The sequence below is a fragment of the Eublepharis macularius genome, chromosome 4 (genome assembly GCF_028583425.1).
Source record: "Eublepharis macularius isolate TG4126 chromosome 4, MPM_Emac_v1.0, whole genome shotgun sequence".
Lineage (NCBI taxonomy): Eukaryota > Metazoa > Chordata > Lepidosauria > Squamata > Eublepharidae > Eublepharis > Eublepharis macularius.
In genome coordinates, this window is record NC_072793.1 from 166328517 (window position 1) to 166398278 (window position 69762).

Sequence of the window (69762 nt, forward strand, 5' to 3'; positions counted from 1 at the left end):
TATACATAAATATTGGCCTTTGCTTAGAAATATCAAGGGATGTGAATCCCCTCCATCTATGGGTTATAGGAGAACCCAGAATATTAAAGATTTGATTGTTCATTCTGATTTCAGTCAAGAACCGATTGGATTCACTGGCCCAGTCGGACACTATAAGTGTGGATGTTGTAAATTCAGCCCTATGGCACTGACTGGGACTGCCATTAAAATTCCAGGCATTGATTTTGTTTTTCACCCTATGGGTTTTTCTATCATTCAGTCTCATGGAGTTGTTTATCTGACCGTGTGTCCTTGTAATAAGTTATATGTTGGACTCACTATCCATCCCTTAAAAACCAGACTGTCTGAACACACTCACCGGGTCTTACACAAAACTTTGCTTCAGAAGGAAAGTTTTTGGATCCATACACTTAATACTTTGACCCCTAGGGGTTTGAACAACGAATTTAGCTTGTCCTGTTTTTTATGAATTTTGTATGACCTTTCTAGTATTCTGTATAGAGGGTTTACCTTTCCCCTTTAAATTCTGTTCTGGCGTGTGTAAGTTTGTCACGTGACTGTGGTGTACTGTTTGCTGCCTCTTGACTATTCCTACACTAAACTGTGATGCCTTTGAATTATATTGATGTTATATATTTGGTAAGTTTACATTTTATAACTTGTATATTATGCTACACCTAATTATTTTTCTATTGGTGATGCTTTAATTGTGTCTTAACTTTTGTAATCAGGTTTGTTTTAAAAGCCACTCAGAGAGATTTTTAAAACCATTTATATTATTTTTAAATTAACTTGGCTTGTTGATGATAGGTGTTGAAGCCACCCCTGAGGAGGTCCCTCTGGATACAACACCAGGTCACCTGCCGGCCCTGTATGTCGGGAGGATGGGCGATGTCTTGGGCGACCCGTTTACATTCCATACCACCTGCAAAAAAAGCAGCACTCTATAAGTATATTTAAATCAAGAATTGTTCTATACAAGTTTCTATATAAATTTCTATGTAAATTGGACACTTACCTGAAGGATACTAACTTTTGACATCCATCTTGGATCTACACTGTACCTGTTGAATGAACTGGCAGCTCATGCCACACAGGAGACTTTTGTTTTGATCCTTTGACATTTGATATAGAACACCTATTGTATAATTATATTGTTTTATTTTGGCAGTTACGATTTGTGAATATAATTGTATGATTCTCACGTTTATTGACTGAACAATTGATCAGGCGTATTGCCCTTTAAGAGAGTGATTCCATGATATTAAATGCTTTTCACTGGGTATATTTGCATGTCTTTCCTCCTGAGGTTTTCCACTCTTTTTTACTAGTAGTTTTGAGGATAGCCTCTTCTCTTTATACCAAGAGAGGGCACTGCTACACCAACCTCAGCATTGTCTTCTCTGATTGGCAGACACTCTCAGACAGGATACGTTATTTTCTACCTGATATCACTGAGCTAGAAATTCCAGGGACCTTTTCATATGTACAAACACTGAGCCACAACCTGAGGGAGTATATATTTGGGGTTTAATGTTTAGATTTCTCCGATATCGCCTGATGTGTCATCCAGAAAGCCAAGAAGAGATTTGAACCCAGGTCTCCCCCACTCATTTTCTCTTAGGTCTCTGAAATATGTGAACAACAGCCACAGAGAGTCATACAGACAGACATGTTTTAATGATCACACAGCAGAGTATGAACAATTTCAGTCAGAATAGGTCCAGTTCCTTCACTGGGACGGTATTTAATAGACCCTCAGAAAGGGCTGTGGCCTGTTTAAGGTGGGTCTATGCCACCCATCAACTGCTGGCCTCCTTGAGGGAGGGATCTTCTTATGATGCATAGAAATGCCTCAGCTGCTGGTTATGGGATTGGCCAGCACAGTTACGAGCAGCCTATCAAAGCTCTTTTCTCTCTGGCATATTTTTATCCCACCTTTCCTCTAAGGAGCTCAGAACTGAAAAGGAGCTGAAAAAGGCTTTTTACTCAGACAGGAGAGAAGTATTGTAGGGAGGGGTCTCAAATGCTTCGCTAATGCGTTAGGGACCATAGACTTCACCACTACGTTACCTTGCATATTATCTGTTGCTCGAATATGTAGTCTTATACTACCTGTACTTCCTGTTTATCTAATGTCAGTCCTAGAATGGACTATGTTCTGTTTCAGCAATTCTTCAACTCTGTATCGAATCTTTGCTAATGCTACGGTCTTTGTAAAATCCTATGACATTGTTTGTGGAAATGTTCTCGATACTGATTGTACTAATCTCATGCTATGTAATCCGCCTTGAGTCTCAATGAGAAAGGTGGACTATAAATGACATAGATAAATAAATAAGAACAGGATACACAGTTGCCTTTTCCTCTTATCCTCACAACACCCCTGTGAGGTAAGGTAGGCTGAAAGAGAGCAACTGGCCCCAGGTCATCCAGCAAGCGTCATGTTGGAGTGAAGATCAGAACCCAGTTAAATTTTAACGACTACACCATTGAACTATTTTCCTCCCAGCCCACCCTCCACTTCTATCAGTGCTGCTGTTATTCCCTTCGGCACCACCCTCTCCCCACACCTCACACAGTCCCGACCCTTGAAGACAGGATGGAAAAGAAGATTGGCAGGAATAGTGAGGGGCAAGCAAGACAATCCCAGTCTCCTAAGCATGGCGAGGAACATGAAACAGGCTCGGCAGCCTGCTATGTTCCACTCCTTCCTCCTCGTGTTCAAATTCCTCCCTCCCTTCTCTAACAATGGGGCAGACTTAAGGCCACAAAAAGAGCCCTGATGGGACAGACCAAAAGCCCAATCCCAGAGCCTCCCGCCATCCCAGCAGATTCTCCTGTGATGCCCACAATCAGGACACACGGGCCTGATTTATCCATTCATGTTGTTCTCCAACAACTGGGATTGCTTTGGAACAAGCAGTAAGACCGGACTCCTGTGGCCCCTTAAAAACTGGCAACATTTATTCCATCATAAACTGATGTGAGACAAATACCTCATAAAGTTTATGCTGGGATAAATTTTGTTCGTCTTTAAGGGGACACTGGATCCCTGCCATGTTTTGCTGCCACAGACTAAGACCCATTTGGAATGATCATTCTGGAACATAGCTCTGTTTAATTATCCCAGCTAGTAACTATAGAGAGATCTACCCTTTGTGTATTGCTCTAGTCCCCTTTGGAAGCAATCTAAGCGACTGGCCCTCACTACTGAATTCCATCGCCAGCTGCCTGCTCGTGTGCATTCTCAGAACTTTAGTAGAATCAAGCGGCTCAGGGAACCACTTTTTGTAAGGGAATAGGATTGTATTACATGTATCGCCTTCCTTTTACTGCAATGTCTTCTGCTTTTGTAACGCCCTTCCTTCATTATGGGATGTCATGCCTTAGACTGGTTTTTGTTTGTACTGTTTTCCCCCCAGTTCTCTAATCCTAGTCCTCCTGCACTGTTTATTTGAGGCTTTGCTCTCAGATTCAATTGTTTTTCACATTTTGTAATCCACCTTGAGTCTCAGTGGGAAAGGTGGGCTATAAAGTTAATAATAATAATAATAATAATAATAATAATAATAATAATATTGTAAGAAAAGTAATTTCTGTCTGAAATCTACCTCCAAGTCATTTCATTGGTTGGTCCTGAATCGTCATGAGGCAATTGCTTCCTCCCTCATTTGCCACCATGTTTGTGCGCACCTTGGTTAACTTCAAACAAGCGTCTGCTACCAAAATCTGAATTCTAGTTAAATCTGTCTATGGCTGGACATTAACACTGTGGCATGGTACACTCAAAAGAGGGAAGGGGGGATTGGTGTGAAAATATGAACAGATTAATCTGCTGTCCACTAAGTCAGACCCCTTATCTATCAAGGCTACTATTGTTTACTGTGATGGGCAACTTCTCTCCAGAGGCTGAGATCTTCCACATCACCCACTGATCTTTAATTAGGTATGATAGACGCTCTCCTGTGAAGCCATGTCTCTTCCCCTGTGTGCAAAAGGGGATCAGGGAGAAGATACATGAATCCAGGGCATGCCTTCAATCTCTAGGCGATTTGCAAATCTAATGTTCTTCAACTGTCCTTCAATGAATGGCAAGGTGTGAGCTATCTATGAAGCTTTGGCTACGGTCTATCAAATACTTTTCCATCCACTTTCTGTCTGTGATGGGGTCCATCTTGTAGCTGACCTCCAGTCTCTGTCCATTTATTGTTTCTTATTGTCAATATATGTTCCCTTGTGTGAATCCTTACGAAAGCTTTTGCCACAGTCTGAACAATTCTGGGGTTTCCGGCCAATGTGTACTCTTTTATGTCTTATCAGGTGCGAGCTTGTGCTGAAGCTTCTCCCACACTCGGAACATTCATACGGCTTCTCTCCAGTGTGGGTTCTCTTATGTGCAATTAGTTCCCCTTTCTGAATGAAGCTTTTGCCGCAGTCTGAGCACTCATAAGGCTTCTCACCCGTGTGGGTTCTCCTGTGCCTTATCAGCGAGGCGTTATGACTGAAACTTTGCCCACAGTCACAGCACGTGTACGGCTTCTCACCCGTGTGTACCCTTTTATGGTTTATAAGGTTTGAAGTGGTGCTAAAGCTTTTCCCGCACTCCGAGCACTCGTAGGGCTTCTCTCCTGTATGCGTCCTCTCATGGATCATCAGGTTTGTTCTTCCGTTGGATACTTTCCCACAAAACGAGCATTTGAATGGCCTTTCTCCCTTCTGTTTTCTTTCCCTGTCAAGAAAAACCAAGTCATGAGAGAAACGTTTACTGTAGTCAGTGGCTCTCTTTTCTCTGTTATTTCTCTGGACTCCCTCTTGGAAGGTCCTTTCATTTAAATCTCCAGCATATTCCTCACATTGAGGAGTTTGCTCCCCTGACTTTGCTGGGAGACGTTCTTGATGATGTTTTGGCCCCAGCTGAAGTCCATGGATCTCTTCCTCCTCAAAATCCTGGGAAAATGTATCTTTAGTTCTTTTACAGGATATGTTGCCAGTATCCATGCAATCAGGTCCTTCTATTCGAAGATGTTCTTTTCTTGTCCTTACTTGCCCATCACAGGCTAGAACAAACAGAAAATCATAACATGATTCATTAAAAAAAAGTCATCCCTCTATTTCCGTCACTGCTATTGGTACTACAGAAGACAATTAATTGATAGCAGCAGAAAGAAGGGCTAAGAGAAACCTCTTTCCATTTTCCCTCACTGCTACTACAGAAAGCATCAATTGTCAGAAGCAGAGAGAAGGGCTAAGAAAGCCCACACTCCATTTTCCTTCATGGCTACCACAGAAGAACATCAATTGTCAGCCGTGGAGAGGACTAAGAATGTAAGCCTCCATTTTCCCTCACTGCTGCTGTCACTGTAGGATCATTAATGGACTGTCACCAAAGTAGTCGTGAAATCAACTTTCCAAGTAACCATCAGGAAATATCTTCCATATGATGATTCTGATAGGATTTCATCCTGAATAGTTGTCACTGTTATCAACCACAAAAATGTTACTTACCCTGTGCACGCTACTGGAAAGGGGAGACAGAAATCTAAGAATAAATCAAAATGCTACAAAGCAGAGTCAGCTTTGCCACAGAGCAGACTTTGAATATTGAATTTAGTCTGCAAGTAGACAAAGCTTCTAAAAAGGACTTTTAAATCACAATTTATAAATTGCGTTTGTTTTTATAGAACTGGCTTCCAGGCTCCATTCTGAGGGCTTTATAGGAACAACACAGATTCTTCATCAATCCTTTGGATGCTACGCTAAGGAAGGAAACATTACCATCCATTTTATACCAAGGTGGCTCAGTGGATACAGTTTCAGACCAGGTTCAGATCCCTGCTCAGCTGCTATACTCTGTAGGTAGATAGATCTAGACCAGTCACACAGCCTAGTTTACCTCACAGAGCTGTTGTGAGGATAAAACAGGGAGGTGTACACTGACCTAGTTAGGTGTGAGTATTCCACCCATCCACAGAGGCGAGGCACGTGAGCAACAGAGTCAAGTTCTTCTTAGTTGTAGCACCCAAGTTGCAGAACTCCTTTCCCAGAGAAACTTGTCTGGCACCAAATTTACAAAACTGTTCTTATTTTTTTAATAGTCCTTGTTTAAAAATATTTAAAATAATTTTTAAAACGTTTTAAAGGTCAGTGACTCCCTCTGTCAGATTCTTAAGATTCCTCAGGCTTGTTAATGTAATAGCCAAATTATAGCCTGAGCATTACATCAGAAATATACCCGTGTGAAGATCACCCCTGGATTTCAGTCAAAAACTATCAAGAGCGTATGACGGAAGTGCATCCCCTACCCCCAGTTGCGTTATCCAAAAATTCAGGGACAACATCTTTACCGAGAAGACAACTGGCTTCCTCTTCAGGCTCCCGCTTGGCCTTCAGGGAGATGTCTATCCCCCTTCTGTCTGTAGGATCCTGCTCTGACTTATGTGAATCTATACTCACTATTCCCAAAAGTTCTGAAATCTGAAAACAGAGAGAGGCATCCAAATTAGGACACAGAAGCTGAAGACCAGACATAGCACCCAACTTTAGCTCCTCGACCATTTGCACAAAGAAGATTTAAGAAAACACAGATAAATCACTGAACCAAGGAGATTTCTGAGGCAGTCTAAGCAAAGCTGGATGAAGTCCAATTGGTTCCAATGGGAAAGGACACACGTCCTGTTAAAACCAATGGGACATAACAGTGTTTATTTTTGGAGGTAACAGCCCTCTCAGCAGCCTAATGCATTTGGGGCTAAAGTCAGGAGAAGCTATATAAAAGGACACTCAGCAAGGCATAACTCCTTTAGAGTGTTACTACAAAGAAGGTTCTAGAAGGTGCACAGAAAACTGAAGGAGTTGACTTCTGTGCACCTTCTAGAACCTTCTTTAAAATAACACTCATTGCCAGTTGCTGTCTTATGTGGGTTCTCTACACCAAGCAGATCCTGACCAAGCTTTGGAATTCCTCAGACTGGGATGGGACAAAAAAGAGCAGCCATTTTGAACTTCTAGCGTGAATAATGGAGCCTCACCTTTTGCTCTGTTCTCTCCACCCCATGAAATTCCAGCAAGAAATTCTCGGCGAGGTCTACTGCCTGGCTGCAGGTTTCCGGCCCACGTTCTCTGACCCAGCCCTGCATTTGCAGAGGAAGAATCATCAGGAATTGCTCAAGGACCAGCATCTCTAGGATCTGCGCCTTGCTGTGCCACTCCGGCTTCAGCCACTGACGTCCCAGTTCTTGGAGTTGGCTGCAGGCCTCTCGGGGTCCCTTGGCTTCTTGGTAGCCAAACCGCCTGAACCGCTGGCGCCGTATTTCCAAATGGACGGTATCCTCCTTATCGAGACTCTCTTCCTTCACTTTCACAGACAGATCCAGTCTTTCATGGGCTTCTCCGTTTGGTGCAGCATGCTCTCCTCGGGGCCACTGATAGGCATCAGTTGCTTCCATGACGGAGACCTGGATATCCGCGCTGGCGTCTGCTGACTGAAGTTCAGGTAGAGGTGGGTTTTTCCATTGTGAATTTGAGGCCTGCATGGTCTTCAGGAATTCTTGCCATTGGGATTCCCAGTCTCGTTGAAGGCCCTCAGATGGTTCTGGCTTAACATGTTTCACAACTGCGCTGCTCAGAAGATCCTCCCTCCAAGCTGTCCCCTGATTCGGGCCCCACTCCTCCATTTTCTTCATTCCTGAAAAGGAAATGGAGACTCGGGCAATTCCAGGCAGATTCCCTCTGAAGTTGCCTTGCTCTCCAGCGGAACTGATCTCTGTAACTGGAGATCAATTGTAATACTGGAAGAACGCAGACCCCCACCTGGAGGTTGGCAACCCTGGCCCCAGGTGATACAACCAAGGCATAGAGACCCCCCCCCCCGACTTTTTAAATGTTATATAGCCTTGTTAAAACACTACCTTAGAAAGTTAAGATTGGAAGGCATTACGAAGAAGAGATGTCCAATTTCTGCCCTCAATACACTCACAACCTTAACAGGGATAGCCTATATTCTTGAGAGGCATTATATTCTTTAGAGGCACTAAAAGTAAGGGTAGTCCCCTGTGCAAGCACCGAGTCATTACTGACCTATGCCTCTAAATATCAATTACTGCTGAGGGGCAAACTAGAAAATTATTTTATTCAGTGCATTTATGTGCGCTAAATATAAATATGCAGGGCTTTTTTTCAGCGGGAACACAGTGGAACAGAGTTCCGGCATCTCTCGTGATCAGTGGCCCCACCCCCCTGATTTCCAGACAGAGAGATTTGTAAGGGGGCCATTTTGTAAGGGGCCCATGTGTTTCTCCCTCATTTTCCTCTTGAGAGTTCCACCACCTCTTTTCCCAGAAAACCCCCCTGTAAATATGCATTTATATGCTACATTCTCTATTAACATAATTACGAGGCAATTTCCTATGAGAAAACATACAACCTTTCTAACTCATTTATATAGTCTGGTGCAAAAAACTCTATGCCAAAGCAAACAGTAGTCTGGGGGTTATTCTATCCCTTGGCATCTCTCTGACTGACAACCTGTATACTTGGGCAGTTAAAAGTAGAAAATCAGTTTATGTGCACACCAAAAGTAGCAGTAAAATCTACAGTATGGCACTCTATCCCTTTTCTCTATGGTAGCACCACTGATCATTACAATTTTTAATTAACCAGTGTTGAGCTCTTTCTTTTGGTTAGACCAAGCAAAATATCATTAAATAGCATGCACAAGCTTTTCAGTTTTCCAGAACTATTTGTCAGGCCAAAGAGCCACTTCATCTAGTATTTATCTGTTTACAACATTTGTACCCCACCTTTGTGCAGCCATGTAGCTTCCCAGGTTCTTGCCAACAGCAGTCAATCTCCCAGAGATTGCAGCCATTGCCTGCTGAGTGCTGGCAACCAGCAGGTGAAGACAGGCCGCCTGGAGATTGCCCGCCATCAGTAGGAACCTGGCAAGGAGGTTGGGGAAATGGGTGTAAACAAACCCATATCCCTGTCCGATGACATCACTTTAAGTGTGAACTGTAAACACTATACTTTGGGCTGATTCCTATAGAATTGGGCTTGGTGTAATACTGTAGCTTCTGGGTCACACCAGAAATGACGGGCACCACTGGCATGTATGTGCCCACAAAGAGAAGAACAATCACTGCCCATTTCCCCCCCCCACTTCCTGCCACCACCCATCCCACCAGTTGCCAGTAGGGCCTGGCGACCCAATGGCCATAGCATGCATCATTTTATAGATCACTATGGCTTCCATTTGTCTTTTTGTTGGGACCATGACTCCTTCTGCATGGTTTTATGGGGAATGTCTGCACAACAAACAACTGTTCAAAGCACAGGACAGACATTGCTGATCCTCCATCATTTCAGACAAAAATGGATGCATTTCAAATCTCAGATGCAGGATCCCTGCCTTCCACTTTTACCCATTTTGGAAGATTCTTGAATGGGTGTTATTTACTCTGCAAACACCTCTCTCATTAGGCTTTGCTCTTCCAGAATACTAGAAAACTCTGCTATCAGAATACTAAAAAACTGTACTCTCTATCTACTATTGTAACCCACCCTGAGCACGCTTGCAGGGAGGACTATAAATTAAATAACTAATAATAACGGTCCTACAATGTGTTATCAACAATTTACAATACATCTATTTGGTACATTTTTATCCCGAACTTCCCCCGAAGAGCTCAGGGGATGCTAACGTGCTAACATGATTCTCCCCCTCATTTTATCCTCACCACAACCCTGTATGGTAGAGATCAAATGGTCACCCAGTGGACTTGGTGGAAGAGTGAAGATCTGAATCCAAGTCTCTGAATCCTAGTCCAACTCTCTAACTACCACACCACACTGGCTCAGCTCAGACATGCAAGGTGTGAAATAGTAAGCTATGTGCTGTGTAGCACCTGTGCATACATTTGGGCACACTTGTGCTAGAGACAGCCCTGACCTGGATAGCCCAGGTGAGCCTGATCTCATCAGATCTCAGAAGCTAAGCAGGGTTGGTCTTGGTTCATGATTGGATGGGAGACCTCCAATGAAGACCAGAGTTGCAGAGGCAGGTAACGGCAAACCACCTCTGTTATATTGGCATGAAAACACCACAAGGAGTCACCATAAGTCAGCTATGACTTGAGAGCACTCTCCACCACCACCATGCTGGAGACAAGACATAGCCACCCTTTGCTCCAAGGGAGGAAAGGGAGCTGAATTCAGAAAAAATGTCAGTGTTTGCAACTCCCACTAAAGGTAACAGCAAAAGGAAAATCAGGAACAACATAAGGAGACTGACAGGAGCCAGAAGGTAGGCAGGTACAGCTGGAATGCATGCAATTGGTTTAAAAGGTTAGCAATTCTTGTTAAAGCAGCAGAGTTTTAGAAGTTTCTCTGCGCACAGTTTGTCTGCTTGATCCAAGCAGACATGGGCTCACTGCTTGTCCTGTAGTATTCTGGTCATTTCTTCCTTCCCTTAGAATCCAGCCAAGATTTCCCTTCCTTCCTTCTTTTCTTGGTGTCTTTGCGTTGCGCTCACCGTGGGAATCTACCGCAGCCTCTCCACTGCTCCGAAGATGGGAAATCCCCAAATGTATGTTTCTGGCTAGACAGGGAGAAATAGGTCAGAAAGGTGATCACACAACCCTCCCCAATTCTCAAACCGAGGGAGCCTCTCTAGGCATCAGAACTCCGTGCCCGTTAACCCCATCAGCTCCTCAAAAGAGAGAAGCCCGTTCTTTGAGGTTACAAGTTTTGTTGTTTGCAAATCATCAGTATGGGAAGTCAGTTCCTGGTTGCCAAAGATGGGTGCTAAGACGTGGGCAGGGTGCAATCATATGCCTTCCTCAATGAACGAGGGAAAGGAATGCAAAAATGGGCTAAAGGCGCAGAGCTGCCAAATTCCTAGAAAGCAGATAGAGCCGCTAGGTACAGATGTCCCAGGTAAAATTCGTTTCCCCCGCTTCCGTTCAAGGATATGCAAAATAATTCCACAATTTTTCAAATGAACATCTCAATGGGTTAACCAGAGAAAGCCGTCGTGCCTAGAGAGGCACAAACAGGGGCTTCCTTTTCCTGTCTTTCTGCCTGGCTTTGGGTTGACCTAAAACTTTGGGTGCTGATTTCCAAGGACTGCAGCATCACTGAGAGGTAAACTGGGATTCTTTAGATGGAGACATGGTGATCGGGAAGACCACAGCGAAAGAAACTACCAAAGAGGGTAGAAAAAAGGCAGTTGTGGCAGGAGCGGCATTCCACAGGGAGAGAAGTCAAAGCCACCCACGAGCTGCCCTCCCGATCTTGAAGCGTCCATGCCAGCTGCAGGGTCTGTCCTACTCTCCCTTTCTCCTCCCGAAGTATAGGACTGCAGAGCTATGTGCTAAAAATTAGGCGGCTGGAAAGGAGCGGGAGGCGTGCTTTGAGATCAGCATGCATCAATGTGGGGACAAAGAGGGGACACAGCTATGCAACAAACAGCCACTGACAGGTGCTTGCATGCAATGCATACCAGTGGTGCTCCCGAAATAGGCATAACTTTGAGGCAACCTGACAGTAAACCTCTGCCAGCCACTGCAGGGAGCTTTTAACCAGAGCTTTCTGGGTGGCCAACACAGACATGCGGTTCCTCACCCCAGATGCAGTTCTTGTCAAACTCCCTTTGATGTCTTCCTTTTATACCTCCTGTTTTCACCACCCATTTTTCCTAATCAAACCTAGTCATCTCTCCTGTCTCCAGTAGTTCCATTGCCTAACTAAGAAAACTGAAAAACAACAACGGGCGGCCCCGGTACCAATAGAAATCAAAACAACCAAACCGGGGCTCTAAGACATTAAGAGCCAAAAATATACTCTAATTTTCTGTATTACAAAGTGCAAACAGTGCAATAAATACAAACATGGATACAGAATATATTATATAAATTTTTGGAAGTGCAAAGATACAAAGTCCAAACATATATCACAATATTTTGGTGTCCGGAAATGTCAGAAAGGTTTTTATAAAGTGCCAGTTGCCAGTTGTCAGTACATCAAAGGGAGCCGGTAGGTAGGGAGTTGTGCACAGTACTTATATATTCACAGTCCATAATTATGAATGTAATTAGACGAACGCCAACGGGAGTTTGCTGGCAAATATCATTAACCCGTTTCGTGAGTGACACGACTCACTTCCTCCTGGGCTTAAAACAATTCGGACTGGTCATAAGTATGTTACAAGCACAAGGCATACTCTCCTACCACTCCACACTTTCCACGGACATGTCCGTGGAAAGTGTGGAGTGGTAGGAGAGTATGCCTTGTTTGGGCCTCTAAAAAATATGCTGATATAGATGGTCCAAAATCATTCATTCATTCATTCATTCATTCATTCATTCATTCATTCATTCATTCATTCATTCATTCATTCATTCATTGCCTTTCTCCCCAACAGGGACACAAAGTGGCTTACATCATTCTCCTATTCTTCATTTTATTCTTGCTGTTTATTAATTTATTAAAAGGTTTCTAGACCACATTTCCCCACTTAAGCTGTGGGCTTCTAGTTAGTTTACACCATTAAAAAAATCTAAACCATAAAGTGGTTTTGTTTTTCTTCACAGAAAAGAGGCACTCAGAGGCTAGCATTCATACAAAGACTGAAGCTGTTTTCAATATGATGCCTGAATTCAGGTCCCAGTTTCTTCCTCAATAAATCTTACTTTCTTGTCAGTGTCTCTTAATAGTCCTTTCCCTGAATGTTCTCAGGTTTCTATGGCAGCCACAGTCAACGCATGGTTTGCCTTCTCTCACACTGTGGTACTAGACTTGCCGGTACTAGTAAAATTTCATGATTTCCATTTTGGCCATCCGAGTTTAGGAAGGAGGTTGACCACTCAGAAACAGTGGTCATGATGGGAAGGGGATTTGAACACAGAACATGAGAAAAGGCTGACAGAGGTTGGTATGTTCGACCTAGGAGGGATAGAAAAATGGAAATTAAAGAGGCGCTTAAGCCTCATCAGGTACGCTCAGATGCTAGGTGGAGAACTTTTATGTTTTACTCCACGCCGAGAAAAGAACAAGTGAGCTTAGATGGATAGGAGTTCAAAACTGTGATAAGGAAAATTGGCAAAGAGTAGCCATTTTTCATAGGGGTCACACAGCAACTAATAATATGGTTCTGTGTTCTGGAGAAGTTTCTGTCTGCGGCCACTAGATTTTCTGCATTAGTGAAGCTTCCAAGTTGGTCAGAAGGAGGAATATTCGTTAGCAGAGACTCTGAAGGGGGAAGATAAGTCTTCTAAAGAGAAATCATCTGCTTCAGGCTGAGGGTAAACTTCCAGGAGATAAAGCTATGGCAAACTTGTTTCAGACAATAAGCTCAATGGCCGGTTTAACAGAAGGAAAACACACAGCTCAGCCTAACAGTCTATTTTATTTATTTTATTTATTTCAAATTTGTATTCTGCCCTCCCCGCAAGCAGGCTCAGGGCGGATAACAACATATTAAAAATACAATTAAAATACAATTAAAAATTCATGTTCATTAAAAACAACACATTTAAAACAAGACGGTGGACAGCCTTCACAGGGAGGGTTTTATACACCCCTTTTTTCCAGGCCGGCGGAGGCCCAGCCTCAGCCATATGCCTGGCGGAACAACTCTCTCTTGCAGGCCCGGCCCTGCTTGAGCAGTGTAATGTGAAGCCACAAACTGAAACAAGATTGGATTTCCTGCTCTGAAGGAACATTGTGTTCCCAGAATTCAATGCTGTGTGAATTTACAGCTCCCATGCTGCACTGCTTATGGAAATGAACCGTTTTTGTGAATAGTTTTAGTTTAAAGGAATGTTGGCACCAGCGTATAATTGGAACTGACTTTAAGAGAGTCCTGGGAAACAGAGATCCTGAGGCGAAATTGTCCTGAGTGACTGGGACTATGGATTAATAATTTTATTTTTAAAAAAATTTTGTATGGCAGAGGACAGACACCCTGATAAGAGTTTGGGGTAAATCCAAAATGGCTCAATTTCAGATCATGATGTTTCTTAGAAGCCGTTCCTAGTGCCCTTCCTCGCAAAGTTACTGGCTGGTGAGAATGCGCTCGCGTGGAACCTGAGGCCCTGGATATGGCTTTTGTTGGCTTCTGACACGTTTAAAGATACCTGGAATTATTGGAAATACTGTCTATGGTTTATAGTGATCCTGGGAGCATTTGTTTAAACATTTGCTTTTGATTGTGTTTACAAGTCTCTGTTTTGCCTGACTAGATTTGAATTTGACATAATTTCATTTCACTCTGCCGCCTGCATTTCATGGTCCCTTGACCCTGCTGTGTGTGTGGGTTTTTTTCCTTTTCAAACCTCCTACATAAATTGACTGCATAGTGAGGATCCATTCATAGCATCTGAAGAAGTCCATGAAATACTGGGATAATTTTTTTCTGTATTGAAGGTGCCACCAGATTGCTGTTTCTTTTTACTGCAACAGACTAATACCACTCTGAAAGTCTGTTTCTTTGACTCTGAAACTTAAGAGTTGGGGCTAAACGAGACATGTCTACTACGAGTTGGGTCAGAATTCCTTGACCCATTGTACAGATAGATGTGACACTGGGGAACTAATATTCCCAAGGGCTTGGGGCCCAGTTGAGCTTGGGAGTGTGGTGCAGGGGGAAGAAGCACTTTGGCTCCCCCCTCTTACTGTTTTTCCAATACTGTTGGGAGAGGGGCATTTGTCCCGTGGTGGGACTCCATGTGCTGCAGTCAGTCTGATTAGTATCCCTACCCACCTCATGGCAGATGAGACATCCCATCTAGTTTTGTCCCACCTTAATCTTTGTCTTGAAAGCAGATTGTGAGGGAGGTGTCAACAAATAATAGATGTGGGAAGAATATTTTTGCCCAGATTGTATCAGTATGCTTTTCTAAACAGAGAATATAATTTCCAGTCCCAAAGCTGCTGCCCTGGAATAGAAATGGAAGGGCCAGATACAACAGGACCTGAAGCTGAAAGGAGGTCAGAGGCAGGAAGAAGAGACATTTGCCTTGTCCAAAATGGGGGCATCACAGAGGATCTGACTGGAGTGGATTCACAGCAAATCAAAGAAGAACCAGAGGATGCGCTGCCACAGAAATGGGAAGCTCAATGGCCGGTCTTTCTGAAAGCAACCCAGAAGCCTTGCTCTCCAAGGAAAATTCCAGAATTGTTTGACTCCTTACCAAGAGAAATTACTCAGGAGTCCCAGCCCTCCTTCAGGAGAGCAACTGACATGAGCCAAGAGCATAGAGCAAATTATGTGACCCAAACTCGGCCAGGCCTTGGTGGAGAGGCCCATGAGGCCTATGAAAGCATGGCTTCTATGAGGATGAAGGAAGAGACTCTAGATGAAGAAAATACCATTGGCTTGGAGATGCAGTGCTGGCACCAGGAGACTGAGGAGGTATTTAACCAGCTCTGCAAACTTTGTCATGAGTGGTTGAGATAAAGAGATAAAAAATACTGAAAATATGTGATGCTGGAAGTCTGGATTTTTTTCCCTGTGCCTATGACAATCCAGTACAAGGTTAGGGAACCAGGGCAAGGCTCTGGAGACCTTCAGTCAGGTGGAGGTCCAGGTTTTTCATCATGTGAGTCTCCATGGCCCATAGCAACCCCAGCCAGCTGAAAAACCTAATTTCCGTCCTGAGTTTTAAATCCACCTGCCCATTCTGATGCTTTATAAGGATTTGGCATAACTCAAACTTGGATCATGTGTCATAATTTTTATTGCATGGCCATGTTTCCAGAAGATCAGGGCTATGTCTGTTTTTATTCCACACGGCAAGGAGGTCAGTAGTTCTCCACTCTCCCATTTTATCCCCACAACAACCATGTGAGGTACGTTATGCTGAAAGAGAGTGACTGCCCCAAGGATACCCATAAAATTTCTTGGCCAGGTAGAGATCTGGATCGAGGTTTCTCCAGTCTGCCCCTGTGCCGTTATGGCTCTAACTATTAGTATTCACACTCAACGTTTCTAAATTTGCACCCCACCCTTTTCTGTCTTAGATACCAGGATCTAACTTTTCTAAGGCAAAGCAGGATTCGTCAGGCCCAGTGAAGATGCAGGTCAAAAAGGAGGGTCACCTGGAGGCCATCTTGCTGGGTAAGGATCATGCTCTGGGTCCTTGGATGTTGAAGAGGGTTCCTGTGTGGCGTCAGCATATCTTCACCGGCTGCCTTCAATCTGTCATGCTCACACTCTCTATCCTTCTCAAGAAACGTTGTCTCAGGACTGAACTTAAATGTTATGAATGCCACCAAATCTATGTCTTCTAAATTCACACCTGCAAGCTGATGCTGATGGAAGGTGGGGGAAAGGATTTTCAAGGGAGATGGCTGTGACCAATGGCTGCCCGTTCCCCTGGATGTCATTTTCCCCTCACAGCGAGGTTTCTTCAAGACTTGGCACCCAGCTTGAAGAAATTATTTTTTTTAATTGTGTGTATGAGGGGAACCACAGAAAAGTATTTGCAGGACAGAATAGGCAGTAAAGGTTCAGTACCTTCTCACCCTGTCCACCAGTTCTCACTGCATATGCGTAGATATGTGCGCATACACACCACACACAACCTGCCCATCATTAGAGAGTGTGATGTACTGTTTAAAGTGTCCAGCTAAAATCTGGGAGACCTGGATTCAAATTCACACCTAGCCATGAAGCTCACTGAGTGACCTTTGGCCAGTCACACACTCTCTCAGCCTCACCTTCCTGACATGATTGTTCTGAAGGGAGAATGAGGAAGGGAGAATCATGCAGGCTGCTCTGAGATCCTTAGAGGAAGGGTGCAATAGAAATGTACTCAACATATTAGAAGAGGAGGTAGGGCTTTCTGTATTATTTTTTACCAGGGAAGTTGGGGAGGGAAGGAGAGCGACAACCACATCCACTCAGTTGCCTATGGCTAGGCTAATGAAGTTAACTCACAAAGATAAGATTCAAGCCAACACAGCCATTAGTCATCCAGGGATCTTCCTAGATGGCTAGTTGAAGGGGGAGAACTCTGAAGGAGGTATCTTCAAAGATGGTGAACAAATAGAAACTTGCTAGCCTATATTTATTTATTTAAGAACATTTTTACTCTGCCTTTCCACACCCAATTAGGGCCCTCAAGGTGACAAACTGTTAGAAAACATTAAAAACCAACATTAAAACACACACACATGTATGCATATATGTATATAGACACGCACAAGAACAATTGAAAATGTAAACTATAAGGGAACATCAAATGAAAGCCACCAATGGAAGATAATGATTGAAGTGGACAGCTGAGGCTCCCTAGGGAGGGAATTCCACAGTTTTGGTGCCACAGCCGAGAAGGCAGTTTCTCAGGTGACGGCCTGTCTAGCCTTAGGTGATGAGCAGCGCCCCTGATGATGATTCTAATGGTTGAGTAGATTCATATAGGAATAGATAGTTCACAAAATATGCTACTCCAAAGCCACATAGGGCTTTAAAAGTCAATACCAGTATCTTGAATTGGTCCCAGTCAGGGCTTTTTTTCTGGGAAAAGAGGTGGTGGAACTCAGGACCGCACAATGACGTCACTTTGGGTCAGCTGGAACAAGGGGGGAGTTTTTTAAAGTTTAAATCACCCTAGGCGAAAATGGTCACATGGCTGGTGGCCCTGCCCCTTGATCTCCAGACAGAGAGGAATTTAGATTGCCCTTCACACCGCTCCAGCGGTGCGGAGGGCAATCTAAACTCCCCTCTTTCTGGAGATCAGGTGGTGGGGCCACCAGCAATGTGACCATTTTCAAGAGGAGCCGGAACTCCGTTCCACCGCGTTCCAGCTGAAAAAAAAGCCCTGGTCCCAGTAGTAGGAGTGTCATCAGCATCAATGACTTTCCCCCAACAACTGGCCAGCCAAGTTGGAAAGAAAGGCTAAGTTGTCTCCTAATTAAGGTAGATTCCGATTATGATGTTATGGAACTTAGCAGGAATGTTATGACATTATACAGAGAGTAAGATTAATGGTCTGTCTAGTTCATTATCACTTAGATTGGCAGCACCTCTGTGGGGTCTTGGGCAGACAAGATCTTTACTCAAGACTCTTTGAACTAGAGTTGTCAGGGATTGAATCTGGGCTCTTCTGCATGCAAAGCAGAAGCTCTATTACTGAGCCCTCGAAAATTTATCCCTTTAACATTCGTTTGTTATTTTGTTTAATTCCTTTGCAGAGGTGGCCTGAACAGGGCATGGAATCTCATGACTATCTCTTTTTTCCAGCAGATGGTGATCAAGAGTGGGAGAGTGAAGAGGAATCCTTTCCATTGGAAAGACAAAAGGAAGTTGATATTAATAGAGTATCTTTGGAAGGAGCCAAAGAGACATATTTCCAGGATCATGCAATGGATGAGATGCTGGGGAATCATCAAGAGGCAGAAAATTGCCAGGAAAATGATCCATGGACAATAGAAGGACATCCCTTTCTTTGTGAGGAACACAAAAGCACATTCCAAAAGGGAATTTTGAAGCCTGAGGGAAAACAGATGGGCTCGGAGTACAGAAGGACTTTCTGTCAAAGCCAGTACCTGCCTCAGAATCAGAAAATGCAGAAAGGAGATAAACTATACACATGTATGTTCTGTGGGAAAATTGCCAACAGGAGAGCAGATCTTATTGTACATGAGAGAACTCATACTGGAGAGAAACCATACAAATGCTCAGAGTGTGGGAAGAGCTTCAACACAACCTCTTACCTCACAAAACATAAAAGAATACACACCGGAGAGAAGCCATACCAGTGCTCGGAATGTGGGCAGAGCTTCTGTCAAAAAGGCAACCTTGTTTCTCATGTAAGAATCCACACAGGAGAGAAGCCATACATATGCACAGAGTGTGGACAATGTTTTAGTCAAAGGAAGATCCTCGATAAACACCAGAGGATCCATACGGGGGAAAAGCCGTACAAGTGTTTGGACTGCGGGCAAAGCTTTAGTCAGACATCTCACCTCATGACACACAAAAGGACCCACACAGGAGAAAAGCCACACAAATGTTCAGACTGTGGGAAGAGTTTTAACCAGAAAGGAGACCTTGTCATACACAGGAGAAAGCACACAGGCCAAAAGCCGTATGAATGCTCTGAATGCGGGAAAAGCTTCAGCACCAGCTATCAGTTTATCAACCACAAAAGGCTACATACAGGAGAGAAACCGTATACCTGCTCAGACTGTGGGCAGAGCTTTAATTGGAAATCAAACCTCGTAACGCATCAGAGGATCCATACCGGTGAAAAACCGTATGAATGTTCCATTTGTCAGAAAAGTTTTAGCGATAAGTCCTCCCTTACGAAACACGTGAGAACCCACACGGGGGAGAAGCCATATAAATGTTCTGAATGCGGACAAAGCTTCAACTTGAAATCAAACCTTATGACTCATAAGAGAACTCATACTGGAGAGAAGCCATACCAATGCTCAGAGTGTGGGAAGAGCTTGAGTCATCGATCCTCTCTTACAAAACACATGAGAACCCACACAGGGGAGAAACCGTATGAGTGCTTCCAGTGCGGGAAAACCTTCATCTCTAGCTCAGACTGCAGAAAACATGAAAGAGTACACACTCGAGAGAAGCCGTATAAACGTATGAGGAAAAGCCCACTTATCCCTCTGTTCTCATGAACAGGAAATTCACATGTGTGGAGTCAGCCAAATGTCAGAAAGGCAATGGCATGAAAACTTTGTAAACATTTACCTGGAATAGATGTAGCAGTCGCTTGACCTGTGCTCAGTCTCCAAACAGAACAAAACTTTTGAAAATTGGGGATGAACTGTATCGGCTGGCCTGGTGCATAATAAGTTAGAGGCGGTTTTTAATGAATTATTGTGATTTGAAATATTTTTCCAATCATATTGATGAGTGTGTTGCTAGTAAAAGTAATTGGAGCAATGCTGAATTTTTGTGTGTGTGTGTGTGTGTAACATTTTCTAAAGACTCATTTCACAGAGATTTGTTTTAAACCGCTATTATTTGCCGATGATGGGTTAGAAATGTAAGTGTGCTAACTGATAAAATATTTACTTTTTATCTTATGCATATAACATTGGCTGTAGATTTTATGTCCAATCTTTTTTTTTTAAACACTCACATTATAGCTTTCAAAATGTTACATGCTACCCAGACAAATTCCAGAAGGGCAACAGTCGAGTCTAGCAACACCGTAAAGATCAACCGGATTTGACCTTTAAGGTGCTACTGGACTCAAATTGTGCTCTTCTACTGTAAATCAACATGAGTACCTACTTGAAACTAAATTCCAGAAGGGTCAGGGTGACATTGTGATAAACCATGGTTTATTAAACCCTAGATAATCATGACTTTGGCAGGCTGATGATTCAAGCCTATAGAGTTTGTTGTTGGTACTAAACCAATATTTCAAAACAGCATTTGTAGCTTGTTTGTCATATAAGTACTTGTGGTATAAGTACTTGGGGTCTCTGAATTCACAAACCACAATTTGTTGAGTAGTGCTGCCTCTCACAACCAGGGCTTTTTTTCAGCTGGAACGCGGTGGAGCGGAGTTCCGGCACCTCTTGAAAATGGTCACATGGCCGGTGGCCCCGCCCCCTGTTCTCCAGACAGAGGGGAGTTTAGATTGCCAGTGGCACGGAGGGCAATCTAAACTCCCCTCTGTCTGGAGATCAGGGGGCAGGGCCACCGGCCATGTGACCATTTTCGCCAAGGGCGATTTAAACTTTTAAAAACTCCCTCTTTGTTCCAGCTGACCCAAAATTACATCATTGTGCAGTCCTGAGTTCCACCACCTCTTTTCCCAGAAAAAAAGCCCTGCTCACAACTACCTGTAAAAATAGGATGTCTTTTCAGATGGGAGGCAGAGAGGAGACTATTTATTTTCTACATTTAAACTGGCTTTTCCCCAATGGGAACCCCAAGCAGCTTAGAGTATTCTCCTTCTGTTTTATCCTCGTAACAACCCTGTGAGGGGAGTTAGGCTGAGTCTGTGTGATTGGCTGAAGGTCAAATTTCCATGGCAGAGTGGGGATTCAAACCCAGGTCTCCCAGATCCTAGTCTAATACTTTTAACCATTACACCATGCTGACCGGAAGCAGACAAACCAGGATTTAAGCATGCAAACCATGGTTTATCATGACATCTGAATACTGCTCTCACATGTTGTGGCAAAAGCAACCAACCTTTTTATAGGGGGTTGAAGTTCAATGAACGCAAAGGGAGCAATGATTTCCAGCATGGGTGGGGGGAGCTGTGAGCAGTTCTTTTTTTGTTCCAGTAACACTTCACTTTCTGAAACCCTTTGCAAATAACACGACAAATCACAGAAGCAGTGAATTCGGTTCAAGAGAGTGCTCACCTGACAACTTGGTTGGGGGTGAGGGCTCTTCTCCAAAGGCAGCACCCTCTACACTCCCCTGCTCACAGCATGGTTGGGCTTGGGTCGGTGGCTGAATATCTGCTTGACTTCTAGAGGATCCCAGGTTCAAATCCCGTCATCTCCTGTTAAAAAGGCCTTGAAGAGTCATGCCAGTTAGAGTAGACTAGTGTTAGTTGGTTGGTAGAGAGCTTCACTTGCAATTACCAACGACCAGAAGATCCACATGACTACTGTTTGCCATGTGCACTGTCCTGCCAAATACACCTAAAATAGATATAAAAGTTAATATGCAACTACAACGTTTTAAAATTGCCAGAGTACCTACATGCATGAAGGGCTGTCTTTCCCCACCCCTGTTGACCCTTAGCCAGCCCTTGTGTCTCTGGAGTGAGGGAAAGGGCTTCCCTCTTGGCCTTTCCATGCTCTCCTCAGTGTGAGGTACAACAGGAAGTGTGAGATTGCCAAGGTGCCTGAAGCTGTCCATGGAGAAAGGGGAGTAAAGCCGCTCCCACCCTCACCCTCTACTGTGGCCAGCTTGCTCTTTGGATGGTGGTTTTTCTCTTCTCTGCAGCCAGCTCCTGGTGGCTGCCTGGGTTCTGGGATGAGAGCTCAGAAACAGGAGCAGGTGATGGGTATTGGAGACAATGGGGTCTTCCATCCCAGGCACAGGGCTCATAGCTTAAGGAGGTTTTCAACTAGGGTTCCCATCCAGGTGGTGGCTGGAGATCTCCCAGAATTATAACTGATCTCCTGGTGACCGAGATCAGTTCCCCTGGAGAAAATGGCTGCCTTGGATAGTGGGCTGTATGGCATTAAACCCTGCTGAGGTCCCTCCCCATCCCAAATCCTACCCTCCCCAGGCTCCATCGCCCAAATCTCCAGGAATTTCTCAGCCTGAAGCTGGCAACCCTATTTTCAACCTACCGGTCCTTTAAGTGTGGAAACCACCTAGCAGCTACAAACCCTACCAGGCCACTTTCCTGAAAGATGGGGCAGGTGACACACTGGGGGACAATGCACAGAAGGGCCACTGGAGTTGATTGTACTGACCTTGATAGACCTAAAAGTTTGATTTAATATAAGAGTTTCATTTGTTTCTGTGAGCTACTGCCATCAGCGAGCAAAGACAGCTTAGATGGTTAAGATGCTTTTTTAAAAAAATCATGGCAAATAAGACTATCAATGGCCTTGAATTAGGGTTGCCACCCTCCAGCCCAGAATTACAACTGGTCTCCAAACAACATAGATCAGTTCCTCTGGATAAAGTGGCTGCTTTGGAGGATGGACTCTCTGGCATGATACTGAGGTCCCTCCCCCAAACCCCTCCTTCCCCAGGCTCCAAATTTCCAGGAACAGCCCTACCCGGAGTTGACAACCCTACCATGAATGCCAAATGGAACCTCAAAATGCAGAAGCAGTGTATCTGTAAATGCCAAATGTTGGGAACAAACAGGAAGTAGTCAGCTTCAGTTGTGCTTGGAGGCCTCTGATCAGTCAGAGTTGACAATGTTGGGCTAGGTCAACCAATCGTGTTTCATTATATAGCAGCTTCTTATGTTCACAGGAAAGAAAAATGTGAACTCAAGCTAGCAAGCTTTCCCATTGCCTTCATTTCCAGTGGGAAACCAGATTCCGCCCCTCCCCCCTCAAGTGGGAGATACTGGGGCCAGTCAAATGTGAGGGGGGAAACAATTTGTTTTACTAGAAAACTAGGCCTTTAGAGCCATCAACATTGGGGGCATCCTTGTCCTTCTTCTGGGATTATTGTATCTGCTCCCCATTCAGTCCACCTGCCTGGCGGCAGCTCTGTGTAGCTATATCCAAATTCCAAAGGTTCCCACAGGCTCAAAGCAGTTGGGGACCTCTAGCACTTACTATACTGGTGTGATGTACTGGTTAGCATGTCAGACCAGGACTTGGAAGTTACAGGTCCAAACCCCCGCTCACTGTGTGACCTTGGGCCAGTCACACTGTCACAGCCTAACCTACCTCAGAGTATGCCAAAAGATGTGTGTGTGTTACTCCTCCTCCTAGATATATTTACTCATTGGGTGACCTTGGGCCATTGACTTCCTCTTACTCTAACCTACCTCACAGGGTTGTTGTGAGGATAACATGGGGGAAGGAGGACCATTTACAGGATCCCTGTGCTCCTTGGAAGGAAGGTGGAATAAAGTGTGACAGGCAGTGATCTCCTTGGCCTGTTTGTTGTTCTTGACCCAACAACAAAGGACAGTCATCCATTTCTTAGTAGATGTGCTGCTCAACTTGTAAGGCAAATTTCCAAAATATAAATGCACGTTCCGCAGCATGTCTGGCTGTTTTCCTCCCATTGCTCCCCCCCCCCCATTGTCACTCCATGACACAAACCAAACGCTTACAAACTCAACAAAGTTTATTCCACATCCCTAAAATAAAATACAGCCGATGAACCATCAAACTCAAGTAATGAAAGACAAAACTAGGATATTACCAAGTGCTCACTATGTCTTACGCTAGGGTATACTATGTCAAATCCACCATGGATCATCACCTCACTTAGCTACGCGTGAGTTCTCTACTGCTAGACATAGAGCAGGACAACAAGTGACGCCTGACACAGGTTGGACACTTGTCTGCTTCCCTCCAGTTTTGATGGGAAATGTAGGCAGCTTGGCGGAATGTTGGACAAGTGACAGTTGAAAAGTCCACTGGACAGCAGTCAGAGAGCGAAGCTGCGAGACCAGGATGCCTACATTTCCCATCAAAACTTGAAGGAAGCTGACTAGTGTCCAATCTGTGCCTTTTGTCACTTGTGGTTCTGCTCATAGTCCCTTGGCCTAGGCAACGAAGGTCCCGCACAGCAGGAGCGGGGAATGGTGTGACCGTTCTCATCTTTAGAAGTCAAATGAGGCCTGGTGGACAAACTATCAGAATAGGACTGAAGAAGCCGAACTTCATCTCCTCGCTGTGCCATGGAAGCTCACTCCTTTGGGCTCTTACCTCACTCACGGGATTATTGTGATGATAAAATGGATGCGAAGAGAACCACGCAGGTCACTCAAAGCTCCCCAGATGAAGGGTGGGATACCAGCATCTTAGGGTAGCAGACATTCTCTAGTTTATCCTCAGAACAATCGTGTGAGATAGACTAAGTTGAGAGAGAGCGACTGACCCAGTGAGTTTCAGGGGAAAGTGAGGGTTTGATTGTGGGTCTTCCTGATTCTCTCACTGCTACACTACACTGGCTTTCTATCAGAGCACAGACAGAGAGACCCCAGAAGCACTACCTGCTACCTAAGAACTTTCAACTCGGGGCGCCAAAGACTGAACTTGGAATCTTCTTCATTCAAGGGAGGGGCTCTACCTGCTGATCTATGGTGATTTCCGAGACAATAATTATCCTTGCATGAACATGTGAAACTAGCTTATACCATCATTGGTTCATCTAAATGAGTTATTTTCCCAGATTGGTAGCAGTTTTGCTGAACAGTCTTAGGCAGAGAAGAGTTTTCCCCAGCACTGGAAATCTTTTTAACCGGAGATTTCAGGGACTGAAATTGGAACCCCTTGCATGGAGAACTGCATGCACTGGGGCCTTTGTTCAGAACACAAGCATCACACTGCATTCTGTGTGTAGTGACAAAGGCCGCAACTGCCTGCTATTCTGCCATGGGAAAAGGATTGCTTCAGGCGGGGATATCCGTCTATAAACCATCCCTCCAACCCTAGATCAAACTGAATGGGATACAATGAAGCGTCAGTCTCTAGCTCCCAATTCCACATGCTCTGAGAAAGCAATGCATTCAAAAAAAAATTAAGGACTCCTAAATGTTTTTTTAAAAAAGTTCTGACAAATGGAAAACTAGCACAGCAAGGAGTAATATGGGCTTTCTCCTGGATGTGCTAGTTTTCTCTGGTGGGGATTTTTTTCTACACAAGGGTATTTGAAAACAGCATTCTCCACCTGCATTCTGACATCCCTTCCAACATCTTAGCATTCTGCTTCCAAATTGGGCTGCCCATGTAGATCATGCCTTAATCTGTTGTACTTTATCAGTTTCTAGTGGACTGTCTAGTACTGTTCAGTGTTGAAATTCTTGCAAAGAATTCTGGGTTAGGTAGATCTTGGCCTTCAGATCTTGATCTTCAGATGCTCTGAAGAATACAAACTCAGAACCACATCATAGAATCATAGAGTTGGAAGGGGCCATACAGACCACCACCATCATTTGTTAATTTTACTATTTATATAGGGCTATCAATGCATACAGGGGTGCAAAATGGTATGGTATAGCCCAATCTCATAAGATCTCAGTACTTGTATGAGATACTACCAAGGAAGACTCTGAGAGGAAGGGATGGGCAAACTACCTCTGCTCCTCACTTGCCTTGAAGGTCCCTTACTGGGGTCAGTATAAGTCAGTTGCAACTTGATGGCACGAACATACCAATGCATATGGTGCTCTGTAGCGGACCAAGAGACCACCAAGACCCTGTCCTAAGAGACTGAGCAGAGGGTGAATGAGAAGGGCCTGTCTTTCTCTGGTTACACAGGCATGTGTCCAGCTCATGGTGCAGATTTGGGGGGGGTGTCAAATTCTTTATGGAAAGCGTGAGTCTTGAAGAGGGATCTGAAGGAATAGAGTGAGAGAGAGAGCCAGGAACCTGAGTGTACTGGTAGGTGGTTCCAAGCACAACGGGCAGCAGGGGAAGAAAGGGAAGAGTCATTTCTGGGACCAGCTGAGCTTTGGGCAGCTGAAGGTGGCGCAGCCCAAGAAGGAGAGGCCATGGGAAGGGACGTATTGGGCATGAGACGTCATGTGGGGGACAAGGCCATGGATGGCTTTGGAGACAAGTATGAGGAACTCGTTCTGGATACGAGAGCAGAGAGTGTAGAGATTTAAAGAAGGGTGCTACACAGGTAAATGATTTTTGGTGATAGAGTCCCTAGAAGGATTCATTCTGCCATAATCGTTAAGACATCCTGAGTGTGTAATCTTCCCTTTGTACATTTAGCATACCCTAATAGGCCACAGATTAAGATAGGTAGCCGTGTTAGTCTGTCTGTAGCAGCAGAAAAGACCAAGAGTTCAGTCTAACAAAATTTGTGGTAGGGTATGAGCTTTTGTGAAGAAATGAAGCTCTGAAGAAGTGAGCTGTGACTCACCAAAGCTCGTACCCTACCACAAATTTTGTTAGTCTTGTAAGTGCTACTGGACTCTTGTTCTTTTCTTCTTACAGGCCACAAGAGTCTAGGGGGGAAAGCTGACTCAGCAAAACGGAAGCCACATCATCTATGGATCACTGACCTGTTGCCCGTGTGACCCTTTGTTCAACATAAACCTCAGCTCACACCAGGTGGAGAGAGCCTGCAACTCAACAGGAATGGCCAGGTCTGCACAAACCCTTGCAAACTGAGGTCATTTATACATCTAATAACCTAAGAAACAAGAAATATTTTATGACCCGTGAACCTGTATAACTTGGAAAAACTGGTGCTCAGTTTTGTGACATTGTGGGATACATGAGCTTGTAAGAAATGGCTTCATTTCTGTCCTCTGAACGAAGCCCTGTGAATAAACAGACCATGCTTTGTTTATAAAATTCTCTGTCCCGATGCCAGTCTGCATTTTGATCTTCTGTAAAAGGGGCATCTGGTGCTGTATCAGGTTGTAAACAAACAATCCTTTTTCTGAAACAGCCCACCTCTAACTTACACCAAGGGTCAGTATCAACACCTTTGTCCAGAATTCAAGCACTCAAGTGGTTGTCTCTCTTGCGTGGATTCTCTTGTGCCTCCTAAGAGATGCTTTATGACCGAAACTCTGTCCACAATCGGAGCATTCATACGGTTTCTCTCCTGTGTGCACCCTTCTATGATTGACGAGATTAGAGTTAGTACTGAACTTCTGCCCACAATCTAAACACTGGAATGGTTTCTCTCCTGTGTGTACTCTTTTGTGATTGACAAGGTTAGAGCTCGTGCTGAAACTTTTCCCACACTCGCCACATTCAAACGGCTTCTCTCCCGTATGTGTTCGCTCATGGATGAGAAGTTTAGACCGGCTGATGAAGCTCTTCCGGCAGTATGTACATTTATGGGTTTCTTCCCCAGTTTGAGCTTTTTTCCCTGTGTGCAGCCTTTCATGTTTTCTAAGATATGAGCTAGAAATGAAACTCTTCCCACACTCAGCACATTCATATGGCTTTTCCCCTGTATGCGTTCGCCCATGGATAATAAGATCGGCTTTCTGATTGAAGCTTTTGCCACACTCTAAACATTCATACGGCTTCTCCCCCGTGTGTGTTCGGATGTGTATGACAAGTTGTGGTCTGTGGACGAAGCTTTGCCCACACTCAGAACATTTGTAAGGTTTCTCTCCAGTGTGGACTCTTTTGTGCGTTATGAGGTTGGAACTTGAGGTGAAGCTTTTCCCACACTCTGGGCACTCATAGGGTTTCTCTCCCGTGTGGGTTCTTTCATGTACAATAAGAGAAGCTTTGTCACTGAAGCTTCTCCCACAGTCTAAGCATTTATACGGCTTCTCACCGGTGTGGACTCTCGTGTGCTTCATGAGGTTACAGTTTGTACTGAAGCATTTCCCACATTCAGAGCATTTATATGGTTTCTCGCCTGTATGGGTCCTCTCATGAATTATCATGTGTGCGCTGTTGTTAGAGATTTTCCCACAATACGTGCATGTATATAACTTTTGCATTTTCTGATTCCTTGGAAAGTCAAAGCTTTGACGTAAGACTGTTCCCCAGTTGGGACCAGTCCGTTTTCTCTTTGCTTTATGGCTTCCCTCCTGGAAGGTGGTTCCTGATAAACCTTCATCTCTTTTTCCACAAAGGAAAGCTTGTTTTGCCATCTGGCCTTCCTGGCGGTTTTCTTGTCTCTGCTGACTTCCAGCCATCTCTTCTAACTCACAGACTTGGAAAAATTTCCCATTGAGTCTTGCCAAGGACAGTCCGCTGAGGCCTATTTGTGGATGTCTTTTGAAAGGGAAGGGTTCCTCCTCGTTTTCACATGCTTGGTCATTGCCTGTTGAAAGAAATGAAGAATTACTGAGGAATACAAGAGACAAGAACTTCTTGGTGGTGATTCTCAGATTATTGAATTCTTTTCAAAGGATTTGGGGGCTTTTCAGTTTAAAGAAAAGACAACTGAGGAGACATGACAAATCATGTTGGACTCACTGTGACACTGAGAGATCTCTGTCTTTTGGTGCTACACCTCTGAAGATGCCAGCCACAGCTGCTGGCGAAACGTCAGGAACCACAATGCCAAGACCACGGCAATACAGCCCAGAAAACCCACAACAACCATCACCCAAGAAACTTTCCAAAATCCCAGTATCCCTTACCCAGAAAATTGGCCTCCCCATCACTCTCTTCCTCAGCCTCAGCAGAGAGCTGTACATTCATCACCTCTGATGGAGCTTGCTCGGACTTTGGAGAATTAACAGTTACATCTTCCAAAGGCCATGACATCTGGAACAAAGATAGGAGTGTGATTCAAGACTTAAAGAGAAGTTTGAAATGATTAGTTCACAGAACCTACACTGTTAAAAATAATATCCACAGTGGGAAATAACGGCAATGGACGGTCATGGAGGGCAAGTGAAGTCCTGTGAAAACAGACCCTGGGTAGATGGTGGTCCTCCTGTCATTGGTGCATTAGAAAGTGACTTTAGTTCACCCAACGGTGTTTCTGATGGATTTTTCACCCCAGCGCTGGTGATTGAACCCGGGACCTTCTTCACTGAACAACAGCTCCTTCTAAAGCAATCCTACTCTGCTGATGAACTTGCTTTACACCAAGTCACACTATTGGTCTGCTGAGCTTAGCCTTGTTTACCGACTGGTATTGAATCTTTCCTACCCCTGCAATATGAGATCTTTTAAAGTGGGGATGCCAAGAATTGAACCATGGGTCTGAATCTGGGGATCCCAGGAACTGAACTCTCCATCCTCTGCCACTGAACTTTACATTTGTCCACTGCAGTGTTTCCCAACTAGGGCTCCATGGAACCCTGGGGTTCCTCAGGACATCATCAGGCATTCTGCAAAACAATGGTGGGATAAATAAATAAATAATTTGAAATACCACAAAAAGTTCCAGGTATCCCTCAAAATTTTGTGCTTATTAATAGGGGTTCCACCATGGAAAAAAGTTGGGAATCACTGTTCCACTGAGATGAACAGACTACGCATCTGAGCTAAGATTCACAAAACTTTATGCTGGAATAAATTGTGTCAGTCTCTAAAATGCCGCTTGACTCCTGTTTTATTTTGCTGCAACAGACCAACACAACTACCCCTCTCGACTTTTCATCACAGAAGATGCTTAGACATATGGAGTGGAAACTCAGCAACCCTCAAACACAGATGCAAACAGGGATCATTTTTCTATTTGACAGATATCAACAGGATTTCAGACTTCAAGAACTGAGAGTGAAGAATCCGATGTAGCCCACTTACCTCAAAAGATAAGGGATCAGGCCACACTCTCAGACTGGCCTCTCCTTGTAACATTTCCCCACTCCAGCCTTTCTGTTAATTGTAACTTCAAATGTTTCTGATATTGGTGTGCACTCCAGAAGTGTACATTTTTGATGAAGTGAGCGATGACTCACATAATCTTATGCAGGAATTGATTTTGTTAGTCCTTAAGAATTTTAGTCCTTAGAATTTTACAGCCAGTCTCACTATCTCTGCACACCTCCTGGCGTGACGAGGATGAAATGAGAGCTTACCTTTTCTTCCAGTCCCTCTGCCTCCTGCAGCCGCAGCAAGAATTCCTCTGCCAGGGCCACCGCCTGGGCGCAACTCTCTGGAGCGCATTCCTTGACCCAGCTCTGCATTTCCGGGGGCAGGATAATTAGGAACTGCTCCAGAACCAGCAGCTCCAGGATTTGCTCCTTGGAGTGCCTCTCTGGCTTCAGCCACTGATAGCAAAGTTCCTGGAGCTGAATGAAGACCTCTCGAGGCCCCTCAGCCTCCTGGTAGCAGAACCCTCGGAAGTGCTGGCGCTCCATCTCCAAGGTGACGGGCTCTTCCTCATCCACCATTTCTTCCTTCACTTTTACAGAGGAAATGAACTGATCGCAAACTTCACCATCTTTTCCACCCAGACAGGTTTGGGTCACTCCCAGTCTTCTAGGCCACTGGCTGGTGTTAGCTGCTGCCCTGAAGGAGGCTGGACGTTCCCTCAGCCCTTCCCCTGACTGAGACTGAGGTGGGTTTTTCCTCCCTGAGCGAGAGGCCTGCATTGTTTTCACAAAGTTCTGCCATGGAAACTTCCAGTGCTGCTGTAGACCCTCCTCTGGCTCCTGCTTAACCTGGTATGGATTAGCACCAGACAGAAACTGCCTGATGTTTCCAACTTGGATGACATGAGAAGTTTTCCCTCCTGCCTCTACTCTCTCCTTTTCAGTGACTATTGCTTCTGGGCTGTGTTCCTCCATGTTTTTCCTGGCCTGCAGAAATAGAAATTAAGCATTAATCAGGGCAAAGTAAAAGTCATAACCTTCTCTCCAAATATCCACCCATCTGATGAGAGAGGACAACAATTATTTTGAGAGAGGGCCCAAGGCCAACCCTCATTTGCCACTCCTACTGTTGGCTAAAAGGGCACCAATCCTCAGCAGAAGGAAGGCTGGAAGACAGCCCTCATTTGCCATCCCCACTGTCACCATACAGTCCAAAACTGTCTTGGCAAAGAAGGGCTTGAGGCAGGCCCTCACTGGCAACACCTGATGCTAACAAGAGGGCACCGACTGTCTCAGCAGAGAGAAGAGCTGTAGATAGCCCTCACTTCCCACTCTTGCTGCCAGCAAGGAGACCACCAAATTTTTTGACATAGGGAAGGCTTGAAGTCAGCCGTCATTTGCCATCCCTGCTGCCAGCAGACAGGACACAACTGTCTTGGCAAAGAAAGGTCTGAGACCAGCCCTTATTTGCTACCCATGCTTCCAGCAAGACAGCACCAACTTCCTCCACAGAGGGAAGACCTGAGGACAGACCTCATTTACCACTGCTGACCACTATCAAAAACCTAACATTAGGTATGTGTGTGTGTTATGTGCCATCAAGTTGCCTCCGACCTATGGCGACACTATGAATGAAAGACCTTCAAAACGTCCTACCATTGACAGATTTGTTAAACTCCTGCAAAATGGAGGACGTGGCTTCTTTTATTGAGTCAAGCCATCTCGTTTTAGGTCTTCCTCTTTTCCTGCTGCCTTCTACTTTTCCTAGCATTATTGACTTTTCCAGAGAATCTTGTCTTCTCATGATATGACCAAAGTACGATCGCCTCAGTTTTGTTATTTTAGCCTCTAGGGAGAATTCAAGCTTGATTTCATTTAGTATGTACTTATTTGTCTTTTTGGCTGTCCGTGGAATCCACAAAACTCTCCTCCAGCACCACATTTCAAATGAATCAATTTTCTTCCCGTCAGCTTTCTTCACTGTCCAGATTTCCCATCACCAGGAGACCACTTGTAGTACACACACATTTGGAAATATGTCCGCTAATTGGCCTGTATCTTCTCAGCTCCTTCTCTGCTATAGTGATACTAATACTCGCCTGCTTTTGAGTATAATTTGTTAGGATTGCTGTGATAACAGGTGTGAAATGCTTTTAATATTTTTAAAGTGCTATACAAATGTGATCCTATTGTACCCATCGAGACAGAGGTTCATGCTACTGGATCCCTCAAGTGTTAGATCAACAGCCCTGCTATACTGTCTCTGGCAGTGTGATCCTGAAAAAAAAGCCTCACAGCTCTGTGTTTCTGATAATTTATGTTATGGAGACTCTTTCCAATCCCAAAGCAGATTACAATTCAGTCGATTATGGGCTCCTGTATTTTTAAATTGTGTTGTCAATCTATTGCTGGTATCGGTCATTTAAGGTTATAGCCCTTGTTAACAACCCTATAAGGATTTGATAAACTCAGGAATTGCCTAGAAATCAAGAGCGTAGTCATCAAGTACAATGACAGTATTCCTCAAATACCAGTTTCTGGGGAGAAGACAACAAGGGAGTGACATTTGGTATAAATCCGCATCAGTGCAATCCGTATGTCTATACCTACTCCTTCCTGCATTCCTCAAAGCCCACCGATTCCTCCCTTCCACCCTCTTGCACAGATGTTACTGTTTTCTCACCTCTAATTCCTGGCTCCCTCCATGCACAGCAATTCAGCTCCTCTCCAAAGAAACTCACCAGGCCAATGTCCACTTCCAAGCTCAATGGGACAGGAAGGGGCGTTCACTATTCATTCCCCTCGTTTTCCCTACGTTTCCTGCCTCTCTGAGAATCAGAGCTTGGTTGCTGGCTTAACCCTTAGAGCACCAAATACAAGAAGTCTCCGCCTGGGTCATCCAAAGCCGCTCTGACTGATTATTATTCATTTCTGCAACCTGAGGTCCACCTGAACCAGCCCACAGAATGGAGAGGGGGACGCACAGTGCTGGAAGAAGTGGATAGACAGAACATTTTCCTTCCTAAATTTTAGAAACTCAGCTGGCAGAAGATTCTGCATAAAACAAACGTCTGGTGGTCCCTTAAAGGATACAACATTTATTTCAATATACGCTTTTGAGAGTCACACAACTCACTTCTTCAGACTAAAGAAAAAAATCCCCCCACTGCATAATTAACTTGTGGATATGGCTGGCCAACTTCCAGGTGTGGCCTTGAGATCTCCTGCAATTACAACTGCAGGCTTGAGAGATCAGTTCCTCGAGAGAAAATAATAATAACATAATAACATTCGATTTATATACCGCCCTTCAGGACAACTTAATGCCCACTCAGAGCGGTTTACAAAGTGTTATTATTACCCCACAACAATCACCCTGTGAGGTGGGTGGGGCTAAGAGAGCTCAAGAGAACTGTGACTCACCCAAGGTCACCCAGCTGGCTTTGTGGAGGAGTGGGGAATCAAACCCGGCTCTCCAGATTAGAGTCCCGTGCTCTTAACCACTACACCAAACTGGCTTTGGAGGGTAGACTATGACATTATGCCCTGCTGAGGCCCCTCCCCAAACTCCGCCTGCCCCAGGCTCCACCCCCCCCCCAAATGTCCAGGAATTTCTGAATGCGGCTTTGGTAACTATACTTGTTGAACTCACTGCCCCCGTGTGCAGTGATGCAGCCGCTCGTTTAGCTGGCTTCGAAAGGGGACTAGAGGAATTCAATGTATTTCTCTATTTATGTTTATTTTCAGCACTTGCATGCTGCTTTCCCCCATCCCCCAAGGGATCCAAAGCAGCTCACAGAAAAATACCAGAATAGCAATTGACCAAATTAAACAAATCGTATAATTAAATGAATAAAATATGCAGCGTGGACTGCTCTGGATGAGGCTTCCTAATGCAGACCTCAATGTGGGAGGCACACAGGCCCTCCGCCCTTTGGCTTGAACCTCTGGCTCCACCCAAGCCTTTAAAACCTGCAAGGTGAGGAAGACAGAAGCAACGCTTGCTAGCTTGCAGCTGGGGCTGCCAACCTCCAGGTAGGGACTGGAGACCTCCCAGAATTACGGTTCATCTCATAGGTTTGCCGTCCTGGGGCCTGGCGATCTCCCAGAATTACTATTGACCTCCAGAAAACAGAGACCCGTTCCCCGGAGAAAGTGGCTGTTTTAGAAGTTGGACTCTTTGGCATTATACCCCCTGAAGTCCCTCCATTCCCTTATGAATGTGCTGAGTGTGAAAGCAGGGCAGTGATGTCATGTGGTGCACACACTGGCTTGATAGTGATGTGCGATTGCTTCTTTTGCGTTATAGCAGAAGGGGCAGCCAGCCTGGCAAAATAGCATTGTTGCCACTTCATTCTCTCCTGCCCAGAAAAGGTGTCAGGGGGCTCCCATCATTCTAGACTCAACAACCATGCTCAGGTCTGAAGTCAGGCTTGCCAGTCTTTAGATGGGGGTCTGGAGATCTCCCAGAATTTCAACTGATCTCCAGACTCCAGAGATCAATTCCCTTGGGGAAAACAGATGCTTCTGAGGATGAAATCTATGCCATTATACTTCTCTGCGGTCGCTTCCCTCTCCAAACTCCGCGCTCCCAAAGCTCCACTCCCAGATCTCCAACTTGAAGTTGGCAACTCTATCTGAAGCCCTTTCCCCTGATCTGAAGGCTGTGGAGGTTCTCTGTAATGACTCATTTGGGAGATAAATGCACTTGCCGCTTGATTTCATATATTTCAAGGCCTGAGTTCTGGCACTGGAAACATGCCAGGCAGTAGAAACCTGTTGAGACTTGACTGATGATAAAGGAGAAAAGAGACTTAATGTGGAGTTGGGGGGAGATTGTTAGGAATGTTGCTGAAAGTTTTTAACCGCCCTGTTTTGGAATATTGGATTCTTGCTAATATTATGTCTTTTAAACTTGTATCTGTTTACCCTATGGTATTGTTTATGAAAAATCCTTGATACTGTATTGAAATGTGCTTGATACTTGATTGTACTAATCTCATACTGTGTAATCCACCTTGAGTCTCAGTGAGAAAGGCAGACTATAAATAAATAAATAAATAAATAAATAAATAAAATAACTGGCAGATGCATTCCAAATTGATCCTAAGAAGTTCTTCCCCAACTTGGAACATAAAACAAGATTCTGCACAAGCCAGTGGAGGTTGATTGGAGGGGCATTGGCATGGCATCACTTTTGCTAAAAACCCAGACATGACATCATGCCTATCTAGGAATCATCAGAAAATCTATGGTAAAATCCCCTCTATGTAACCCCTCCCAAATTTTCCTTGGAAGTGGCATCATGCCACCGGCCTGACGGCCATTCTTAAAAATAAATTTTCTCCTGCCACCATTCCAAGTAGCAGTGGGGGGAAAAGAGAGGGACTGACAACCCGAGCACAAGCGTAGCTGCTTGTAGGCAGCTTTGCAATTGCAGGAGCAGGAGCCCACGTTTTACATCTAATGAGGAAGACGCCTGCTCTCACCCAGCCCTCTCTTCTAACTAGGGTCACAAAGGCTGAGAGGAGAGCTTAGAGATAGAAATGCCAGCAGACATTGAGCTCCTTTGGACTGGGGGACTTGGCAGGGGAGGAGGGGAATACATCTTGATTCTGGGTATGAGCATGAACACAGGGATGCAGTGCGCAGTCGGTTGTTCCCGCGCCTTGTAGGTGCAACATTTTGAACTGTTGATAACCTGCTTACATACCCATGAGGTTTTTCATCTCTTTAACCAAAACAACAAGCACTTGGCTTTTGAAAGCATGGAAGTAAAGCACCTGCATGAATTGTAAAGAGGCAATGCAAAATCACATGGGTGAGGTGGGATTAGGAAGTGTTCCTTGGAACAAGAATTGGGGTGCTACATTCTGGCTATGCAAGGTTGGAGGGTCTATCATCACCTCCGATGTTTGCAGTCTCATGCGAGTCCCGGAAGGTAGAAGTTTCTCTTGAGCGCCTGCTGGCCGTGGTGACATTGCATGGATTCTGGTTTTAATCTTTCTGATTTCTGCAACTATCCCCCTCCCCACTGCAAGAGATACATGAAATTTCAATTTGGCATTTAGCGTCTGATGAAGTGTGTGTGTTTGTTGCTGTCGGAAAGGGCATGTAAGTATGTATAACCTGCAAACGATGCGTGCGATTGCCTTCCAGAAGACAGCTTGCGACTCTACTGTACTGCACATTACAAAAGTTCCAGACAGACAATTAATATCCTGTTCAGAAGATGGCAGCGTTCAGATATGGGAAATACGAGAAAAGCAGCAACGCACAGCTGAGCCTGTTCCATCACGGATTTTTTTTTAGCACTTGGAGATTTGTAAGGGCAACCAAACAACCCAGCAACAGAGCCAAAAAGGCACAAGAGAGCACCACTTCGAATCTTCCTGGGATTTGATTGGGCACCCATCAACTGTGCAGATGTTCTTGTACTGACCCTGTGAACACTGTTTGGCGATTCTCTCCGTTGATCATCTCATTATTTCGGGGGGAAGGGGGAGGGAGAATGAGAGTCTAGACTGCATCATTGAATGTTATTTCATAAATCAGATCAAAGTGAAGATTTGCAACTTCAGATCTGAGGTGACATTACAGGAGATAAATGGTCATACGAAACAAGAGTTATTTGCAATGCGATCCTATGCAGTTACTCTTAAATTTGTCTGCATGGGATTTCACTGTTGACGCTTCAGGTGCCAAGAATAACTTTGTCAACTTGCAAAGCCTTCTAATTAAATTTCTTGCTGTCATGGAATCTGTAGTTGGTAGTACTAGACAGGGAGATTTGTTTATCCCCCTGGAACATTGCCTTCCACCAGCAGGTGAAGCTGTTTCATCTGGCATACTTTTTCTTATTTGTATTTAATTGCTGCTTTTATATATATGCAGTTGATTAAAAGCTGGTTTTTAATGTCTTTTTGTTTGTTCCCCACCTTGAGGGCCCTAATTGGCCAGAAAGACAGCTTTTGTTTTAATGTTTTAAAGAAAATATCTTTCAATGTAGAATTGTATCGTGTCAGGACACTTAAAATCCGAAATCGGTTATGGATTGTTGCCACTTATTTGCAAAGATTCATTTACATCATCGTGGGAAAATCTTACGGACTCTAAATTGTCTACTTGGAATCTGCCAATGATATGCTTGCCAGCTCATCTACAAATGAGCTTTATAAAGTAATCAAGGACCATATTTTAAAACTATAATAGTACATGTTTTGGTACTCTGGTTTGTTCTCCTATTGCATATTATTTTCAACAATGTACAAAAATATTTATATACATTGATGATGTAACAAGCCTTTATGATGGCCCAAATGGACCATTTATCATCCGAGGTGTTAACTGGACCTTATTCAAGGATTCCCTTTTCTGAAAGAATTTGCTCATGCCCTGCAGGAAGAATTGAGACCTTAGCACATAATGTTTTTGACTGTCCATTGAGAGCTGAAGCTAGGAAAAAGTTTCTTTATTTTCTCTAATTCCAAAGTCTAGTATGAAAAACTAACCTAAGATTAGTTGGCTTCTTTCAGATTCTGATTATCATGCTACCTTCTGTATGGCAAAGTTTTTTGCAACCCTGTATTGAGTATTTCTGTTCTGTTGTAGTCCATGTGGCTTTTAACAGTATAATTAAAGAATTGTGTAGAATTTAATAGGGAAAGTGAAAGCTTGAAACTTAAAACCTACATCAGATGCATTAACTAATATGAATGTACTCTGTGAAAAGCAGGTAAGAGAGATTGAAAAGTATGTTTATTAATATGACACAAACTCTATAAAGTGGCATTCTAAGGAAATAAAATTCACCGGTTGTAACGTTTAAATCAGTCCCCTGTAGAAACATGTCTTCAGCTTTTATGGGCCTTTCTTTCCACAGCCATCCCCATAACCTGAATATCTGTCCATTCATGTGTGCATTTTATGATGTCTACTAAAACTAGAGGGGCTGGAGAACTTTTTCCCACACTCTAAACATTTATATGGCTTCTCTCCTGTGTGCGTTCTTTTATGTTCTGCAAAGACAGTGCTATACTTGAAACATTTCCCACAGTCTAGACATTTATATGGCGTTTCCCCAGTATGGGACCGCCTATGCACCACCAGATTTGAGCTCTGACTGAAGCTCTGGCCACAGTCTGTGCACTGATAGGGTTTCTCTCCTGTATGGGTCCTCTCATGTATAACAAGATGTTGCTTGTACCGGAAGTTTTTCCCACACTCAGAGCATCCGTATGGTTTTTCTCCCGTATGGGTTCTCTTATGCAGATATAGGCTGGCTTTGTCGTTAAACCGTTTGTCACAGTCTGGGCAGGAAAATGGCTTCTCTCCTGTGTGGATCCTCTCATGCTTCACAATATGATGTTGGCGCCTGAATCGTTTCCCACACGTGGAGCACTCATACGGCTTCTCTCCTGTATGGGTTCTCCTGTGTTGAACAAAGGATATTTTAAAACTGAACTTTTTGTCACAGTCTGTGCATTGGTATGGTTTCTCTCCCGTATGGATTCTCTTGTGACGAACAAAGTTTGACCGTTGGCTATAGTGTTTCCCACAATCTGAGCATTCATATGGTTTCTCTCCTGTATGGGTTCTCTTGTGCACACGAAGGCTTTGCCTCTTACTGAAGCCTTTCCCACAGACTGAGCATTTATATGGTCTTTCGCCCGTATGGGTTCTCCGGTGTATGGTAAGAGCAGTTTTATCACCAAAGCTTTTTTCACAGTCTGAACATTGGTGGGGTTTCTCTCCTGTGTGAGTTCTCGCATGTGAAAGGAGATTCTTTTTAAGGCTGAAATGCTTTCCACAGTCCGAGCACTTGTATGGTTTCTCTCCTGTGTGGGTCATCATGTGTTTCTGAAGATTTCCTTTCTGACTAAAACCTTGCCTGCATTCTGAACACTTAAAGGGTTTCTCTCCTGTGTGTATCCTTTGGTGAGTGACAAGACTACATTTTGTAGTGAAGCTTTTACCGCATTCTGAACATTCATACGGCTTCTCACCCGTATGGGTCCTCTGATGCTTGCTAAGGTTTGCTTGTTGATTAAAGCTTCTCCCGCAATCTGGGCATCCGTAGGGTTTCTCTCCTGTGTGCGTTCTCTCGTGTACAACAAGTAGCGCTCTGTAACTGAACCTTTTCCCACAATCTAAGCATTTATGCTCTTTCTTACCTGTGTGAATATTCTTATGTCTACTAAGATTTGCTTTATGATTAAAGCTTCTCTCACAGTCTGTGCATTTGTACGGTTTCCCCCCTCTGTGGGTCCTCTCATGCATAACGAGGAATGCTCTGTTGTTAAAGGTCTTCCCACAGTAGGAACATTTATACGATTCTTCCTTTGCTTGCCTTTTCCGAATCCTTAGAAAGCCAGAATTCTGAGGGAATCTTTTTCCACGGCTGCTGTTTCTCTTACTCCGGTGGATTCCCTCTGGGTACAAGCCAACATCATTGTCTTCACAAACGAAGGATTTTTTTGCCATCTTCGGCAGAGGGTTTTCTTGGTGCTTTTGGGGTCTTTGCTGGCTTCTCGATGCTTCATCCTCCTCAGGACTTGGGTACAGCTTCCCTTTAGCGCTCTTGAATGAGAGTCCACTGGTCCCCACTTGCTTAGCTCTTCCCAGCTCAATGGCTTTCTTCTTATTGGCCTTTGCTTGGTTGCTGCCTAGGGGGTGGAGAGCACAGAAAATGGAATGAAGAGAACAGTGAGGAGAAAAAGCAGGCCTCTAACTGGGGGAATACAACAGAAAACCAATCTGTACCATGAAATGCTATGGCTGGCACCACAAGATTAGGAAAGACAGAAATCCCCCTGCTTGTACCTCAGTGGATGAAGGATTGAAATTTGCTAGTTTTTCTACTGGAGATGGCCAGAAAAACAGATAGGCGCCATGCTGTCACACCGTGATTACATAAGGAGTCTAGCAGAAGGGTCAATTAAAACTGAAATGTAACACAAAGCACTCTATTAATAAGCAGTGGGTTTCTATCCCTTTCCCCCCCCTCACCACTCACAAACATGTCCACCATCTTCCTCCATTTCCCCCCTTTTTTTTGATTTTCCCTCTTCTTTGTTTAATAACCTCATCATTTATTTATTTTATTTTACTTCATTTATATACCACCTTTCTCCTCAACGGGGACCCAAGGTGGCTTACATAATAATCCTCACCTCCACTTTATCCTCACATCAACCCTGTAAGGTAGGTTAAGCTTCTTGCATAACCCCGCCATCACCACTATAGATGGGCACGAACCGGAAAAAAACCAAACCATGTGGTTCGTCAAATTTCATGAATCACAAACCACGAACTTTCACAAACCTGCCCCTGGTTCATGAACCAGTTCGTTTGGTTCATGAAAATGTCACATCCAGTTCAGAAAACCATCACTTCCGGGCCAGCAGATCACTTCCGGGCCAGCAGAAGGTCTGCAGGAAGTCCATCCCCTGTTGCCTAGGAAACTGATTGATTAGTACCAGGCTGTCTGCAGTGACGAACCAAAAAAACAAACCAAATGAACCAGCCTAAAAGTTTGTGGCAGTTCGTCAGAAATGGGATCTGACAAACTGCGGTTCGCAAACCACAAACCAGCCTGGTTCATGCTTAACTTTGGTTCGTATTTTGGTTCATGCCCATCTCTAATCACCACTACCACAAAGGCATGGTCTACACATACAAACTTAACAAGGTGCTTGAACAGGTCATACCACTTCCAATGGGTGGGAGGGGGTCACTTATGTAAGGCTCTCTTTTGTAAAAACTCTCTGCAAATCAAATATAGTGCTATTGAGAGAGGGGACTCTCTTAGCCGCTGACTTACTGTACAAGTTTTCCATCTACAGGGAATTATTAATAATGAGGAGGTGGATTTCTTCACTTACAGTCTGGGGTGGTACTGTCCATTCTCTCAACTCATTCCTACCTCCATTCTGCTGCATGTGTGAACCAGGCCTTGCAGCTCAACCCCAACCATAGTTCATCTCCTAACTCTTACCAAGCAAATTATCCTGACCATTGGATGCCTGTTTGACCTCTGTGGAATGTTGCAATTTGTCTGTTGGATCCTGCTCAGACTCGGAAACATTCCCATCTACGCCTTCCAAAGGCTCCAGTGTCTGAAATAAAAGGGAAGGTTCAGTTCAAAAACATAATGGGAAATTTGCTGTGAAATCCTCAGCCCAGTTACATCCTTTCAAGCCCAATCACTTCTATGGGACTTAGAAGAGTCTACCCTTCACTTACGATTGCATTGTGAGGCGCTACCTGTCAATGAGTTACACACTGTAAGTCCAAGGTTTAAAGTTCTTCGACTCTCCAGGTGAAAGATCTCAGGAAGCTGGTGCTGGAAAAGGCTGCTCTCTGCTCAAGGCCTTGGAGAACCACCATTAGTTAGAGCAGACAAGCATGAACTAAGGTTGCAGACCAATAGTCTGATTTAGTATAAAGCAAAACCCACATGCATCTACTTACATGGGGGGGGGGGCGGGGTTGTCCATGGCTCAGTGGATAGGATCAGCTGCTTTATATGGAGAAGGCACCTGTGAAGGCCATTACCTGTGCACTGGATCCTTGCCCATCTTGGCTATTAAAATCACTTGAGGACGACAAAAATGAAGCCTTGAGGTCTAGGCAGCTCCCTTGGGCCAGACAGGAAATTATCTGCCCACTAATTCAATAACCATGCCTAGACAAAAATGGCTCCGCTAATTATCACCCACTCTCTAATCTGCCCTTTCTAGGCAAAGTAATTGAGAGAGCAGCAGCTGACCAGCTCCAGGTCTTCTTGGATCACTCTGCTGCTTCGGACCAGTTTAGTTTCAGGCCAGGCTATGGGATGGAGACAGCTGTCATGGCTTTACTTGATGACCTCCAGCTGAATGTAGACAAAAGCCATGCTTCTTTGTTGTTCCGCCTGGATCTATCTTCCGTGGCAGACTGCAGCACCGTATCTATCTGATACGGTAGACTATGCATCTTTCTGAGCCATTTGGTGGCAAAAATGGGTATCAACAGATGTGCCTTGGACTGGTTTAAATCATTTCTCATGGAGACCAGCTATCTCCGCAGTTGGAATTATCTTCCATGGTTCCATAGAGCACAATCGTATCTCCTCTGTTATTAAACCTCTGTGTAAAGCCATTAGGAAAATTCATTTGTAGCTAGGGGATTGGATGCCATCAATAAGCAGATGACACCCAGCTCTATATCTCACTATCCAGATGCAGTAGAGATCTTGAGTCACTGTCTGACAGCTGTGGACAAATGGCTGGGGGAAAAAACCAAATTAAACTGAATCCAGACAAGACAGGAATGATACTGGTTGGGAAGGCAGAGATCTCAAAGTACATCGTGCTCCCCACTTTCGATGGAGTTCGCCAGACGCTTGCAGACTGAGTTAAGAGTCTAGGGGTTATACTAGATTCGGTACAACTGCTAGAAAAACAAAGTAAGGCAGCTGCAAAAAAAATGCTTTCTGCAAATTCAGTCTAGCCTGGGAGATGGCCCCCTACCTCAGCACGGTTGATCTGGCCTCCTGGATCAATGCTATGGTAGCATCAGGACTTGACTACTGTAATGCACTGTACATAGGTCTCCCCTCTAACTGCCAAGTTTACTCGGAGACTCCAGTTGGTGCAGAAGGCTGCAGCTTGGTTATTATTAGGAGCTTGGGTGAACATGAACATGACTCCCATTCTGCAGTCACTCCCTTGGCTACCTATCAGTTAGCAGGCTCAGTTCAAGCTACTGGCTATCAGCTACAAAGCTCTTCACAGCCTTGGTCAGGCATATCTACAGGACTGCCTCTTTCCCTATATTCCACTATGGGAGCTTCGCTCACCCAAACTGCCTTCTGCAGGTGCCGCCTTGCATATGGGCAAAATCAGCAGCTACCTGTACATGTACAATCTCTGTGGAGGCACCTACTTTGTGGAATGGCCTTCCTAAAGAGGTCAGGAAAGCTCCCACTCTCCTAGCTTTCCACAAGCTATGCAAAACAGAAATATTCAAGAAGGCTTTTTATGCAGATAGGAGGGCTGTACTGTAAGAAAGTGGTCTCAAAGAGATGCATGTGTAAAGGGACAGGAACTATAGACTTTACTATTATGTACTGTCTGTTGCTGTAAGTGTGATCCTATTGGGTAGTTTCTATGTTAATTTGTCAGAATGGCTTATCTTTCAGCATTTCTTCAGCTCTATATTGAATTCCTGCTGGTTTTAAATCTTCACAAATTTACATTTATATGCACTATTACATTGTTTATTGAAATGTCTTTGAAATGAATTGTACTGTCTTAGTGAGAAAGACAGACTAATAAAGTAATTAACAACAACAGTAAAGAGTTTGGTAGCACCTTTAAGACTAACCAACTTTATTGTAGTATAAGAAGAGCCCCATGGCGCAGAGTGGTAAGCTGCAGTACTGCAGCCCAAGCTCTGCTCACGACCTGAGTTCAATCCTGGCGGAAGCCGGGTTCAGGTGGCCGGCTCAAGGTTGACTCAGCCTTCCATCCTTCCAAGGTTGGTAGAAAGAGTACCCAGATTCCTGGGGGTAAAGTGTAGATGACTGGAGAAGGCAGTGGCAAACCACCCCATAAAAAGTCTGCCAAGAAAACGTCGTGATGCCACATCCCCCCATGGGTCAGTAATGACTCGGTGCTTGCACAGGCTACCTTTACCTTTTTTAAGCTTTTGAGAACCACTTGTGTTGAGTCTCAGTGAGAAAAGGCAGATTATAAATAAAGTAAATAACAACAACAGTAGAGAGTCCAGTAGCACCTTTAAGACTAACCAAGTTTATTGTAGCCTAAGCTTTTGAAAACCACAGCTCTCTTTATCAGATGCAGCTGACAAAGAGAGCTGTGGTTCTCAAAAGCTTATGCTACAATAAACTTGGTTAGTCTTAAAGGTGCTACTGGACTCCTTAGTATTTTGCAACTACAGACTAACACGGCTAACTCCTCTGGATCAACAACAACAATAATAATAGAGAAGGCTCCATGTTCGATACCCAGCATCTCCCTTTAAATAAATGTAAGGAAGCTGGTGGTGGGAAAGACCCATTTCTTCCTGAGAATCTAAAGAGCTGCATAGGGATGCCAACTCCCACTTGGGAAATTTCTGGAGATTTAGGGGTGGTGCCTGGGTAGGATGGAGCTTGGGGAGGCAGCTCAGCAGGCACGTGATGCCATAGAGTCCGCCTTACATAGTACTCATTTCCTCAATGGAAGCTAATCCCCCTGTAGCCTGGAGGTCTGCTGTCATTCCGGGATAGCTCCAGCCCCCAGCTCGAAGTTGGCAAACCTAGCAACCATGGCCAATTTCCCCACCACCGTGGAAAGGCAACACTGAACTGGACAGACCAATGGGCCAACTTGTGACAAGGCAGCTTCCTAGGAAACGTTTTATTGCCTCAGGGTCAGCCATAGATCGGCAGTACATTTTGCATGCAGAAGCTGGATAACATACCTAGTGGTTGGGGAAGGTATTCAGTGCCCTGAGGGGCAAAGCTTCATTTTCCCATCTACCTCCTACCCTCTCCTCTTACTAGCAGAAAAAAATAAGCACGTGAGCAACAATAACAAAATGAAGACAACATGACCAAGCAAGCCACAGAATGCAAAGAGCCCACCTGCAGCTCTGCTTTTACCTTCTGTCGTCGTTCCTCTTCCTGTCGCAGCCTCAGCAAGAAATCTTCAGCCAGGGCCACTGCCTTGGTACCAGTCTCTGGGCCACATTCCCTGACCCACCTCTGCATTTCCTGGGGCAGGATGCTCAGGAACTGCTCCAGGATGAGCAAGTCCAGAATCTGTTCCTTGGTGTGTCTCTCGGGCCTCAGCCACTGACGGCAAAGCTCCCGGAGTTGGCTCAGTATCTTGTGGGGCCCTACGGCTTCCTGGTAGCTGAACTGCCTGAAGTGCTGGCGCCACATCTCTGAGCTGACGGTGTCTTGTACATCCACACCCTCTTCCTTCACTTTCTCAGGAGGAGCCAGCCTCTCAGAGGCCTCACCGCCTTCTCCAGTGAGGCCTGGCTGCATGGGGGTTACATGGCCTCCTGTAGGCTGACAAGGGACCTCAGGTACTCCCTTCAAAGAGGCCTGAATTTCCCTCATCTCCTCCTCTGACTGAGGTGGAGGCACTTCTGGATTTTTCCACCCTGACTGAGGGGACTCCACCGTCTTCAGGAACTCCTGCCACTGGGCCTCCCAACTGTGCTGTACTCCTGGCTCTTGCTTCACCTTTTGTGGAATCGCCTCAGACAGAAACTCTCTGATGGTCCCGACTTGGAGAATCAAAGGTTCCCTAACCCCAACATCCAAACACTTCTCTGCTTCAAGTCCTACTGAATCTTGCTCTTCCATGGCAATCCTAGACCAATGGAAAATTAACAGTCTTAGGTACAGTGCTTTGCAAACTGGACCCAAAAATCGCCAAACACTTTGTTCAGTCTAAGTTTTAGAAAACACAAAGGCAATGTCAAATTAATACCACCATCACCCTGGAAAAAATTGATGATATAATTTTTGATAACTCCCTCCAAGTAGCAGCATATTTCATTGCCATAAAGGCAAAACTTTATGGAATACAAACCGAGAGCTGAAAGGGATTCAAAATGCCATCAAAACTTTTGACCGTAAGCCAACATATCTAGTATTTTTAAAACCAATCCTTCCTCCAATGATCTTGGTATGATGAACCTGGCTCTCTCTGCCAATACTTTATCCTCACAACAACCCTTTGAGGTAAGTAAGGCTGAGAGTGTGTGACTGGCCCAAGGTCACCCAGTGAGTTTTGCAGCTTAATGGGGATTTGAACCCGGGTCTCCCGGATCCTAGTCTAACACTAACCACTATACCACACTGGCTCTCAGTACCTAAATATCCAAGATAGTTTCTTGTCTAGCCTGTGTGGTATATTGATTAGAACACAGAGCTGGGACCAGAAAAACTTGAATTCAAATCCCTCATAAGCGGAGTCATTCCTCACCAACACACAGAGGTCACCCCATGAGCAAATTTAGTGACCTTCCCAGTGGTGTTCCTTTCTCCTACGGGGGGGGGGGGGGAGGGCCTCACCAGCAGGGGAATGAGGGCTGGTGCATTGTGCCTGTCCAACCAAGGGAAGTGAAACATGCATCTGTTTTTGCAGCTGCCAGTTGTCTATCTAGTTCAACATTAGATAGCCTGTGTGGTGTAGTGGTTAGAGTGTTGGGCAAGGTTCTGTGTGACCCAGGTTTGAATCCCCATTTCTGCCATGGAAGTTGTTTTGGACCCCCATTGGGGAAAAAGGGCGGGGATATAAACCAATATATAAATAATCTACTCTAACTTGCAGCACGTCTCAAACAGTGCTTTTTCCAGCCCTGCCACCTGCACAGTAGCTGAATGTGGGACCATCTGTGTGCAAAATTTGTGCTATACACCGCTCCCAGACGAGCCTGATCTCCTCAGATCTCAGAAGCTAAGAAAGGTCAGCCTTAATTAGTAACTGGATGGGAGACCTCCAGTCAAGACCAGTGTTGCAGACGCAGGCAATGGCAAACCACCGCCGTTAGTCTCTTGCCATGAAAATCCCACCAGGGGTCGCCATAAGTCAGCTATGACTTGAGGGCACCCCACACACATACCACCGAGCTATGCCCCCCTCGTGGGAGCTCTAGCTAGCCACTGGGAACACATCAGTGGTCCAGGCAGGCTTATCAGCGGCTATTTAGTAAGACAGCCAAGAATGGACCCTCCATGTTCAGGGGCAACATACCACTGAATACCAGGTGCTGACAATAGACAATTCCTACCTTCTCCACGCCTTGCTCTGGGAGCTTCCAGCGGCATCTGACTGAAAACAGAGAGATGAATTACAATGGAAAGATCCAGTAAAGAAATTCTTCCGTGCCTCCCCCCATACAATCCCCAATATCCGTCCTCCAACTAGATCTCCTTCTGCAGTTTCTCCCTCTGCTCTGCTTTGCTCAGCTGCTCAGTTTAACTCACCTCACCTGTTCAAACGATGCTCCCTCTTGCAAACAGGGAGGGGGTGAGGCATGAAAAGCCTCTTGCCTCCAGCTTTCTTCCCAACAAAGAGGGAGGAAAATGCAAAGAGGATGATCAGTCCTCTCTAGGCACAAAGAACTCTGTTACTTTAACTCTTAGGAAGGATACCTGTTTAAAAAGCAAGCTTTTCACGGGCTGTTGTTAAATTTGGCTGTTGCTGCTTCTTTTTTTTAAAATGAGGACATGAAGCGGCAACATGCAAGAACCCACAAAGCAAAAGTAGATTATTTAACAACATCTCTGTGCAGCTAATTCAACTGAATGGGGGGTGGGATGGAATGGCACACAAGCCCCCCATGTTTAAAATAAGAGATTCGTTTGGATCTAGATTGCTGGTTTGCTGACAAAAACGAATAAAAGGGAACCAACAAGAAATGTCTGACTTCAGGCCATACAAATGATCAATGAGTGGAATTCACTGCCACAGGATATAATGATGGTGGCCCCTGATTCAGATGGGATTAGACACAGTCATGGAGAATATGCCCGACCCGTCAATGGCTATCAGCCGTAACAGAACCTCCAGGCGTAATGTACGTCTGGGTACCAGTTGCTGAAGGACAACAATAGGAGTAGGCTCTGAAGAGCAGAACCACAAGTGACAAAAGGCACAGATTGGACACTTGTCAGCTTCCCTCAAGTTTTGATGGGAAATGTAGGCAGCTTGGCGGAATGTTGGACAAATGACAGTTGAAAAGTCCATTGGACAGCAGACAGAGAGCCAAACTGCAAGACTAGGATGCCTACATTTCCCTTCAAAACTTGAGGGAAGCTGACAAGTGTCCAATCTGTGCCTTTTGTCACTTGTAGTTCCGCTCTGAGTCTCACTTGTGGGCTTCCCAGAGGCTGACCACTGGTGGAAACTGGATACTGGACTAAGTCCAGAAAGGCTGTTCTGATAGTCTTGTTTCCCTTCCTTCCTTCTCTTATCATACTTTTAAGTAGCTGGTTTGTGTGCTCTATCTGTGGCTCAGTGATAGAGCATCTGCTCGGCAAGCAGAGGGTCCCAGGCTCAATTGACAGCATCTCCAGTTAAAGAATCTCTGCCTGAGACCTTGGAGAGCCGCCGCTGGTCTGAGGAGACAGTATTGATAGTGGTGGACCAATGGCCTGAGTCAGTATAAGGCAACTTCATGAGTATGTGGTTTATTTAGATATCCTGTGCGTTTCCAAACACGAGACATCCAGTTTAAATCAGGGGATGCCATTTGGAAGCCACTGAAACCATCCAGTTAGGTTTCAAAGATCAGGAGCTGTGACTTGAGGGCAGAAAGACAAATTTGCTGCGCAAGGATCGTCTTATCATAGGCTAATGGGCCTGTCTGTCATCGAATGACTCTATTACTGTTTTTTTTTCTTTGTACAGTCCCTGTTTTGCAATTGCCAGCGGTCACAAGCAAAGAGGTGAGATGGACAAAGTCATGCTGTAAACCTATGTTGAGAGGAGGAGCAGATACTCTTCTCGGCTGGTCTTGTCCCTTTCTTTATCCTTCCCATATTATTCTTGACTGGTTTTAGTTCTGCACTCCACATCTGTTTTATTAAATGCTGTGAAACCAACGGCAAAGGAAAGAAAGATGCCGAAAGAGAACAAGGAAGAAAGAAAAAATGGGGGAGGTCCCGTCGCCTTCTTACCCTCCAACATGGTATATTTCCCTTATTTCCTTTCTGCTAGTTTTCAGATTTGCATCTACCATACCCTATTGTATCCGTTTTCACTGAATGTCCTAACTGTTGAACAAATTTGTATTTTTACTCTGTGAATGTCCTAGCTATTGATTATATTGAATTCACTTGCAGTATGTAATCTGCCTTGGATCTCAATGACAAAGGTGGACTATAAACAAACCATTTCCTCCATGTCTCTAGCCTATTCTTTACAGGGCTTTTTTGTTCATTTATTTAAAACGATTGTTAAATATGTCAAATTGGAAGGCAGGGAGGTACTGTATATTTTGAGGGTAGGCATTTTTCTAGTACAATATTTTCAAGGTCTCTGATTCTCCCAAGGCTTTTCAGTAGCTTTTATAGTATTTGATGCTGAGTGGCTGGCATGTAGGAAACAGGACTAAACTTCAAACCAGGCTTTAGTTCCAGAACTAGTGTGAAATTACAAACCTTAGCAGAATAGAGAGAGCCTTAGACCATGCACAAAGAGCATTCCCTTCATAATCGTGACAGGGCCGGTTTATTTTGCTGCCTGAGAGAGGAAATCCAAATCCCTCCCCCATAGTAATTATGTGAGACGCCCAAAGAAACTGCGAGGAAGAATTCATAGCATTCTTGTAGAAGGAAAGCTATGATCTTCAAACTGATCCAAGAGAGAGATCCTATGAAACTACTGATAAATTGTTATGTAGGCCCCAGAAACCTAATTAAAGGATTCCATGTTTGGGGCCGTTAGCAGAGTCTGTTGTGTGGCATAGGAAGCATGATTATAGGTGGTTGTGTGTTCTGCTGGCTGGCTGGTGTGTGCGTGCGTGTGCACGTGTGCAGGAGTGAAAATAACAAAAGCATACAATTGGTTTAGATTTAGAAAAGAAATAAGAGTTCTTTATTGCAGGAACTCCATACTCTGATAGGAAAAGAGGAGAGACAGATCCTAACTACCTATCTAGTCTAAGGATGGGCATGGATGGCCGGGCAAGGCCTGCATCCATGCTGCCAAGATGGAGGGAGGAGAAGGAGAGAGGTCTTGCCTGGAACAAAGCCAGGAAGAGAAGGAGTAAGAGGGAAGAAGCCAGGAGGAGGAAATCCTGAGAATAGCAATCTGCATTTTAAAGGGCAGTCAGAGCAGTAAACAATAGTAAACAGTAAACAGATTGCCCTGACCTCTCTATCTTCCTAACTCTTTGGTTTGTCCCCCTCTGAAACCTGATGAGATATACAGTGCTGGATCCTCCTCTTCAAACAACTACTCAGGTTCTAGGAAACCTATGTTCTATAGGTGTACCCTGGGTCAGTGGTTTTCAGCTTTCTTCTCTTTCTTTCTTCCACATTTGCTATGGAAACCCCCTGCATTTCTTCTGCAAATCCACAATGCATGGGACACACGCAAGGCTTCATCCTTAACACTGACCAACCCTCAGTGTTTGAACTGAGAGCACAACCTAATGCATATCAGTGTTCCCTGAACAACAGAAGTAGTGAAGCATAGCAAACTAGCCCTGTTCACAAGTTAAAGTGAGAACACATGTACAATCAATGTACTATGTATACTTGATCTTCCTTTATATGTGTGTCAAGTAATTCTCATGTTACATACAATGCATGTACAGCTGAATGTTTATCCAGGTACTGATCTCTGGTTTCACTCATAAAGTGAATGCGTGTTGGCTCCTTCTCACAAGCAGGTATAAGCACCTACATCCAAGCTGTACGTGCATTCACTGTAACTTGTGAACAGAGCTACTGTGTTTTGGGGACATTGTTTTTCACTAAACTTCTACGCTTCCCAGAGTATCCTGGAACCCAGTTTGAACGCCAGCGTCCTTACCCAACAGTGTAGAGTATGTTTTTATGGAGACACATGTTGATATTTATATATGAACTGTAGATTCACATATGAAGGTATTTTCACCGGTCAGTGAATGTTAACTTTATTGTTTTAAGCTGACAAGAAGAAGCAACTGCCAACAATTACAGGAAGAAACAGAAAGTGGGCATTTAGACCGAAGCAAAACTCCGTGATGAATTAAGAGATAAAATCCAAGATGACTCTTATACTGGCCTGCTGGATACCTGAGAAAGGCAAAACTCCATTTTGGAAATCAGGAAACATCAACTGTAAGAGTAACATGAATATCACTGTCTGCCACCCAGGCAAAAGGATCCACCCCTTATTTAACTGGTGCCCCATCAATGTTGAGGTTTCTGTAGATGGTGAACAGGAATTTCACAAGTTCTCTCAGGAATGTGTTAAGTAGAAATTTCATCCTTCCAGGTCTAGACATAACAACAGCAACATTCGATTTATATACTGACCTTCAGGACAACTTAATGCCACACTCAAAGTGGTTTACAAAATGTGTTATTTTTATCCTCCTGACAATCACCCTGTGAGGTGGGTGAGGCTGAGAGAGCTCTGAAAGAGCTGTGACCAACCCAAGGTCACCCAGCTGGCATCAAGCGGAGGAGTGGAGAATCTAACCCAGTTCTCCAGATTAGAGTCCTGCCACTCTGAACCACTACACCAAACTAGCTCAGCTCAAACCAACCTTCCTTCACATGGAGGGCGATAACATCATACTACTTTGAACTTTCGTAACTGGCTTTTCACAAACCATGCCAGTGGCTGTCTCTGCCTTGTAAAGTAATGATTGGTTCACATCATCAAGAGGTGGGCACACACCTTCTGCCCAGTTTTGATGGGTTCAGGGTATATTGGACACCCCAGTGCCTTTTTAGTAAAGGACTAAGGGCTGGCATTGTAACTTACTGGATGCCTCCCTTAAGCATATGCTTTGGGCATGTCCAGTTATTTGATCTTTGGGGGAAGAAGTTGTTATTCATATTAATTTTGTATTAGAACAATCATTCATTTTTGAGGATGCTTATGTACTTTTAAATTATTTTAAGCTATTTGGCTGTCTGCTGGAGGCTAACAGATTACCAACAAAAATGGACTCTTTATACCCTTATTGTCGGTAAAATAAGTACTTAGTTTCCTGGAGGTAAAATGTAGATGACTGGGGAAGGCAATAGCAAACCACCCCATAAAAAGTCTGCCAAGAAAACGTCATGATGCAACATCCCCCCATGGGTCAGTAATGACTCGGTGCTTGCACAGGGGACTACCTTTACCTTTTTATGTCCTTATTGCAGCTAAAAAGGCTTATCTTACTCCACTGGAGAAACAAATACATTCTGTAATTCAATGGACTAAGGACCTTACAACCTTATCAATATTTGAATGTACGGAGCCAATAATTGCATATAGACTTCTTTTTAGATATTCAGAATTTTTAATTGATGCTTATGTGCCACTATTGTTGTCATATTTTTATTTCTATTTTGTATAAGGTTTGTTTTAAATTTTAAAATAAAATGTAAAATGTTTAAGGTGGTACAGTCCTCTCAGCACTTTATCACCTCATTCAGCTACATATGTAGACCCGCCTGGTTCACACATGCAGAATGGTGACTGAATGGACACTTTAGACTGAAGGGCGGGGGGAATGCCATTCTTGAATGCTTCCTTATGTTAAGAATTCCCTGCAAATAGAAAATCAGTACTGCAAGCAAACAGAGGGAGCAGAACTTTACTCCCTGCTGCACTAGTTTTCTACTTGAATGTTTTTTTAAATTTTATTTTATGGAAAGAAACATCCAAAGTTGGAATCCTGCAGCCCCTAAGTAGGGAACTAAACCCAACCACCTCACTGTCCCGCATGTATGACCCCAGTCTAGTGCTCAGGTCTTGCTTTCAGCACCGAACTCTTTAATGACTTCACTCCAATGTGCACCCTTTGATGTTTCTTAAGGTCGGAGCTGGAAGTGAAGCTTTTCACACACTCGGAGCACTTGTATGGTTTCTCTCCTGTGTGGGTCCTCTCATGTATGACAAGATGTGTCCTCTGACTGAAGCTCTGTCCACAGTTTGCACACCGGTATGGTTTTTCTCCTGTGTGCACCCGTTTGTGCATGATGAGTGTTGTCCTAGTGCCAAAATACTTCCCACACTCAGAGCATGCATAGGGCTTCTCTCCCGTGTGAGTCCTCTTGTGGGAAATCAGTGACGCGATCTGATTGAAGCTCCGGCCGCAGTCCGTGCAATGGTAGGGCTTCTCGCCCGTGTGGATCCTTTTGTGCCTTATAAGCTGAGAGTTAATGCTGAAGCTTTTCCCACAGTCTGAACATTTGTAAGGTTTCTCGCCGGTGTGGGTCCTGTTGTGTGTAATGAGTGAAGACTTCCAGCCAAAGCTTTTGCCACACTGTAAGCAGTGATATGGTTTGTCTCCCGTGGAATTCCCTTTGTCTACAATGAGGGATGCTCCATCCTTGTACATTTTCCCACACTGTGTGCCTATATAAAATTCTTCTCCTGTTTGGATAATCTGATTCTTCAGGCAGTCAGAGCTTTGTTGGAGATTTTTACACTCTGTACATGATTTTCTTCTTTTATGCCTGAGGATGCCCTCCTTCACTGTAGTGCCACACAAACTTTGGTCAACTTCTGTGCAAAGCACAACTGTCTTTTCTGGAGAGTTTCCCTGTTGTGTTTCTAATCCCTGCCAATTTAAAAGCACTTCTTTCTCAGCATGAAAGAGGAAAATACTCCCTTTGGCTTTTTCCAGCAATGTCTCATTGAGTTCCACTGGCCCAGGTCTTTGCAATGGAAGATTCTCTACTTTTGTCTTCATTTGTGCTTTAACTGTGGGATTTAAATAAAAGATTTATTGGTTCAATAGGAACAGAAACCTTCCCAACAGGCAGGAGCATGAAATAAATTAAGGCCGTCGTCACACGGGCTTTTATTTAGCGCTAAAATGGCGCTATTTCCCGGCAAACACCCACCTTATTCCAACACTGTAGCGATTTTCTCTCTTCTGCTTTGTGCTTGATAGTCGTGCTATTTTGTGCCTCAGTGTGAATGCCTCACATCGATGTATTTCGCCTTGCAACGTCCTATGCCCTCCCTTCAATCCCAGAATCCATTTCTTCCTGCGACTCCCCTTTTTTAAATTTTATTATGTCCTTATAACGCCATAACGACATAACACAGTGCAAACTTTCTGCTGAAGTAAAAATGACTCAATCGCCATGGCAGAGTCTTCAGCGATGGGGATCATGCCAGACAGGGAGTTTTCTGCGGGCAAAGGGCTATTTATATAATTTCAAAGTTGGAAAAACAAAAGGGTCGTAATGTTTTGCTCTAACGGAATGTTTATATGCTGTTATTCCGTTATAGCGGAATTAAACGCCAGAATAATAAAAAAAAAAGAGGGAGGAGCTGCTTCTGCGTGGTTAGAGAGAACAGAACAGAGTGCTTCGGTGTGGACAGCTGGTAGCGCGAAGAGCCGTTAGGTGACCCAAAGAAACGTTACTGTGCCGATAACAGGTAGGACGCTATATGCTGTAAATTTAACGGAAGAGATGCCCGTGTGACGACGGCCTAAGAATGACTAAGCCCTGAAATGGTCTACCTTGTAGGACTGTTGTGAAGATTCCAACAAGAGAATATAGGTGTACAATACTGAACAATTTTGTGCTATATAAATGCTAAATATTATCAGTACAAAATGATCACAGGGACATTCTTTATTTTAAAAAAGGTCTACTTTGAGTTAGGATTGTTTGTGTTAAAATGCAGTCCTTTCTCGAATGAGTTCAGGGCTGCGTGGTCTCCCTTTAATCCTCAGGGAACTGGTGTGGTATAATGCTTAGCTGCTGGCCAAGGACTAGGGAGATCTGGGTTAAAATATCCTGGTTCTGCCATGTAAGTTCAGTACCTGACCTGAGCCAATCATTCTCTTAGAGCCAGTTTGGTGTAGTGGTTAAGATTGCGGGACTCTAATCTGGGTTTGATTCTCCACTCCTCCACTTGAAGCCAGCTGGGTGACCCTGGGCTAGTCAGGGCTCTCTGGAGCTCTCTCAGCCCCACCCACCTCACAGGGAGTTTGTTGTGGGGATAATAATAGCATATTTTGTAAACTGCTCTGAGTGGGCATTAAGTTGCCCCGAAGGGTGGAATATAAATAGAATATTGTTGTTGTTAGCCCAATCCTTGCAAAACTGCATTTATAGACCCTCTTACATTGTTTATTTAATCTGTCTAATCTCATTCCTCTGGCAATAAATTCCACATTTTAATCACCCGGGTCAAGAACAGTTTCCTTTTGATTGTCCTGAATCTACTCTCCATCAGCTTCATTGGATGTCCTCAAGTTCTAGTATTTACCCAGGTCCAGAAAAGGAATTGTCTCAAAAGGGCTTTGCGAAAGTTAGGTGCACACCTAGAAACCCTTACCAAGCGAGCGAGCCTCCTCCTCCTTTTCAGGTGTTGTCTCCATGACCAGTTGCACTTTCACTTTGTCCTCTGAGAGGGATTTATTAGCCACCTCCTGCAAAGTCTCCAGCATCTGAAACAGCAACAAGAGAGGAATGGAGTGGGTGACTTAGCAGCGTTCCATGAGATGAGATCTCACCTCTGCTGCAAACTCCCTTGGAGAGATCATGGGTGCACCACTCTGCCCCAGGCACTGGCAGTCTGGAGTCAGCAATACTGGCCTGCCTTACAGGGCTGTTGTGAGGATTGAAGGCGTCACCTGTTCCAGTTGGAACTCTACTCCCCTTGAAGGAACAGGTTTGTAGGTTGGGGCATTCAAGCCTACTGCTGGATAACTAGGTGGCAACTGTGTCTAGGAATGCCCTTTACAATCTTTGACTGGTTAATCAGCTATGGCCATTTCTGGGCAGGAAATATCTTGCCACTGTGGTGCATGCCCTGGTTACATCTAGATTGGATTATTGCTCTGCACTCTACATGAAACTGCCCTTCAGATGTATTAGGAAACTTCAATTGGTGCAGAATGCTGCAGCCAGGATGCTAATTGGAGTGGGTCACGGGGAACATATCACTCCAACCCTGGCTCATCTACTTTGGTTTCCAGTTGGTTTCCAGGCACAATCCAAGGTGACCTTTAAAGCCCTATATGGTTTGGGACCAACATATCTGCTCCATTATAAACCCACCCAACTCTTCTGGTCATCTTCGGAGGCCCTGCTTCACTCCCCCTCTTCTGAAATGCAACCCATAACAGGGCCTTTTCAGCAGTGGCATCAAAACTCTGGAACTCTCTCCCCAGGGATACTCATCTGTTCCTGACGAATCTTCTACCTGTGTGGGTGAGACTTTTTGTTTCATTTGGTGTTCGCTCAGTGATCCTTCTTTCCTTCTTGATGTTTTAATTATTGCTTTTATGTTTTTGTATGTATTTTAGCTCTGGTTTTAATGATATGTTACTTTTGTTGGTTTTAAAGATGTGATTTTACTACATATGTTTTAATTTGTTAACCACCTTGTTGGCCCTTATGAGGGCAGAAAAGTGGGGTGTAAATTTTGTAAAAGAAATAATAAATAAAAATAATAAATACTGTGTTCATATATGTGAATATCTTTAAACACTGAACAAGTAGTACCAGTGTGACAGACTACTAATTTGGGACTTAGAAAGACATGTAGGTAACTGAATGCAAAGACATAGTCTGTGATCTAATTTTTCCCAAACTACCTCCCAGGGTTGTTGTGCAGAAAAACCCTACACATGTATTACATTTAGATGCAAAGTCGCTCAATGCTGTCATTGAAATGGCCCTGATTTTTTTCCCCCTCTGGGCCTTTCAAAGAGTCTCACCTTTGGTTCTGCTCTCTTAACCTCTTGCTGTCCCGCTAAGAAATCTTCAGCAAGGGCCACTGCCTGGGCAGAGGATTTAGGGCCACGTTCCCTTACCCAGCTCTGCATTTCTTGGGGGAGGATGCTCAAGAACTGCTCCAAGATCAGCAGCTCCAGGATCTGCTCTTTGGTGCGGCTTCGTGGCTTCAGCCACTCATAGCAAAGTGCTCGGAGATGGCGGAAGACCTCTTGGGGTCCCTCAGCCTCCTGGTAGCCGAACTGCCTGAAGCGCTGGCGCTGTATCTCCAAGCCAACAGCGTCCTCCTCTGGAATCTCTTCCTTCACTTTCACAGAAGGATCCAGGCTGTTGAAGGCCTCTTGTGCTTCGCAGTCTGGAAAGAATCGTGCCACAGAGTCCCCTGTTGGATGTTGACTGGAAACAGCTACTCCCACGAGGGAGTCTGGAGGTTTCTTACTGTCATCCCCTGCAGAGGGCTTAGGGGCCTCTGTTTTTTTCAGTCCTGTGTTATGGGACTTCGCTGCCTTCAGGAACTCCTGCCATCGGGCTTCCCAACACTGCTGCAGCCCCTCCTCTGGGTCCTCCTTCACTTGCTGTAGAGCTGTCAGACACATTCTCCTCATCCCAGTTCAGACCGCATGAGCATCTCTTCCAGCTAGCTCCAACCTCTTCTCTTCTTTGCATCCTGTTGGGTCCTGTTCTTCCATTTTTATCCTTGGCGCTAGTTCCTGCCAAATGAGAGCCAGTGTGGTGTAGTCGTTGAGACCAAGACTTGGAGAAACCTAAGTTCAAATCTTCACTTGGCCAAGAAATTTACCAGGGTGACCACGGGCCAGTCACTTATTCTCAGCCTAACCTACCTCTCAAGGTTGTTGTGAGGATACGAGAGGAGAACCTCCTGGAAGGAAAGATAGGATACAAATGAGCTACATAGCTGGCTAGCAAGTCAACCAGCCACAATAACTCTTTCTGGTTTTTCTGAGTGCCAAACTGAAGGAGAAGATCCGCACAAATTTACCCAGTATGAAGCAAGGGAGGGGTCTATTTTTAAACAAAAAGGGAACATGCGGACAAAAGGAACTAAATCCTACTGCTTCCCCTATTCCACCCCACTTTGTCCTGGCATTTGCGGTTATTTCCTTGAAGTCTAGCTTTGATACTGCAAGTGAAGTGGAATGGGAGGGAAATAGTGGGGGGGATCCAGCCAACTTCCTTACAGGCTTCCTCCAGCCTAAGGTGCCTTCCTCCAACAGAAGAGCCACTTAAGTAGAAGGAAAGGTGTGGTGTGTATGTATATGTCTCGCTCAGGGCTTTTTTTCCAGCAGGAACGCGGGGGAACGGAGTTCCGGAACCTCTTGAAAATGGTCACATGGCTGGTGGCCCCGCCCCCTGATCTCCAGACAGAGGGGAGTTGAGATTGCCCTCCGCGCCACTTGGTGGCGCGGAGGGCAATCTCAACTCCCCTCTGTCTGGAGATCAGGGGGCGGGGCCACCGGCCATGTGACCGTTTTTTCCGAGGGCAACCCATTGAGTTCTACCACCTCTTTTCCCCGAAAAAAAGCCCTGGTCTCGCTCTCTCTCCCCGCTTTTCTCAGTGGAGTGGCAGGATAGGGGTAGGATCCGCCTGGCAAAAACGAAAGAGCACAGAAAAGTGAGGTGACAGAGGGAGGCACGATTTAGCTCCCCTCCCTTATGCAGTCTGTTTTTGTTTTTTAAAAAAAACAGTATGGCCCCTGCTTCAGGTGTGAATGGATGGATACGAAGTACAATACTCAATACATTATCCCCTTGTGCCCTTGCCATCCCAAAACATCATTTCAAGATCTGGAGTTTTAAACCCCTCTGATGTTGTCTTTTATAACTGGGAAAAATCAGAGGGATAGGGCCACATGATGCTTTTACTCATGATGACGAAATGGAGCCTCCGTTTTCAGAGGCAGTATACCTGACAATATCAAATACTGAGGACAAACAGTTAAGGAAAAAGGGGCTGTTGCCTTCATGTTCCACTTGTAGGCTCCCCAGAGGCATCTGTTGGGAAATAGGGTGATTTTTTAAAGAATATATAAAACACTTTTATCCTGTATTCTCTGCTTGATATACTCTCGAGGCAGCTTATAAAAATGTAAAATAAAAGCAAGATAGCAAAGAAAATAATAAAGGTGGACTCGAATCTTTGTCCTGGTTGAATGTTATCAATGGCTTGGATGTGCTCCCTCTGTTATGAGTGTTGCTGCATTGTGAGTACACATTCTTCTTCCTTCCTTTCCAGTTTTGTGTTCTTTGGTTGTTTTAAAAAAACAATTTCTTGCGGGTTTTCCCTAGTTTGGATGGAATGGGCTGAGCAGATCCAAGTGGAGATCATCTGCCCTGACCTCTATCTAAGGTACAATTTTCAATTAGCAACCTTGCTTGTTCGCTTAGCTCCTATTCCCCGCTCTGTTTCCTTTGCCTTTTTCTGCCCTCTACCTGGTTGCCTTTTCCCTCTCCTTTCCAAAATTAAGGTTCCTTTGTATGTGTGTGTTTTGTTAAAAAATCCCTCTCATCTTACCTCTCCAAGTCAGTGTCTAGCTTTCAGTGTCTGGAAAACTGCAGTCCCAATATCTAAGGGGAAAAAAATGTTTCTTCCATTCAGCCAAGAGAAGGTGACAGGAAAAAGGAATTCCATGCAACTGTGATATGTAGGCCTGTCTAGGAAAGAGATCTCTGTCCACTTAACTCCTTAAGTTTCTCAGAGGAAAGCAAGACCAAAAAAAAAACACCTCACACAATTTTGAGTGGAAAATGGATTTCTAAAAAATAGATTTCCCTTTGCTAGGGAACCGGGTGGCAATTCAGTCAGGAGCTCAGTGTAATCAATGCAGTTTGTACATTCTCCTGGAAGGCATGTTCCTCACACAGTTCTCAGCACATCTGATCTCCACATCTTGTGGTGCTGAGTTCCACAAGTAATTTACGCACTGTAGAAAGTACTTCCTTTGCTCTGTCTTGCTTATCAATGTCATTGAATTTCTTTGCATTCTTGTCAGTTGAGGATAAGAAAGCAGTACGTTTTCTCTGCCTACACCTTATATCATGAAACGTCTCTTACATCCTCCTGCAGGCATCTTTTAAACTGAAAAGCCCCAAACTCTTTAGCCTTTCCTCACAAGGAAAACATTCCAATCCCTTGGTAATTTCAGATGCCCTTTTCTGCATCAAATCAGCTGGCTTTAGCAGAAAATCTATTCTTCAAAAGGCAGCATGAATAGTAAAAAGTGTTAAAATAAACATTTTCTGTACTGTAGTAGTAGTTAGTGTGTCAAACTAGGATGTGTGAGACCCAGATTCGAATTCTCACTCTGCCAAGGAAAACACACTGACTGGGGGGGCTTTTTTGGCCTCTCATAGCCCTTCTCCCCCCCTCCCATATGTTGGTCTTTCTTTCCTTTAACTCACTTGCTCCTTCCTGCTGAGTTTGCATTGTACTCCGCGCCCCCCCCCCAGCCCCCACAACTGCTCCAAGGATTGGGATTCCAGAAGAAATTGCACTATAAACAGGCCTAGAAGACATCTTGATTTTGCACAACCCCTCTTTGTCCAATTTCTAGGTCTGAAGAGCTCTGTGCTTTTAACTGTTTAGGTATATATTAGAGCTAGAACCTGGTTTTCCCTGTGTGATCTGAGCAGAGGCTTAATAGGATGCTATTATATACTTCTGTGTCACGAAAAGCTTCAGCTGCCCGTTTATTTATTATGTTTATTGGATTGCAAAATTTGTACCATGCCTTTCTGCTCTCATCTGGGTGGCTAATAAACATAATAAAAACACCTGGAACACCTGGAACAGTCACATGGCCTAGTTCTTGCTGTGGTGGCCAGCCTCTGGGCTGGGCTATACCACTTTGGCTGTTCCTCTATATAAAAATAATTCCCTACACAGAGAAAACTAGCATACCAGGGTAAAAACTAGGATTGCACCCTTCTTTTCTACTTTTCTAAATGGGGGTATGGAGAACTAGTTTTCTCTGGGGGGTATAGAGGAGCTAGGTTTTTGTGGGGTGGGGGGAGACAAGTTCATTAAAAGTAGGATTTATTATATCAGTGTTTGGGCTGTACTTCTTCAGATCACAGGTGAGAATTCATACGACTGAAATAAGGTTTGGTGTAGTGGTTAAGAGCGCGGGACTCTAATCTGGAGAGCTGGGTTTGATTCCCCACTCCTCCACTTGTAGCCAGCTGGGTGACTTGGGGCTAGTCACAGTTCTCTTGAGCTCTCTCAACCCCACCCACCTCACAGGGTATTTTTTGTTGTGGGGATAATAACAACATACTTTGTAAACCGCTCTGAGTGGGCATTAAGTTGTCCTGAAGGGTGGTATATAAAATGTTGTTGTTATTCATCTGGCCTGGAGAAAAATGTCCTACCCCATAGAGGCTTAACGTGTGGAAATGGATAATTGAAGCTTTTCATGGCATGGAAGTAAATAACATAACCTGATAAATAACATCTCATTAAACCTCTAATAAATGGCTAGGTAAATATTTTCTTCAGGCCTGTTGGTAACCCTACTGTTGCTGAATCATTTGTATCAAAATCATGGTTCACGGCTTGCCGTGTTTTCAAGTTCTCATTCTACAGACTAAGATCATGCTTGGATTGCACCGCTGGTCCATCATCTCCTGCTCTTCTCCCCCTTAGTAATTTAAATGCACAACAATGTTCTCAGTGGTGGTGGTGGGGAGCTCTTCTCCTCTCTCAGGCTTTGGCAAACCATGCCTGGAACAGAATATACCGCCCTGGTGGTAGAATTCCATATATTACATAAAAATTAATACTTCTTTAGCAGCTAAGGCCAATTAAACGACTACATTTCCGTGACTTGATTAAGTTATGCAAATAGAACCAGTTTGGATACAGTTGTGTCGTGAGAATTCTACAGTTTGGATCGAGGCGAGGCCCAAATGCTACACGGAACCAGTCTTAGCCTGAAAAGCATCTTCCTAAAGCTCCCAGCACATAAGTTTCATTTCTTGGGAGCCGGCTGAAGGTCTTAGCCCCACTCTGTGACAAGAACCAGATAGAGTCATAAAATAGATGTTAATTGGCAGAAAACCTTTTGGCCTTTACATGTAAATTACAACAGGACAGGAGATAGAGGCCAAAGGGGCATCTTATCTCCGGCAGGAACAGGCCAACCTTGTCAAAGACTGGTGAAGTGTGAAAATTCCTTTGTTATTTACAGCTTGAACTAGTATGTATATCAAGAAAACTGTCTATCTTAAAAGAAGGGAAGGTCCCAATTTATACTTTTATAAACATTCCAACATCACCATATCAGAAATACCTTTGAAGAACAAAGCCTGCATAATTGATCAAGTGTCAAACTACGTACATTTTGAGGGAATTTTCCCTATAAAAGAAGTAAGCACCAAGTGCTCATGATGACTGCCTCTTGGTAGCACACAGAGACCTGTTAGGTCCTGTGGTTGCCAATGGTAGTCACAAGAGCGCTCTTGTCTTGTTGGGGGGAGGGAAAGGACATTATAGTTTAATACTGTATTATTGTATGTTAACTTGTGTGACCTTATCTATTCTGCTAGCATTGACATAGTCAAGGGCAGACAGGTCTGCCTGCAGAGCCTTGTCTTGCTACTTTGTATCTCTTTTCTTGTTTCTAAAATACACTTTCAGTCTTGGTTAAGATCTTCTCTGCACAAAGGTGCCTTTCCGTATCAGAGACTCAGATTAGGGTTAGGGAGAGCAAGGCTAGCTCACATCGATACAAGCCTTCAGTAAGGGGCTCCCCAAGACAAAGAACCGAAGTGGCGAGGGGGATCCAGAGAAAGTGGGTCCCCTCAAAAATTCCCACCACAAGTTGCTCACATCGCATAATTTATTCTGCTTCTGGGGAATGGGGTTTATGCAGGAGACCAAAAGCTCCATACCTACAATTGCACCCAGCATCAGCCACACAGGTTTAAAACTTTCCAAAGTCCAGAGGACAAGAAACTTGCATTTTTAAAAGAAGTGTAAATTCCTTCAAGGGAAAAAGAAAAAAAAACAGGCTAAAAATGCATCATTTTGTGGCCTCCAGAATATGGGGTTTTTCTAAGCACAAGAATATTCTGCCAGCTGCAGTCCTTCCAAGTATTTGAGCTGAGGAACATTAAAACGCTGTGGGATGCAAAGCGCATCTCATGGGTGGGATCTCTGATGTGTGGATCTGGTACAAGGGTCCTCAGCCTTTTGAGACCTGGGACCCAATGAGCAGGGGACCCACTGATGCGAGAGTATAATAGGAAGAGGGGAGAATTATGAATCCTGCATCCAAGGCTTTGACCCTAGGCCAAGAGAGCTGGGGCAGGAAAAACTAGCCAAGCACTTGAGGATTATGAACAATGAGTCAAAACTGTGGAAGAATCCTCTCCACCGTTGAGTGACCTTACCTAGTTGGTATCCTTGCTCTCTGTGCGTGTGCACCACCAGCAGGCCCTTCCAAAATGCAGCAAAACACAAGCTGACTCTTGTGGGATGGTCCCAGTTCAGCAAGGGGGGGCTCCTGACCCATGGGCTGATGGGTTACTGAAAGTCAGAGACAAGCTACCTGTAGCTTAGCCCTGCCTGGGGAGATGGAGCGTCAGAAGTTTCCCAAACAGAAGTGCTTTCACACAGCCCTGTGATGTTAGGCCTCAAGACTGAAGAGGATTTGAAACCAGGTTTCCCAAATTAAAGTATGCCATCTACCTAGGGTAGCCATCAGCTTGGAGATAAAATGCTCTGTCCCTTTAACAGAGGCTTAATGGACTGTTATTTACCAGGTGATGTTCTTTACCAGCATACCATAAGCCGCTTCACCCGCCCATTTCTACATGTTAAGCTACTAAAGGGTAAGAGCCAGCAAACCTCTGAGTATCAGTTGAGGGACGCAACAGCAGGGGGGGCCTCTAGGCCATGTTTCTGTGGCTGCTGCGTGAAATGAGGTTCCACTAGATGGACCAGTGGCTTGAGCCAGCAGGGATCTCATGTCCATTTTATCCACTTGACACTTTCCTCTTCATGACTAGCGGTTACACCCAAACCAGCCACCTGTAGTCTGCACTTCCTTTGCAAATCAAGGTCAGTCCCACATAAGTGTTACTCTTTGCAAGTCACTCAGTGCTCATGCAGAATTACAATGGAGGAGCCACATCTACTATAGAAGAGGCTAACCGTGTTCCAGACAATTCACTTCCTACCCTGGTGCACCTCCAGAAGATGCTGCCTTGGAGGGAAGCCCAGAAGAGGCAGCTCATCCCACCTGCCGTGGAGGAAAGCCCAGGACGGGACCAGGCGCGGAGCAGGCGGCGATGCCTGCCCTCCGCCTTCACCCAGCTAGGATCAGGAATGGAGCAGGTGACAATGCCCACCCCTCTTCACCCGGCCGGGATCAGTCACAGAGGAGGAGGAGGCAATGCCCGCCTGCCTGCCCCTTTCTAGAGCCTGTTGTATTTTTCCCCACAACGGACTTCGTTATTAGTCAGTCCATATCCTTCCAAAGACAGCACTGAATGTATGAATATGTATTATACAGATCCTGACTGTTGGCCTATCAAATTCATGACTGTCTACTCTGACTGACAGTGGCTCTTCCTCATCACCGCCTACCTGGTCCTTTTAGCTGGAGATTGAACCAGGGACCTTCTGTATACAAAGCAGATGTTCAGCCACTGAGCCACGGTCACCAATTCATCTCCCAGATTTTCCCATCTACACTAGATGTAGATCCCCATCAACTATGCAGGTATCCCCGCACATTTTTTTGGTAAGTGTGCTGATTTGTGCTATTTCTTCGTGGCACTCTATTCCCACAGTTCTATTAAAACAGCAAGTCCGATAACCCTGCAGCCAATCGATCATTTGTGCAATCTCCTCCCGTAAGCCTGCATTCACTAACTCTACCTAGAAAAATCTAAACTTTCCTTCTCAAATTAAAAATTTTTCCCTCACAAACCACACACTGAGAAAATGTAGGAGTTTTTAATGATTTTGTTTTTAAAAGACAACCGCACAAACAGTGGCTGTTAACATAAGAACATAAGCAAAGCCATGTTGGATCAGGCCAGTGGCCCATCCAGTCCAACATTCTGTCACACACAGTGGCTAGAAATCCAGTGCCATCTAAAGGACTGTCAGTGAGGCCAGGACACCAGAAGCCCTCCCACTGCCTTCCTTCCAGCACCAAGACAACAGAGCACCACCTCCCCACAAAGAGAATACCATCTATCTCCTGTGGCTAATAGCCACTAATGGACCTCTGCTCCATATATTTGTCCAGTCCCCTCTTGAAGCTGGCAATGCTTGTAGCTGCCACCACCTCCTGTGGCAACGAATTCCATGTGTTTATCACCCTTTGTGTAAAGTAGTATTTTCTTCTATCTGTTCTAACCCGACTGCTCAATAATTTCATAGAGTGCCCACGAGTTCTTGTATTGTCTTGTGTTGTACTCTGAAGAAACAGGTCAGGAAGTTGCAATGGACTGGAAGGATCAGCAAAGACTCTCCATGCCACAGAAATTGTGTGTCTGTTCCACACACAAGGGGTGGGGGGATTGAACAACCACTCAACTCCTGAAAAAATCAGGAGCATTAACAGGAAAAACTGTGGATTGTTAACCGATGTCTAGGACCAGCCTTATAAATATGTGCATGACTGAAGAACTTTTCACAACTGACTCGTGTGGAACTACCCTAAGGTTCCAAACCAGGATTAAATCAGAATTTGGAACTCAGGTTTGCAGGGGAAGCAAAAAACACAGTTTGCCAGTTCATGTGTAAGGACATACCGTGGTTTGTCAGCAAATTGTAAGAAATTAGATCATCATGTGGGAGGAGGAGGAGGGTGGAAGAGGGAGCCATATAATCAGAAAGACCACCTACGCATATTCCCATTGCCTATGGCTACATGTAAACTTTGCCACAGTACACAGAACTGGGCCCAAGCTGTCCTTTAGAAGACCACCTGCACCAAGGGTACATAAACACGTATTGCTTGAAAATAAGGTACTACTTATTGAAAAAACAAACACTCTTCAGAAAGACTGACTGAAGTTGTCACACAGATCCAAAAAGAAACTTGTAGCTGGAAAATAAACCATTAAGTAGATTAGACAGCCATCTCTTTCAAAAGGAGTCAGACTGGGTGAGAAAAAGAAACAGACTGAGCAGGAAAATAATCCTATACAACCATCTTTTTAATAGTTACCCCCCTCAAATTTCTATTTCCATCTCTGCTTCAGGGTGCTTGAGGGCATTCCCTCCAGCTTCCTGCTTCATTCTGATTGGATCAAACTAAATTAAACTATGGTGAATAGTTTAATTTAGAGGTTTGTTAGGGCCAAATCTAGTTAACTGTGAATTTTAACTGTAAATCTGTGACTATTGTAACTACCAGCATGGTGTAGTGATTAGAGTGTTGAATCAGAATCTGGGAGACTGAGAGCAGAACCACAAGTGACAAAAGGCACAGGTTGGACACTTGTCAGCTTCCCTCAAGTTTTGATGGGAAATGTAGGCAGCTTGGCGGAATGTTGGACAAGTGACAGTTGAAAAGTGTATTGAGCACCAGTCGGAGAGCCAAGCTGCAAGACCAGGATGCCTACATTTCCCATCAAAACTTGAGGGAAGCAGACAAGTGTCCAATCTGTGCCTTTTGTCACTTGTGGTTCTGCTCTGAGATTCAAATCTCCCCTCTGCCATGAAAGCTCACTGGGTTGACTTGGGCCAGTCACATCCTCTCTCCCTAACCTGCCTCACAGGGTTGTTGTTAGGATAAAATGGAGGCAAGGAGAACGATGTAAGCTGCTTTGTGTCCCCATTGGGGAGAAAAGTGGGGCATAAATGAGCTAAATAATGGGGTAAATGTTTATTCAGCCAGGGAAACATACGGGTCCTGATACACGCACTCCCTCAACGTGCCAGCAATCAGACTAGTCTGGTATCAGTTTGAGAGGCGATGTCACCAAGTGTCTGATTCACCAGAGGATTCTTTGAATGTGTCAGCCATAATTCCCATTGTTGTCCGTTTGAAGATGGGAGAAACTAAATTGCCCCTTGAGATTAACATTCTGTTTCCACCAGAATCCAATGAGATCGCAGTGGACCTTGAAGATGACAGTGAAAGAATGTAAAGGACAATGGACTCCATTCACTGGTGTGGTGCAAGGGAAAAGGGGGCTACAATGGGGAAAATTTGGCGTGTTGAAGAATTACATTCTCCCTCATATCTCAAAACTTATGTTCCTAAGGGAAAATTGTGTTGTTCACTCAGGGATCTCCAAATAAGCCTGCAGTCTCTGGAATTATGCACTCCTAAAATACAGCCTATTGAATTGGGCTGACCCTTGGTTTGGCATTGAAAAACTGCATGTGAATTTACAGGATAATCTCATTGAAACAGACAGTTCAAAAGAGAAGGGGTATGGAAAAGACAAGTGTTTCATAGCTCAGTGTGCTGTCCATCGTCTACACATTTTCCTACCAAGCTGTGGAAATGAACACACATCACCTTCAATTTTTCCCCCTCTTGGACACTCTAACTAGGATGGCAGTTTGACAAAAAACCTCCATGCTTTCCCATGAACCCAGTAGAAAGGAGGGGCTGTAGCTCAGTGGTAGAGTGGTAGGTAGAGGATGGAATTCCTGAGTTCAATCCTCGGCATTGCCAACTAAATCTTAAACTGGGAAAGATTTCTGTCCTCTGAGATCAGCTCTTGTGGGAAACTGTGGATCCATGACAGAAAGCCCCAGGTTTGAGCTCCGGTGTTAGGAAAGAGCTTTCTTTGCCTGAGATCCTAGACAGCTGCTGCCGGTCAGAAGAGAAAATGTTTGACTTCATTGTCAGGCTAAAAGTGCCATGTAAACAGGATTTTGGTCTTTGCCAAGTAATTGTAACACAGGATATCCCTCTGAGGATATGCCTTTATTGATAACTGGAAGGGTTAATATCATAAAGTCCCCTCCTGAAATAGGACTTTGGTAGGAGGACTCATCTGAAGCCTGAACATGTTACAGTGAATGAACGTACATCTGGCTTGCATGTGCGCACACCTGTTCATAAGGAAAATCCAATGTGCATTCAGGTGTCAGGTCCAGTGTATATCTAAACTGTACTGACTCCATTTTCTAATGCTTCTAGTGTTTAAGTGCTTTCTCCCCAGGTGCACCAGTTCCCAGGCAGCATTCCCACCAGAGGAGATTGTTGTGTCTAACACCGTTCCACCAAGCATTGGCCTTGAAGGAGAGCAGCTTCCCAGGACTGAAAGATGTTGTTTTGAGAACTGTGGGGGGAGGCTGTTCCAGATGGGTATTGTTACTCTGTATCCTATGCTTGCTCTTCATTGGTAACAATGACCATGTACCATCCTGAGTCTCCTATTCAGGACAGTGGACTATAATGGACCTTTTCTGCAATAAAACTTCCTTTGCCAGACACTGGACTTATTCTTGCTTCTAAAGGGAACCTTGCAGAGAGTGCCTTATCTAGCCACAGTCTGACATTTTGTTACCAATCATGCCTGAGTCGGGCCCAGCGGATTCCAAGGTAGTCCCGGACAGGGATCCTTTGTTTGATCCGTATGCGTCCCCCGACAGTCAAACAGTGCAACCCCAAGAATCGCAGGTGCCAGCCGGGGCTGGTGCTTCGACGCCTACACCGCCTCTCATCGACCTCAGCAGTGAGGGGACAAGGCCGAGGGCTACAGCTCTTCCCTTGCTCTCGCTACCCACCCCGTCAGAGTGGGGAGCCCGACCCCGAGAAACACGGGAGCGCCGGGCCGGAGGGCTACATCCAAGAGTTTCGATGGACGGGCGCCGATGCCTAGAGACGGTCCCTGAGCTGGACAGCAGCCAACCGTGGCTGTTTTGGAACCGGACGACCGAACGGACGGACGGGAACACATCTCACCGCGGCGCCCTGAGTTGGGACTATTCGGAACTTGCCCCGTGGAAAGAGCCAACGGAAGTTCCTGAGCAAAGTTGGGTGCAAATACAAAGCCGTACCCATGCTGTAGACTCCGGCATCTCGGCCGTGACGGGCCTAGCCAAAGGAATTCTAGCAGCGAGATCGCGAGTCGATCAAGGCGATCCTCCGCCCTGGGGGCCGTTTTCCCCGGTGAGTACAACTGAGGGAGGTTCCGTGATGGGGCAACCGGAGCCTAGCCGAATGCAACAGTTGGAAGCTAGGCTGATCGATATGGAGGAAAGTTTGGCTCATGCCATTCACCTAATCTCGTCAATGGGGGCAGGAGAGAGAATCTCGCCCGAAGAAATGGCGATACAAATTGCCACCCTTCAAAGTGTCATGTCCTATCCAGTGGAGGTCGACCCGCAGCAGCCGCTACCTTCGGGAGAGGAAGAAACCTACCCTGAAGAACCGGGAGAATCGCCCGCGGAACACCCTGGACTAAACGAAACTCCGCCGAGCGGGGATACTCCAGCTGAGGTGCCCGGAGGGACTCCAACGGAACCCCCTAAACTGGACGGGGATCCGTCTCCCGAGGAGACTCCAGCGGATGAGCCAAGAGAAGGAGAGGGACCAACCCGTCCAACCGAGACGACAGTGATACACCCTCCCGCTTCTCCAACAACAGTTCGGCCGGGTCAGACGGAAGAACTCCCGGCCCCTTCTGAGGAGGAATTACCGCAACGACCGCTAGAAGTGGTTCCTAGTCAGCAAACCTCGGGGGAAGTTCTACCGGCGCCACAAGACCAGCCTGTGCGTCCCAGAGACACGACGCCAAGAGGGGCAAGCCCGCGCGGCCCACCACCCATTAAGCCTTCGCCGCTGCGGCCCCTTCCGCTTCGACCACAACTAACCCCGCCGCTGCAGCCGATACGTTTGCCACTGGAGCAGCCCGTAAGACCACCTCCGAACCAACCGATGGGGCCTACACCACTGCGACCCCACCAACCCACCCCTCAGCGGCCAATCATTACTCCGCCGCACCAACCTCAACCGCTACGGCCAGCACCTCCTGCATTGCCACCAGCCAGACCGAGATTGCAGACGCCTGCCCGACCCAGACTGCCGCCACCAGCCCAGCCGAGAGCACCACCACCAGCCCAGCTGAGAGCACCACCACCAGCCCAGCCGAGAGCACCACCGCCTGCCCAGCCGAGGCCGCTACCCCCGGCTCACCCGATGATGCCGCCACCAGCGCAACCAGCACCGCTAGCACCACCGGATCCCCCCATACCTCAAGTACCATTGATGCTTCCGGCGGACTTCTACCCAGCACCGGCTCCGAGGCAAGACCTTCCAATGGGTTGGGTGAAACTGGAAGCCACTTTTGATGGGGATCCCTCCAAACTGGGCTTTTTTCTAGTGCAAGTCGTGCAATTCTTCAACCGGTGGGGGCACCTCTTTGGCAGCGAGGCCAGCCAAATCGAACATCTCGGCTCCCGCTTACAAGGGAAAGCAGCAGACTGGTACGTAGGACTATATAATATCGGGGCCCCAGAACTCGATACTCTCCAGGGGTTGGTGG

General features: G+C 45.0%; 6 protein-coding genes across 7 annotated transcripts; 1 reads left to right on the forward strand and 5 right to left on the reverse strand.

Moving 5' to 3' along the window:
• Window positions 1–3602: 3602 nt before the first annotated feature.
• LOC129329396 (zinc finger and SCAN domain-containing protein 31-like) lies at window positions 3603–21574 on the reverse strand. Its single transcript, XM_054978954.1, has 5 exons — window positions 21352–21574; window positions 10532–10597; window positions 7032–7687; window positions 6348–6477; window positions 3603–5060 (listed from the first exon to the last, which is right to left on the reverse strand). The coding sequence occupies exons 3-5, from the start codon at window positions 7683–7685 to the stop codon at window positions 4207–4209; spliced, it is 1638 nt and encodes a 545-aa protein (XP_054834929.1). The 5' UTR covers window positions 7686–7687; window positions 10532–10597; window positions 21352–21574; the 3' UTR covers window positions 3603–4206.
• LOC129329383 (zinc finger protein 883-like) lies at window positions 11084–19866 on the forward strand. Of its 2 annotated transcripts, none has more exons than XM_054978932.1 (4): window positions 11084–11142; window positions 14921–15412; window positions 16021–16117; window positions 18245–19866. In XM_054978932.1, exons 2-4 carry the CDS (start codon window positions 14948–14950, stop codon window positions 19639–19641), a joined length of 1959 nt encoding a protein of 652 aa, XP_054834907.1. In that variant the 5' UTR covers window positions 11084–11142; window positions 14921–14947; the 3' UTR covers window positions 19642–19866. The 2 variants fall into 2 exon arrangements, with proteins under 2 accessions (XP_054834907.1, XP_054834908.1); XM_054978933.1 differs by having other exon boundaries at window positions 18248–19866.
• A 2216-nt stretch (window positions 21575–23790) lies between the features above and the next one.
• Window positions 23791–32610, reverse strand: LOC129329377 (zinc finger protein 436-like). The gene is made up of 4 exons (XM_054978924.1): window positions 32533–32610; window positions 30114–30836; window positions 28722–28848; window positions 23791–28399 (listed from the first exon to the last, which is right to left on the reverse strand). Exons 2-4 carry the CDS (start codon window positions 30822–30824, stop codon window positions 27114–27116), a joined length of 2124 nt encoding a protein of 707 aa, XP_054834899.1. The 5' UTR covers window positions 30825–30836; window positions 32533–32610; the 3' UTR covers window positions 23791–27113.
• A 5032-nt stretch (window positions 32611–37642) lies between these two features.
• LOC129329370 (zinc finger protein 345-like) lies at window positions 37643–44989 on the reverse strand. The gene is made up of 3 exons (XM_054978912.1): window positions 44500–44989; window positions 40846–40966; window positions 37643–39514 (listed from the first exon to the last, which is right to left on the reverse strand). Exons 1-3 carry the CDS (start codon window positions 44962–44964, stop codon window positions 37761–37763), a joined length of 2340 nt encoding a protein of 779 aa, XP_054834887.1. The 5' UTR covers window positions 44965–44989; the 3' UTR covers window positions 37643–37760.
• A 7216-nt stretch (window positions 44990–52205) lies between these two features.
• Window positions 52206–53251, reverse strand: LOC129329422 (zinc finger protein 572-like). The gene has a single exon (XM_054978995.1). The coding sequence runs from the start codon at window positions 52908–52910 to the stop codon at window positions 52308–52310; it is 603 nt and encodes a 200-aa protein (XP_054834970.1). The 5' UTR covers window positions 52911–53251; the 3' UTR covers window positions 52206–52307.
• Window positions 53252–54857: 1606 nt separating this feature from the next.
• On the reverse strand, window positions 54858–56870 carry LOC129327764 (zinc finger protein 232-like). The gene is made up of 2 exons (XM_054976522.1): window positions 56259–56870; window positions 54858–54983 (listed from the first exon to the last, which is right to left on the reverse strand). Exons 1-2 carry the CDS (start codon window positions 56868–56870, stop codon window positions 54858–54860), a joined length of 738 nt encoding a protein of 245 aa, XP_054832497.1.
• Between the last annotated feature and the right edge of the window lie 12892 nt (window positions 56871–69762).

Bases quoted from the DNA above. Each gene is read 5' to 3' on its own strand.
- LOC129327764 (XM_054976522.1), bottom strand. From the start codon at position 56,870: ATGTGTCTGACAGCTCTACAGCAAGTGAAGGAGGACCCAGAGGAGGGG. The intron at 54,984-56,258 runs GTGAGACTCTTT...TTGCTGTTTCAG, and splicing joins TTAAGAGAGCAGAACCAAAG to ATGCTGGAGACTTTGCAGGA.
- LOC129329370 (XM_054978912.1), bottom strand. From the start codon at position 44,964: ATGAGGGAAATTCAGGCCTCTTTGAAGGGAGTACCTGAGGTCCCTTGT. The intron at 40,967-44,499 runs GTAAAAGCAGAG...CTTTTATTTCAG, and splicing joins AAGAGGAACGACGACAGAAG to ACACTGGAGCCTTTGGAAGG. The intron at 39,515-40,845 runs GTAAGAGTTAGG...TCCACCCCCTAG, and splicing joins TGGTCAGGATAATTTGCTTG to GCAGCAACCAAGCAAAGGCC.
- LOC129329377 (XM_054978924.1), bottom strand. From the start codon at position 30,824: ATGGAGGAACACAGCCCAGAAGCAATAGTCACTGAAAAGGAGAGAGTA. The intron at 28,849-30,113 runs GTAAGCTCTCAT...TCTTTGTTCCAG, and splicing joins CAGAGGGACTGGAAGAAAAG to ATGTCATGGCCTTTGGAAGA. The intron at 28,400-28,721 runs GTAAGGGATACT...TTCTTTCAACAG, and splicing joins TGGGGAGGCCAATTTTCTGG to GCAATGACCAAGCATGTGAA.
- LOC129329396 (XM_054978954.1), bottom strand. From the start codon at position 7,685: ATGAAGAAAATGGAGGAGTGGGGCCCGAATCAGGGGACAGCTTGGAGG. The intron at 6,478-7,031 runs GTGAGGCTCCAT...CTCTGTTTTCAG, and splicing joins TGGAGAGAACAGAGCAAAAG to ATTTCAGAACTTTTGGGAAT. The intron at 5,061-6,347 runs GTAAAGATGTTG...TGTTTGTTCTAG, and splicing joins GGAAGCCAGTTGTCTTCTCG to CCTGTGATGGGCAAGTAAGG.
- LOC129329383 (XM_054978932.1), top strand. From the start codon at position 14,948: ATGGAAGGGCCAGATACAACAGGACCTGAAGCTGAAAGGAGGTCAGAG. The intron at 15,413-16,020 runs GTATTTAACCAG...TTTCTGTCTTAG, and splicing joins GGCACCAGGAGACTGAGGAG to ATACCAGGATCTAACTTTTC. The intron at 16,118-18,244 runs GTAAGGATCATG...TCTTTTTTCCAG, and splicing joins CCTGGAGGCCATCTTGCTGG to CAGATGGTGATCAAGAGTGG.
- LOC129329422 (XM_054978995.1), bottom strand. From the start codon at position 52,910: ATGTACAAGGATGGAGCATCCCTCATTGTAGACAAAGGGAATTCCACG.